Here is a 72,089-nt window from a genome sequence, read left to right on the forward strand (position 1 = left end):
GGTTTTGTTGACTGCTCTGCGAAACAGCTCCGCTGAGGTCATCCCAAACCATTGTCGGAGATTTTTCAACCACGAGATACGACGGCGTCCCGGTCCTCTTCTGCCAAATACTTTACCCTGCATAACAAGTTGAAGAATTCGATATTTAGAGAGATATTATTTAGAGAATATAAAGATATTTTCTTTACCTCCGGTAAATTCTCAATTTTCTCAAAGGTATCAATTTTATCAAAATATATTTCGAGAAATCGTAATGTTTGATAAAATCAAGTTTTTGCTGTCCTGTAAAATTCTGAATTTGATTTTACCGACTTTTCCTTCTAAGTTTCTCAACTCTAAATTTGCAATTCGTTAATGTCAATCAAATGCTTATTTCTGTTGCATATTTTCATTAAGTTCACACTTTGACAATGTAAAAAATATCTGAGTATTAACAGAAAACATTTAATTCAAAATGGAATTTCAATATACAGCTAACATTTGGAACAATTTCATTAATATACATTCATTAATACTTATTGTATGGAACATATTAATGTATTCGCTTTGGTACTATTTAAGGTAGTTGCACGTCTTTTCAAGCCTTCTAAATAAACTTCTCTGTTGAATAATCCAGCTGCCAAAGGAATCCTAAAAGAAATAAATTTAATTAATTCCTGAATTTTTTATTATGAAATAGTTTAATACAGAAAATCCTTAAATTAAGCTCAAAAGAACCCTTTTGGTCTAAATCGCACAGCGTTTTCGTAATAAATATTTCATCTTCAGTGGAGCTACTAAGTTGATACATGTTTAAAACCACTAAATACATGGGTGAAAAACCTTTCAATGTTATTAAACTAGTATCAGTTTCATGGATGGTGATAATTTTATAGGATGTTAAAATTTTAAGTAGATTCACTCAACGATGATTTCTGATCCGAATACGTAATCTCTAAGCGGATTTTAGGTAGCAGCTAATCAGTATAACTGATTTAACTGAAGATAAAACTATTCCCACGTCGAAAGCACATCACGAAATGACACTAATTATCAACGATAAGATGAGAACCGGGACTACTTATAGTGTTTTTAACAATTACTTATGAAGATTTCAATCACGGTTTGAATATGTGCCAGTTTGTCGGTTTTTGTACCGTACTCCTAAGTACCTTTGTACCTAAAAACCTTTGGTTTTGGCCCTGAAAACTAGGGTTATCAACTTGTCACACATCGAGTTCAGAGACAAGGGACTAAAAAAGCTGAGATCTATATTACAAGAGAACTCCTATCCTATAGGGCTGTTAAATAAACTCATTTTCGGTTCTCCTTTTCCTTCGCGTTTTTCTGACAACCAAAATTTTCATAACAATGAGGTCCGACAATTGACATTGACACAGAACACATCAGTGATACCATCTAAAATAACTTATGGTTGCCTGCCCTACATTCCAGTTCTGACACCGAAGCTAATGAACATCTTCAAAAATGTTAGTGGTTTAAAAATTACAACCAAAAATGTGAAAACGTCATCGAATGTTGTTTATTCTATACCGTGTAATAATTGTAACAAAATATATATAGGAGAATCATCTCGTAATTTTCACAGTAGGGTGATCTCACATCGTAGCGATATAAAAACCAAAAAAATAAATGCATGTGCATTGTCAGAACATGCATTAACGTTGAAACATGAATTTAATTTCGAGGATTCCTGTATTTTGGCAAAGGAAAAGAACCATTCAAAACGTGTTTTCTTGGAAATGTGTTCCATAAAATCTAGTACATCTTGAATCAATAAAAAGTCAGACATAGATAAACTGAGAGACATTTATTGTTACTTACTGGAAAAAACATCCAAAATAAAATTAATATCTACCTGTACCCACACAAATTACACTTATATGCATAACATGTTGCATACCATTAAGACAGGTTTAAAAATTAAAATCACCTAAGATGGGCCACTAGTATTTCTTAAAAAGAAATATAATATTAAGTACACCTAATTACTTTTTAATCATAGGGTTTTTTCTTTTTGTTCTCTATGTGTCATAGTTAAAACACACCAGTAAAAGATGACAAACAAAATTTTTACTATCTGTACCTAAATTTTAAAGAATTTTAAAATGTATTTTGTCCATTATTTTATATTTTATATGTGTGTTATTAATGTTGAGTGTCTATGCTTTTACAAATAATCTCAACGACTAGTAAGTTGCACTGAAGATTTGTGATATTTTATAAATATTTACATTTTTTTTTCTTATTACAGTGTCTTGAAAAAGGAATAAAACCATTCCGAAAGCTAGAAAAAAAGTCATATGAGTGTTTCATTAACATCCCGGCCAATTTTCTGACTGCAACCCTAATAAACTGTGTTGTTTGTTTATATTGACAGTCACTAATATCCAGTAATTCTTGTATATATATATATATATATATATATATATATATATATATATATATATATATATATAACAATAATAAATATAAGTTTTAGAATTGTAATTTGTGCGATAAAAATATGTTAAAAAAAAATTCAACGCTCAACACGACTACATGGTTGTAGTCCATGTGACACACAACTTCTGTGAGAAACGGTTTATTTATATATTGTATAAAATATGTAAATTTATATTGCAACAGAATTTTGTGTTATAAAGAAACTCTATAATTATTATTATTTTTGATATTGTAGAACCGATGGGTTAACTTTCAGATATTCTTGCATGGCGCCCATCATTGCATATTCCTAAAATCTACTGGGAATAGATCATTGTAGACCAGACAACAGCGATTCTCCCCCTGTGCGTTCTAACATACCCCAGAGACGTCTCAAATCTCTATTTAATTTTATTTGTTTTTGGTTGAGTTTACCGAAAGTACAAGCTGAATATAGCCACAAATGTGAAAAATATTTCGCTTTGGCAGTATTGGCATGTTTTTATAATGCATATGTTGTATGCTTCAAATATAAAGAGATAAAGCTTTTAAAAAGTACATATCGATTATACTATTTTATGAATTCTGCAATTTTTAATTTATATGAAGCAATAACGAGTAAATACTTTCTCTTTCGAGTCTCTTTCGAGATTAATTGCAAACATCTGTTGTAATCTGGCAACTGCTGATTTGACGATTGCCAAATCTATCCTCTAATCTATCAAAGGGTAATTGCTAAAAAATTTCTAATAATTAACTGCACTTAATCTCCAAAGAAACAAATATTTACTCATTGTTGTTTTATATAAATCAAAAATTGCAGAATTCATAACATAATATAAACAAAAATGTACTTTTCTAAAGCTTTATCTTTTTATATTTGAAGAATACAGCATCTACATTATAAAAACATGCCAACACTGCTATACCGAAATTTTTTTGTCCCATGTTTGACATTTGCAGCTATAATCAGCTTGTACTTTCGGTAAACTCAACTTTTTTTTGTGAGTTAATTGTCACAATATATGGGCTAAAGCCCTGAGTTGTTACAATAAATTTTGGCACCCAACGTGGGGCTATTTCTTTGTAATAATATATTTTAAAACAGTGACCTTGACCTGTCAACACGTAGAACTAATCAGACAAACTCCTTGATAAGACTTGATAAAGTTATTATATACGTTTTAAATTAGTAAGTTTTGTTATTGTCACCTAATTTTATATCAAATAATCAAAAACTTATACTTACGTATCTAAACCAGGTCGAAGATGAGCTTTAAAGACTCCCCAGACAGGTTTGTGATCGGAAGTTGTTATAGAAGGAACTGAATCGTATACCAAACATTGCAGAGGTGGATTTTCGAGAGCACCACTAAATCTCCGGCAGTTTTTTTGCTTGAACAATATTCGGTCTGTGTAGGCAGGCGTTCGATTTTTAGATGATGAGTCGAAATTTTGTGTTCCCGGATCATACTAAAATAAAAAAAAAAGATACAGTTAAATAGTTTATCTGTAATAAAACATTACACAAAGTTTTGTGGTGTTGTAAAACTAATTAATTACCAACATTCGCATGCGTTTTAAGCAATTTGAGAATATTTTCCCAAATTATTCATTATAATTTGCTGTCTGTTAGGGGTTTTAAGAAACTCCTAAGGTTGGATAATTCTATTTCAAAATCTTCTAGATATACCGGTCTATTTAGTTGCCTTTATAAAAATGAAGTGCTCTTGTACTCCGGTTAGACTAACATTTAGGCAGAGTGTCGAAATGTTGTGGGCCTAATTATTTGAAAGAAGTTTCAAATTCAAAATATCGTCGCCCAGTGCTAAGTGTCGCCCAGTGCTATGCACCTACTGAAGTTTCGCAGCGAGAACAAGAGACTGGAGTATTTAATAAAATGTCATGGTATTGACGATTGAAAAGGAGTCGGGCGATCTATTAGTAGACTTCTCTGCTAACCACGACCTTGTTATAGAAAAACCTTTACACCTCCACACTTTAACTGCCGTAAAATGACTACGGTTTCCCCTGACCATATAACACAAAACCAAATAAACCATATTGCTGTCCACTGCAAGTCAGTAGCTCACTGGAAAATGTCAGAAATAAGCGAGAGCTGATATTGGTAGGGAGCACCACTCAGTGATGGTACCTTTTCATCTGAAAATACTAGCAAATAATCTTAAGACGTTGGAGTTAATAGATCGGCGCTTGGATACTGGAAAATTAAAACTTCCGTAAATAAAAGACAGATTCGTTCTTGAATTAAGAAACCGTTTTGACATTTCTTCCAAAGTTAAAAGACTTTGAAAGAGATAAAAGCTGCTTATATAGGAATAAAGGAAAGTATCTTGGGCTTTAAAAATCTCAAGAGAAAGGATCGAATGTCAGAAGATGACATAAGTAAGGAAATAAATTAAATCAATAAATAAAATATACACTGGGAGAGACTGTTGATAGTTTGGTTCTACAAAGTTGTATACTCGTAACATCACTAAAAAGCTTGCGAATGGGAAATTCTATAGGCGTAGACAAGCGAAAAGTAAAGAGAGTGTGCTATTAACAACTCAACAAGTGGGAGGAACTTTTAAACCGACAGTATAATGGGAAAGAATGGAAGTCAGCAGAAGCTTTTCCGCCAGATCAGGAGATATCTCTGGAGATCTCTTCTGGGGAGCAAATAAGGGTGCTGTAAACCTTTATCACAGATTTGTTCTATAAAAAATCGAAAGGCCCGTGCTGCAGATAATATTCGTGCTGACCTTAAGACAGATGAATATTCCACGGTGCCGTTACTTTACTCACTAATTTAACGGATTTAACAGGAAGGAAGATCATCCGAACAATGGAAGCAAGCTATTGTTGTCAAACTTCCAAAGAGATTCCAAGGAAGGGAGATTTTACGAAGTGTAATAACTGGAGGCTATAGCCTATCCTCAGTATCCAGCAAAAGTTTTACCCGGATTATACAGTACATGGTTAAATAGTCTGTAGAAACCAGATTACACCTTTGAAAGAAACCGTTCCAAGAAACCCATTTTATTCTTCTTGGACGCTGCTATGAGGAAGGTCATGAAAACCAGAAGAAGGTATGTCAATGTGATATATGATCCCCACATGATTTGCATAAGATTTTTAACTAAACACAAACCTCAGTTTTTAACTGAAAGAAATCTTTTCTGTTATCCTTAAAGTTCAAATATGTATCTGTTTCGAACTAATTCCGACATATATTGAATTTATTATCGTATAAAAGCGAGTCTTTCAACAGGAGAAACACAGAGAGTGACTGTCACAAGGTAAATAGAGTGTTAAGTCACTTAGATGATGGCCTCGCTCCATGGAAGACCCTCCCCAATGGTTGTAGGAGAGGATGGTTCCCGCAGGATGAACATCGGAGTAAGTATCCTACGAACAATTAGCTTCCAGTTGAGCACTGGAGTAATTCATTTGTTCATTCATTTGAGACGAAATAGCTTTTGTTTGACGCGGTTCTGTTAATCTGCTGTTTTTTGTTGAGAGGCCATGGTGAAACAGAGGTTAATAAGAGCATGATCCGGTGCCAGTAGTCGAGGATACGAAGCCGATTCATCTATTTATCGTAAGTTACTTCTCACCTATATTCTCCCCGAAACAGGAACCCACATATATGTTTTACAACTACAAGCCCCACCAGTTTACTTGAGCTAGCAACTTTGGAAGTTTGGACAATTTTTGTTCGGCGTTAAACTAAATTATAAATTTTCTTCATTTCTTTATTCTTAAAAATAATGATTAATTGTTTTTGTTTATTTTTTAGAACACATTGAACAATTTTAATAGTGTTTTTCCAATTCATTGAAATGGGTTGTTGACGCTCTGTAGTCGAAATAAAATAGTCGCTGCGCCTTTTTTGCAGCGGTTTGTAAAGAATAATGTCGCGTATATCAGATATAAGTAGAGAACACAGACTTGATCTTAATACGAAGAAAACAAAGTACATGGTAGTCAGTAAGCGCGAAATATTAAATACACAGCTTTTGGTTAACCAACATCCAATTGACAGAGTGGACAGCTACACATACCTTGGTACCAACATTAACAGCCAATGGGATCACTCCAGTGAAATAAAACAACGCATAGGAAAAGCGAGATCGGCGTTCATAATAATGAAGTCTCTTTTGAGAAGTCACGATTTACCACTTGCTACCAAAATCTCTCTCATTAGATGCTATGTATTTTCTACGTTATTATACGGAGTAGAGGCCTGGACACTTTCCGAAGCTTCTTTAAAAAAACTCGAGGCATTCGAGATGTGGTGTTACAGACGTATTTTAAGAATTTCATGGGTGGATCGTGTGACTAATGTTGAAGTCCTACGTAGAATAGGCAAGGAATGCGAGATTATTAACACCATCAAAGAGCACAAACTAGAATATCTTGGCCATGTTATGAGGAATGAACAGAGATACGGCTTGTTGCAACTCATTCTTCAGGGCAAGGTATTTGGAAAGAGAGGACCAGGGAGAAGAAGAATATCTTGGCTTCAAAACCTAAGAAAGTGGTTTAATACATCGACAACCGGACTATTCAGAATAGCAGCAAGCAAAGTTAAGGTAGCCATGTTAATCGCCAACATCCGGAACGGATAGGCATCGTAAGAATGAGAAGAAGCCGCGCCTTTTTTGCAGGGTCTTTAAAGGAATTATTTAAAACATTACCAAATACCCAACGGGATTTTTTATTCTTCTTCTTCTTCTTAACGTGCCCTATCAAGTCTCCTTGACGTTGGCGATTAACATGGCGAAACTGTCTCTGTCTTAAGCTATTCTAAAGAGTTGCTCAGCTTTCCTCATTCCTGTGCACTCCCTGATATTCTTCAACCAAGAGGCCTGCTTTCTACCAATTCCTCTGCGTTCTTCGATTTTACCCATCATAATAAGAATATTATATCGGTATCCCCTTACTACGTGCCCAAAATAGGTCATCTTTCTACATTTGATGTTATCAAGCAGCTCGCGAGCAGCATTTGCTCTCTCAAGGACTGCCACATTTGTCAGCATAGCGGACCATGGAATTTTTAGTATACGTCTGTGCAGCCACATTTCAAAGGCCTCCAGACGATTAATGGTGGATATTTTTAATGTCCATGCTTCGACACCGTATAAGAGGACTGACTAAATGTAGCATTTAACCATGCGCTTTCGAAGTTGAAGTTGCAAGTTATCATTACAGAAGAATGACTTCATTTTTAAAAATGTCGTGCGAGCTATCTCGATTCTACGTTTTATCTCTTGATCTGATTTTTATTACTACAGAAATTTTGTAAAGCGGTCATAAAATAATATCGTAAGATATATTCGAAAAGAAATGAGTGACTATACTAGATGTTTTACAAAATTTACCAAAATAACAAGAAAATACATAAACTGTAACGTGGCGATTTGTTACATCTGTAGCTTCTCACTTCTACACTTCTCAAGAAACTGGAAGCCTTTGGAATCTGGGTATATCGGAGAATCCTACGAATAAGTTGAGTGGATAGAGTTCGTATCGAAGTTGTTTTGCATCGGATGGGAAAAGTTACGGAAGTCGTCAAAACAGTTAAAAATCGCAAACTTGAATATTTTGGCCATGTTATGCACCACCCAGAGAGATATAATATACTCCATTTAATAATACAAGGCAAGGTAGACGGAAGAAAAGGGGCAGGTCGAAGAAGAACGTCATGGCTTAGAAACCTGAGAGATTGGTGTAACAGATTCTCTGCATCTCTTTTCCGAGCTGCCGTCAACAAAATTACTATAGCGAATTTGATAGCCAACGCTCGATAATCGAGCTCGGCACATGAAGAAGAAGAAGTCTCATATTAGCCCATCTTTAACTAAATACTATCACACCGAAAACTTACTTTGTACGTTGGTGGAAAAGTAATTTTAGCTTCGTTAAAGCCACGGAATGCCGCACCGTCTGCTAAAACCGAACAAAGTTGGTCGTGATGCATGTAGCCATGAGGTAGATGTGCCGGTAGGGGAAAACTAGTATTGGATAACCATTCAAGTACTTTTGCTCTCGGTGTTGCTAATCTGAAGTTCAAATCACCAAACCAGAAGACGTAGTCGAAATTCTGTGTTATATCTAAAATGAAAGACTGCTAATTAATGATTCGGTGTTGATTCATTTAAGAAAGTTAATATGATTTGTGTTTAAGAATCAATGATACAGTGAAGAAATGAAGATCTTTTAAATATAATCTTTAAATACAAGGTTACTAACTAAGCCTTTAGATTTAAGTATGACTTTCACAGGTCTTCTTTGGTCATACCAAGGTTGGTAAAAAAGTTTATTATAATGAGAAATAAATCACTCTACAGTTATAGGTAAATTTATTTACTAACACCAATAAGAATATATATATATATATATATATATATATATATATATATATATATATATATATATATATATATATATATATATATATATATATATGTTCTTGGAAAAGGTTTTAGTAACTAGGTGAGTATTTATATATATCAAAATATCCATATATATATATATATATATATATATATATATATATATATATATAATATTACACTATAATATATTTTTTACCGTCGTCTCTCCGTCTCCAGGTTCCATTCTTTTCTATTTAAGGCACCATCCTTTACCAAGTTTCTTGCGGTTATAGCTCCAGAGAAGAGAATTTAGGGTGCGGATAGTTACTCTGTCGTTGTCAATTATACTTTGTTAATTCTACTACGTATTTCGTCCTCGCTATTTCCTTATTTATTAATGACATAATATATTACATATACATATGTACAGATACATATTTACTTTTCTCTACACCTTTTATCCGTATTTAAAATTAGATCTTTTATTTCACTGTTTCCGACCACCAGATATTCATACTTAGATATTTTCATCAGTCAACACCGCAAAATTGAAGATATTCGTGGTAAACCGAAATGTTCTTATTGCCGACTTCTTCTTTTAGCTTGCTATATTCTTGCTGATTAATTTGCTACACATTTTTCTTTATTGAGTAAGATAAAAGCGGCTTCTTTAATTTTTCAAAAGATTTACAATGTTGATTGGATTCTTGTTAAAGAGATATACATCTCTTCAACAAGGAAGACAAATCGGACCAGAAAAATTACAGACAAATTAATTTATTAAACACAACTCTAAAATTAACAACCAAAGTGATAACAAATAAACTGAATGAAATTTTAACACTAGCAGCAGAACAACAAAGTTTTAGGTTGGGAAGAGCATGCACCGACGCTATATTTATAATAAGGCAAGTGCAAGAGAAATCATTAGAATAAACAAACCGGCATATCTATGTTTCGTGGACCTTAAGAAGGCATTTAACCGGGTAAAATTAAAGGACGTTATCCACTTATTGTACGCAAGGAGAGATACCTCTAGGTATAATTAAAACAATCGACAATATCTACCAAAACAACACAATAATTTAAAAGCGGAAGAAGAACTAACTGACCCTATTGAAGCTGACAATGTGATAAGACAGGGAGATTTCCTGAGTCCTCTATTGTTTATAGAGATAAAGACGGAAAGAGACAGTTCCCTAATAGGAAGACGATTAGTAGAAGGACCAAGAAAACGATGCGACAACTCACTGGGGGTACATTGTAAAACCGACGGAGTCATGAAAATGTATGTACCAAACCCAACATCAGAATGTAGCAAGCTGTGGTTGTAATACTAAAATTAGAAGTCATCAACAAGAATATACCAACATTAGCGGATTAATAGAAAGTCAGAGATACATCATCTATAATATACAACACACAATACATAAACATATAATACTTCAATACATAATACATAAACATACATAAAAATCAGAATCCTGAGGGGACAAACACACAATACATACACATATAATACATAAACACAAAATAATCACAATTTGATATCTTCCTGGTGGTACAAACATCACTCTTAGAATGTTCAACTAAAAACATGGCTATTTGCCTACAAGATCGAGACCAAGTAAGTCACCCGTCAATTTGGAAAACCTAAACGCCAAACAACTCTTGATTATAGTACCAGTTCACTAATTTTCCTAGTTTTTGTTTTTTTATGGTTCCATATTTGATCTGAAATGCAAATAAATAAAATACCTATTTGTCAATATTCAACAGTGAGACAGTCTAGTGTTGTACCTAATTTTATGTCTCACTGTTAGACATCCGGCCTCGACCGCATTTTGTAATGCATGTTATGTAAAAAAAAATTGGATCCACAAGAATTAAATATATTTCAAAACTTCATAAATATTACTTACCCTGACGTAAATAACCTATTAGAATATTTAGTTATATTTGGAGTGTTGTAACAAAACAGATGTCGTTCGGCAACAGACCTGCACCCATTCGCTGTAAAGTTAATGTGATACTGGCCCAAAGGAATTGCATCGATAGTAGACTCATTCTGACAAACGGCTAGACGAATTGGATATAAGGAGGGAGCGAAAACAAATTGTCCCACTGTAGGACTTGTCTCACTATTGATCCCTCTCCTCTACGGATTCTCGTATCGCTTTATAATAAAACTTTATCAATATAATGATAAAGTAGACACGTAAGAATTATAAATAGCACCACGAAATAAGAAGTGTGGTAACTAAATGAGCGGATACGGATACAGTGAGGCAAAGACTAATCTCTTTGTACTTGAGCAACCGGAGTTTCAGGGTTCGTATAGGACAACTCCTGTCCGAGCTGGGGAACCCGGAGCCTGGAGTACCACAGGGAGTGGTCCTGTCACCTCTGCTGTACACAATATAAACAGCCGACGTTCCAAGAACACCAGGAACTTTACTAAGAAACATGGACATAGCTGTAAACAATCTGCAAACAGCATTACAAGATATCGAAGATTGGAGTTTAAAATCCGAAAATCCCCTTAAACTCCGAAAAGATGCAGACAGTACTCTTCAAAAAGAGGCACCAACAACCAGAGGAACAATTACCAGTGCAAAACATCCCCATCGAGTGGAAAAGCGAAGCAAAATACCTAGGAGTCATCATGGATAAAGGGTTAACATTCAAAAAACACGTAGACGCTACAATACAAAAAGCAAACATAGCAAAAGCGTCAATAAGAGGACTCATAGGAAGAAAAAGCAAACTGCGGATGAAAACAAACATAAGATTAATAAACAGTATAATTCTTCCTATACTGACATATGCATTTCTCGCATGGGGACACATGCAATAGTACAAAAAAGAGAATACAAGCGGCACATAACAGCAGCCTAAGAGAAGTAGCCAACGTACCGAGATACGTTGCCGGAAGATTCCTATTTAAAAAACTACAACAAATTAGAGTGACTGAAATAATGAAAGATAAAGCCAGGCAAAGTTCACGGAATTGGAGAACCATCCAAGTCACATATTGCGAGAGACCATGAGATACTACGATTTCCACCTATCAAAAACCCAAATAACAAATAATGGAATAAAAATAAAATAAAACCAGAGAGAGAACAAACAAAAATACCAAAGAGAAAACAAAAATCACCAGAGAAAAAATAAAACAAAAACAATAACAACAATACACAAAAGTGGATAGTTCGTAGCTCTATAAAATCGTGAACAAGCGCAGCACAGTGTAGGCCCAGGTAATTTGATTATATTTATATACATACACTAATTATGATTTTATGTTTCAGGACATAAAAAAAAATTACAAAAAACACAAAAAAAACGGATTCGGCCACCAAAAAAAAAATACGACAAAAATCAGCAAAAGCCAACAAAAAAATATTAACAAAGACCATAAAAACCCGGGCACGTAGGGCCCAACCCCTTGATCACCAAGTCTCCGAACAAGGCCTAGCTCAGAGAAGAGACTTGGGACTCAAGTAAGCAACTTCAGTTTCGCAGATAAGTCACATATTACCCAGGACTCCCACATGAAGAGCGTTTCGCGCATCAGAGTGCTATAGGAGGAAATGGATGATCTGGAGCATTATAGCGAGGTGGAGTGATTCCTGTTTATAACTCGAGTCAATACACCTCGCTCCAATGAATTGTTACACCCGAACGTAATTCTTAAGGGTGAACATGTCTCACAGGCTGGGTTTAATTAAATTGCTAGCTTCAGAAAAATAACTTGATTTAACAATTTCATATTTAAATTGATTTAATAATTTCAAATGTTAAATCACTTGAAATTCCAACTAAAGTAACATAACAATTGACTATTAAATTTTTTTCAAAATAGGAAACTTTTCCTATTTAATCCGATTATGTATCTGTAAGGGTTTAAGAAATAACAATATGGTAATAGTAAATAAATTTTCACCACCCTGTAGTCTTAACGCATGGCAGGCACCATCGGGCTTAAGGAAGGTAAGTAGGTCCAAAAGTACAGTAGTGGCCTTAATACAATGGTTCTTAACCTTTTCAAAGCTGGGGAACACTTGACAAATTTTGAAAAAGTCGCGGAACACCATTGTGTTATTTTATAGGAAACACTAAATAAGGGGTGCAAATGTAAATAAAACACGTTCTTTAACTGCAAATACATGCAAAAACAAAATATAAGAATAAAAACATATTCTAAATATAGAAATTAACAAAAAATATGTAGATTAGTAAATACATTAAGAAGTTAGATGTATGGGCATAACTAACATAATAACATAAAAATTACATAAATTTAGTGCGACACTTGAGACTGATGACTTTTGCAAATTTTAGCAATGTCCGGTCTAATATACCATAACGCTACCCTCATTTCTTCATCAATATTCCCAGGTCTTTCACGTTTCTTTGTTTTCATGTTTGTGAAGGTTGAAAAACCTAATTCACACAAGTATGAAGTTGCAAACTGTAGTAATACCTTTAATGCTCTTGTAGAAAGAAGTGAGTGTTCAGCTTGCACAGAAATCCAAAATTCTCCAAGTGACATTTCAGAAAACTTTAGTTTCAGAGTGCGATCCGTTGACAAGCCTACTAACTCTTCTTCCTCTTGTAATGATAGCTGGTATTTCGACATATTAATCAAGATAAAAGGATTTCGTAATCGTAATTATCTTTATATAGGGAAGGAAAGTAGTGATCAATTTTTTCTCCTAATAGCGTCAAATGTTCAATGATAACGGATTTCATCTCTTCAATATTTGCGCTAATACTGGGAAACATATCCAATGTACCTTTTTCTAATATGCGATTTTTCCAAAGAGATATTTTCTTTTGAAACCCTGATAATTTGTCAGGACAAGACAAAATATTTTCAGATTTTCCATGGACACTCGTGTTAATATTATTGAGATATTTAAAAATGTCAGTCAAATATCCTAATTTGGCAAGCCAAATATTATTTTCTAAGTATATTGCAAATTTATCTGTTGTTGCACCTTCTCCTTTGAAAAAATGCTAACAATTCGCATTTAAGTTTTAAAACTCGATTCAAGACTTTTCCTCTGCTTAACCACCTAACTTCAGTATGCAAAAGCAAAACTTCGTGCTTCCATTGCAGAATAAAGCTGTTTAAAAAGGCGTGTTCTTAATGGCCTTGATTTTATGTAATTGACCATTCCCACTACTTGATCTAACACAGGTTTTAAAGCATTTGACAACGTTTTGCACACTAGTGATTCTCTGTGCAAGAAACAATGCGTAATTATTATGTTTGGGTTTCTCGTTTTCGCAAGTCTAGCAAATCCCTTAACAGAGCCTAACATTGATGGTGCCCCATCTGTACAAATAACCACGCACATATTCCATGATATATTATTTTCTTCAAAAATATTTTGACCCGTTGTATGTTCAGTAAGTTCCTTACAACATAAAAACTGATTTACTATTTTGTTTTCAGAAATAAAACGAATGAATCCTATTAAGTAGGCTTTGCCGTTAAAGTTAGTGGATTCGTCAACTTGCAATGTAAAATTTTCTCGTGTCATAATACCAAAAACTGTACTTTCAATATCGTCTGACATATTTTTAATTCTATTTCTTATTGTATCGTCGGAGTGGGGAATTTTCATAATTTCTTTTTTGGCATCCTCACCAAACATAATTTTTACCATTTCTGCACATGCTGGTAATACCAAAGATTCAGCAATAGTATGCGGTTTCAACCTTATAGCTATTAATTCAGCTATTTTATAAGAAGCTAATTATTGTGCTTTGGCAGACATTTTAACAATGTTTAAACTTCTTACCTGCATTCCTTGCATGGTCAACAATCTTTGAAAATATGCTTTGCTTTTAGAACTAAGTATTGTTCTGAAGCTATTTTCTTGTGGCATTTTAAATTAATTACTATTTAAATGGGAATAAGCCACAATTAGAGGTTAAAAACATTTTTTTGAGAACGATTTTCGAAGTGGAAATTGAAACGTCAATAAACATATTTTAACCTCTAATTGTGGCTTATTCCCATTTAAATAGTAATTAATTTAGAACTAAGATTGGTATGTTTCGTTGAAAAATGGCGTTTTAGTTTAGCCGGGACCATTGCCGAATTTGATAAATTTTCACCACACACAAGACAATTTGGCATGGGACAATCTTCATCACCTTGCCATGTAAAGCCATAACTCAAATATTCTTCCGAATACTGGCGATTAACTTTTTTGGTTGGTTAGGAGATGTGAAGCTGTCCACAGAGGTACTGGTACCTGCTCCATAGTTTATATCTTGTACATCGTGAGAACTACCTTTTGTTTTAATACGGAATTTGTCCATTGCTGCAATGCGAAACAAATCTTATTTTAAAAGGTGATTAGTTACAAAAGTAAATTAACAATATTCATCGTTGTTGTTAGCTCTAAGTAGACTTATTTTTATTTAAACTTGCTGTTAAATCTTAAATAAACTAACCTAAATTACTTACCTATCAACTGGAACTTAAAGCTCAATAAAAATAGTGCGTCGTTTTCAGCGAGAAACGGTTGCGTGCACGTGACAAATCGGCCGTATTCAAGCAAAACAAATAAGCAATCTTAAGCTTGGAGATCGCACAGATCGCACCACTACCGAAGACCGAGACCAGCAGTGTTGCCAGGTACACCATAAAACAGGTAACACAATAAATACACGCATAGCATACGTCGACGAGATTGTCAAGGGAATTTTTCATTCTTCCCGATCTCTTGGAAGCGACACAATTTCACGTCGGTCTGCGAGATTAACGTATATTTTTCGCGGAACTCCGGTTAAGAATCACTGCCTTAATACATCGTTAGTATTATTTCCCATTTTATCTTACCAATGAACTTAAAAATCGAGAATGTAACATTACCGTTGTACCATAGAAGCTGATTTCTGACGTATCAGTATAGTCATATATTGAATTTACTTCACCAGATTAATATGCATTATGTAACATTCTACTCACCATATTAATCACTTTTTTGTATTATCCGATTTTAGGGAGAATATGACATCTGAAAATAAAGAGATATATATTATTAGCATAATTATAACAAAGACGAAAACGACATCAACCATTCAAACAAAGCTTTTTAGGTTTTAAAACATAAATAGTGTCAAATTGGAGGGTCTTAGGCGGTGTTTTTTAAATAAAAGGCTTAATGTACAGCAGCAAATTTACAACAAAAAATGTAAATAAAACATTTACCTATAATAAGGAAAATGGTTATAACAGTTTATTTTCTGTATTCAACACAAGCTCGATTTCTTTTTAATAGAAAATGATTTGCCATCTACAAATTGATAGGCAATTTTTACTTCTGATTTGTTCCAGTTTTTATGATGCGAGTCAATAATTTTGTGATTTACAGCAATAGTACATAAACTGCATAAAAGGAGTGTAGTATGATACCACCGAGAAATTACGCAAATTCCAGTCTGGGCATACCTTTCAATTTTACTAATGAGCGGTTACCAAGAAAATCGAAAAAGATCACTAACTTCAAAACTTGATCACTTTTAGATTCAAACTTTCATGTTTCATTGTGAGTTTCCTGTATGAGAGGGTAATGGAAGGGTGAGAGAGATGAGAAGGAGAAAAAGCAAGCAAGAACAAATAAGATATGGGAATTAAGTATACTATGTGCATGACGATTACAACATTTATCTAGTTTTACCTACTATTTACTACTTTTATATTAATTATTGTATCAAATGATATCTTAAAACAAGAAATAACCAGTGTATTAGAACAAAAAATAAAGTTGACATCAAGCAAAGATAAAAATACTGAGGAAAACTGGACAAGAATTAAAGATATATTAAAGACCGTTCATGAAACAAAATTAAGTATAGTAAAAACAAAAAGAAAATAAGGGTGGATGACAGAAGAAATACTGAGACTCATGGACTAAAGAAGAGAAATCAAAAATAAAGACAACAACGAATATAAGAGGATCCATGCAATAATCAAGCAGAAGATAAAACATGCGAAAACACAATTTCATAGTAAGAAATGTAATAAAATTGAACACTATGAAAAGAAACACAATACATTTCATCTGTAAAAGAAATTAAAAATGTTAAATACTACCCTAAAACTTACAACTAAAATTTTACAAGAACTAATGAATCAGAGGATAAGTTTAGCAGATGAGCAACATGGTTTTCGTAGTGGTAGATCGTCTACAGATGCAATATTCGTTATGGGGCAAATTACTGAGGAATCAGAGTATAATAGACCAGCATTTCTGTGTCTGATTGACTTAAAGAAAGCATTTGACAGAGTAAGACTCACAGATGTAATCCATCTTCTGTATAATAGAGAAGCTCCCCTAAATATTATAAAACCTATCGAACACATCTACCAGAACAAGAAAATGGAAGTCAGAATAAACGGACAACTTACAGAACCTATAGAAATAGGCAGCGGAATAAGATTCATTGAACCGTATGCTCTTCAATTTAATCATGGATGAAATCATCAAAAGTTTTAATAAAGGAAGAGGATACAGAATGGGAAACAAAGAAAAAATACCCTGTTACGCAGACGACGCAATATTGATAGCCCAAGATGAAGATAGTATGCAAAGACTGGTCCACAGATTTAACATAAGAGCAAAAGAATTTAATATGACAATTTCATCTAAGAAAACTAAAACAACAGTAATCAGCAAAGAACCAACCAGATGTAAAATAGAAATTGATGGCATCAGTATTGAACAGTAATGGAAATAAAATACCTTGGAATTCGACTGTCTAACTATGGAGACCTGTACAAAGAAGTGAGAGATCAAGTACAAAAACCAAATTGACTGGCAGGGTGCCTTAATAATACTATGGCGAAAATATGGCGAATAGGGCTAATATGGCGAAACAGACACATTAAAACTGAGATGAAGTCAAGAATTTATAAGGCCAGTGTTGTATGACTAATAATGACATATGCTTCAGAAACAAGAACCAACACAGCCACAACACAAAGGCTACTGGAAACGGCAGAGATGAGAGTACTCAGAAAAATTACAGAAAATACGCTGAGAGATCGAAAGAAAAGTGAAGACATTAGAAGAAAATGTAATATCGTGTAAAGTCAAGATAGTAAATATGGTAACCAACATGATAATAGCCAACGATCGATTACGATCATCGAACTAAAAGAAAAAAGATAGTAATTATATTACACTCATTGGAAGCATAACTTCCTTATCAGGGGCTACGGACGGAGTGGTGGATCGCGCAGAGATAAGATAAAAACGACTAAAACGCGATGAAATGGTAACAACAGATCGCATGACCACACACTAAGTGAAGTAGTAAACGCAGTCCCATGCGTGTTTCTTAATAAAATAAAATAAACTAAAATAAATGGAATAAAATAAAATAAATTAAAATGAAATAATTTAAATTAAAAACCATCGCTACTTGCTTAGACGATAAGAAAACTATGCTTCTCCACCTCGGTCACTCCCGGAGTGCCACGTCCCGTCTTTCAAAATATACCAAAGAACTGGAATAATTGTTCATAGCCCATTTATTTTTATAAATAACCAAAAAAATACCAATTGGTGAAACCAGAAACTGATAACTATAGGAGAAGCTACTAAAAATAGGAGTAAAACGAATTATTGCAAACAATCTTAAGAGTTGAAGTGGTATGTAACTATACTGTATTTTAAATACGAAATACATAATTTACTTGCCACTAGATCTAACTTTGGAATTAGTTTGAGTTTTTAAATTATTTATTCTTATGACAACTTCTTGTTCATAATACAGATTATTTATTATTCTTATATCCCGTGTGTCGATGTTCTTTGTTCTCAGTAGTTTTATTAACGGATTATGTTTCACTGTATCGAATGCCTTGTTATAATCTAGGAAGCAGACATAGATGTCCGGGTTTACATCTAAACATCTCTGTATTAGCACATTTACTGCATATAATCCTTCTTTGGTTCCTTGAGCATTTCTAAATCCGAACTGAGTTTGTCCAATGTCTTGTTCTAACTTTTAATATATTTTACGATGAATAATCTTTAGGAATACTTTTAGTATGTGGCACATTAGAACGATGGTAGGGTGATCGCAACATTGCCTGGTGTTTTTCTTTTCCGATATAGTCACGAATGTTGATAGAAGCCATTATTTAGGTCATATACCTGTTCTGTGTATGATATTAAATAATTCGGCAATAACATGTATATTGCAGTGGGCGATAAGTTGCAATATTTCTGTCGGTATTTCACTGGCCCTACTGCTTTCCCAGTTTTCGTTTCTTTAATTGTGTGTTTTACTTCCCTTTCTGTTATTTCTGGTCCAGTCTCTTCAACGAAATATTCGTTATCTATGTTGTCTCGTTTGTCGTTAAACAGCTACTCTATATAGTTTGCCCATACCATCAATTTGTTTTCGGTATCCATTACTGTGGCTCCCTTTTCATCAACTAGTATATTTTGTTTGTATTCTGGTCAAGATCCATAAAAGGATAAACGTAAACTAGATTACCAAAGATGAGTGGCCTCAAACAACTGAATCAAACAATGGAAACTAGTAGAACTGCTGAAATACGAAAATAACATAAGGTGAATTAACAAACAGAAGGTGAAATGGAAGAAGCTCTAACCAAACTGAAAAATAGAAAGGCTACGGGAAAATATCGAATAGCTAACAAGCTCACAAAATATGTAATTTTTTTCTTCTTTCAGTACCCTGTCCGATTATCGAACGTTGATTATCATATTGGCAATGGTAACTTTGCTTACGGCAACTCGAAATATATTAGCGGATGTCTCTTGATACCGCTCTTGGAGATTTCGGAGCCAGGACGTTCTTCTTCGGCCTATAAAATAGACAAGTACAATTAGACATCATAAAACTGATAGAAAATATAAACATACGAACCAAAACTGAATGAACGGTTCACCCAGAAACAACAGAACAAATGCAAATAATAACCGCAATCAGACAGAGAGACTAAATACGATCACAATATTCATATTGGGTATGGTGATAAAGCAAGTAAAAATGAAAAGATATCGTATCATCATCAATCAGCCAATCGCGTCCACTGCTGGACATAGGCCTCCCTCAGTTCTTTCAAGTGTTCTCTACACTGAGCCGCTTGTAGCCAGTTTCCCGCTACACGTTTTATATCATCGGTCCATCTAGTCGGTGGTCGTCCTCGGCTTCTTTTATACGTTCTGGGCCTCCATTCCATAATACGTCTCGTCCACCGTCCATCTTGTGTTCTGGCTAAGTGCCCTGCCCAGTTCCACTTAAGCGTCGTGGTTCTTTCGATGACGTCTTGATCTTTGCCTGATTTGTTGGTTTGTTATGTGGTCTTAAAGGCTCACGTTCAGCATTGCACGTTCCATGGATCGTTGTGTAACTCTGAGTTTATTCGCAGATTTTTGCGTGAGTGTTAAAGTCTCTGCTCCATAAGTTTGTACAGGCAAAACACATTGGTTATAAACCTTTCCCTTGAGACACAAGATCACAATATTCATATTGGGTATGGTGATAAAGCAAGTAAAAATGAAAAGATATCATATAGGTAATATGAAAATAAAAAATAATATGATATGTGGTAAATGAAGACAACTTACAGATGTACATGTTTAGATAAAAGCAGAAAAAGAAGGAGTATATCATTGAGAACGATAACACAAATTAACTTACTGTAAACCAAGAATGGCACACTCAAACACACTAATAATATTTAGAGCATCACCACGACCTGACGAGGGCTCAAGGAATGAGGTTGCAACGCGATTTATAAATCTCCATTGCAGTGAGACCTTGTCATGGTGGAGGGGCTTTTTATGCTCAGTAGTGATCAATAATTCTGTGAGATGAGCACACCTAAGTCCTCACAATAGAAAGTAAAAAGATTGAACTCCGGATATCAGGTAACGTTCAGCTTTAAATCCCTTGCTTGCTTCTCATGTTCTCGTGGAATCAAAAAGAACAAGGAAGAAAAAAAACTAGCAAAGAAAAGAAGCAACATAGTCTCAGTCATCCGGAAACTTAAATCTCGTTAGAATCATATTTCCGAAGATGAAAAACTACTGCAACGGAAAATCGGATGAAGCTCAAAAAGGGCCAAAAAGAACCGGGAAGAAAAAAAACTAACAAAGAAAAGAAGCAACATAGTCTCAGTCATCCGGAAACTATGGAAATAAATCTGGTTATAAGCATATTTCCGAAGATGAGAACTTATTCCAACGGAAAATCGGATGAAGCTCAACAAGGACCAAAAAAGATCTGTCGAACAAGAACTAAACAGAAGGCGCTAAAACCAATCCAAAACTTTCTCAGCGTGGAAAGATTTGCGAGAAAACAAGAGTAATGATGTGGAAAGAAAGAAGAAGAAAGTTTCTTCATTATAAATAAAAAAATAATACAGATGAATAAAGGAACGTGTATATACGACACTGTCGGAAACTATGTCGGATAGACTACACATGCACTCGTTTTCATACGTAATATTTACAGTAGGGCCTGCGTAGCGCAAGCGGTAGGATGCTTGCCTCGCACGCCGGTGGTCCGGAGTTCGAATCCTACCACCGGCAAGAACAACTAGACATTCTTAAAAATTATAGGCCCCAGGTCGACTCAGCCTGAATAAAATGAGTACCTTGGGTAAAACCAGGGGTAATAATAGGCGGTTGAAGCGTAGCACTGGCCATGTTACCTTCCTTGTATACCGTAGGCCCTAGATATAGCAGACTACCCAGCTATACTCCCAAAGCCGCGAGGCGGTATAAAACGGGAGACTATTATTATATATTTACAGTAACTCGTTGTGCGGTGTTAAGATCCATGATACCATTAGTAAGTTTCCCATATAAAGAGATGTAAGACAAGGATATACTTTATCTCCCAAATTATTTAACACTGTTTTAAAATAAGCTTTTAAGAACCTCTTCTTTTTTTTGTAGACATGACTTTGTCTGTTTTTCAATGCGCCTCCAGTAAGTTGTCGTTCCATCGTTTTCGTAGTCTTCCTACTGATCGTCTTCCCATTGGGGAACCGTCACTTGCCGACTTTACTACTCTATTTCTAGATGTATACATCGTGTCTTACCATCTATTTTTCTAATGGCGCCATATTTTGCCGCATAAAACGAAGTGTGGAAGGTACATTTGTCAATTATTTGCTTTATTCGCACGCACTGTATTGACGTAAGCAAATGCCCGAATAGAGAATACGCCTACCCGTCCACTTGTCGGTCTATGACACTCTTATGTGTCTCGTTTTTATTATATCATTAATTTCTTTTCTTTCATTCCACATTTCACTCCATCATTCTTCGTATGTCTCTTTGTGTTCCGCAGAAGTCGTTTCCCATCTGTTTTGAGAAGCTCTCCCCATGTTCCATTACAATTGTTCTTACCAAAGTATTCATTTCATTTTAGTAACCTAGATTGGCATAATAAAGGTGTTAGCATAGACGGGAAAAGATTAAACAATCTATGCTTTGCGGATGACATAATAACAGATGATTTAAAAGAGGCCGATTTAATTATAAAATAGTTGGAGTAGGCAACAAGAAAGATCGCCTGTGCACAAATTATCAAAAATCATGACTAATTTGGTACATGGGGGAACTATATCTCTACAGAACAAAATCATTGAAGCAGTCGATAAATATAAGTATCTAGGACACGAAATTAGAATAAATAGAACCAATCAAATATAGGAACTACAAAAAAAATTAGTTTGCAATCAATGCGTGATGCCAGTAATGACTCATGGCTACGAAATGCTTACACTGGCAAAGAATACCCTATATACATTAGGGTTTGCTTAAAGAAAAATGAGGAGAGCTATGCTTGCAATTCGAACTCAAGATCGCATAAGAAATACACTCATCCGACAAAGAACAAAAGTACAAGACATAATACAACAAATTACTATGCACGAAAATAGAAGTGGGCAGGACATATTGCAGATTCAAAGACAACGGGTGGTCATTAAGAACAATAAATTGGACAACCCGCGCAGACAAGAGAAGCAAAAGCAGACCGCCAACACTTTCTAGTGACGATATAAAGCGTAGAGGGATACTGGATTAAAGCAGTTCAAGACAGAGTCCAGTGGAGTAGTTTAATGGATACCTATGTCCAGCAGTGGACTCAACACCAGGCTGAGAGATGAAACGAAAGTGACAAGCTGTAAAATGTCATCCCATTAAATGTAAACAATACTATTAAGAGTGCCGATATTCAATCTGTACATTTATTCCTTTATTTTTCTAATAACCATTGACATGATCTCAAATTCTATAAAATTTGAGAAAAGTAATATTACCCAGCCTACTCCAAAAACTTTAAACATTTTTAATAAACACATAAATCATAAATATTTTTAGTGCAAACAATAAAGACCTTACATGTCCTTACTTTGTAAGGTTTGTCATTAACAAAAGTCATGTAACAACATTAAAATGTGCAGGTTATTTACAGGGCAATTATTGGAAAATGGGTGCATTAAAACAAAAACAAACGGATCAAAAGGGCCGTACATACTTACTAATGCTAATGAAACCTATTGCACTTTTTGACACTATTAACTATAATCACTATTTATTTAAAAAGAAGTTCTTTCCTGGATTGAAAAGTATAGCATATGAATATATTTTAGTTTTGGGACATACACATACTAATACAAGCAAATAACATGAATATTTCTCATTGAAAATGAATTTACAAATATACGCTTGTTCAATTGAAACCCATCTTTGGTAAGGTTAGCCTTGGAAATAATTGTAATCATCCAAATGACCTTCTATAATGTTAGTTAGGTTTGTAAACGTTACACGTGCGATCACTAAATTTTTGTGTGCTAGTTGTGAAAGGTTTGCAACCATTTCAAATTCATACGATCATAGATCTTTCAGATATTGATTCAGGTAGACGGTTTCAGTTGGTGAAGCTAGTTAATAATATTACATAATGTTTTCCAGTTTTAATTTCAGTGTTGCAATCCGTTCATCTAATGTAGTAAAATAACCGTAGTTTTAACGGCTTGTAAGTGTCGCTTATCTCCAGTAAAGATAGTAAAATTTTAAAATGCTGCTTGTGAATCTTTAGTTTTTTAACCCACCAAAACTAATCTCGTCAGTTTTGATATCATCAGTCAGTTTACCAATGTACCATTGAAGAAAAGTTTAAAATAATATAAATAAAGAGGCAAACTGCAGAGGGATGATACATTGACAACAAAAACCAAACTGAATGTATCAGCTAGTATGGAGTATCATGGAGCTATTATCGCTTTTCATAGACACTTATTTTCAACTAGATAATGATCTCTATAAACAAAATTTCGGATTAACCATGGACTCATCCTTATCTCCATTATTAGCAGATGAAGGATTTCGAACAAAACATTGTACATAAAGAAGACAAACAACTCAGAGTATGGTGGAGATATATAGAAGATGTGTTCTAAATTTGGAACAAGAAAATAATAATTCACTTCCTCCTCTGGACGTGCCAATTACAAAAGAAAACACAGGATATGCAACCAAAGTCTACAGAAAACTAATACACACCAACAGATATTGAAATTACCACTCTAACCACAACGTAAACATAAGAAAGAATGATTAAATCCCTACATTTATGATAGAACCCGAAGCACCTGCTCCAATAAAAATGCATTTCAGGAAGCAAAAACCTGCTAATAAAGGTTTTGATTAAAAAAGACTGCCCACTGTCATTTATAAACAAAGAATTGTTGCAACTGTGAGTGTAACAATTTCTACGTGGGAGAAACCGCAAGACCACTAACGTTCGTATTCATAGTCCGACGTCCGACTCCAGCGCGTCGCTGGCTGTTCACCACCATATCTATGTTTCATAGTCGACCTACAGCCTGGTTGACGCAAGCGTAAAGCATCTCTCTCCGAACAGTCGCTGGCATGTCGTTGGGTACGCGCCAGTCGCTTTCACAGTCATCTCACACTCGAATGACGCATGCCCTGTTTAGAGATTTTCGAAGGTTCGCCAGAGAAGGTATATGCATGCTCTGGCGATTCGCCGATTCGCCCGTCAATTTTAAATACGTTTGCGATGGACGATTTACATCAATATTATGTAGTTAACCGAGAAATAAATGAACAAAACGATATATTACAAGTACCCAGAAGATATATAAGGGACATGCAAAATCCATTACACTTTTATAATGATAATGAATTTCGAAAAAGGTATAGATTTCGAAAACAAACAGTTATTGAAATAATGTTGCCAGTAATAAATGATGAAATGATGAAAATTAATCGACGTGGATTACCGTTTCCACCCATTTTATGTCTTTTAGTTGCCTTGAGATTTTATGCTACTGGAAATTTTCAGGTAGGATAAATTAAAGAATATATTTTCAGAACATGATATATATATATATATATATATATATATATATATATATATATATATATATAATGGTAGATCGTAGTATAGTTAATTTTAACTTAATTTTTAGATTGTAACTGGAGATCTTAGAGGATTTTCACAACCCAAGGTTTCGAGATGCATTTTTAAAATTTCCCGCCTACTTGCTCAGCTATTACCCACATATATAAAATTTCCTGAAGGTCTCGAAAACCAGAGAAAGAACCAAAGGCTGTTTTACGATATTGCCAATTTTCCCAAAGTAACAGGGTGTATAGAGTGTACCCACATACCAATAAAAAGTCCTGGAGGGAATATGGCCGAGGTATATAGAAACAGGAAAAGATATTTTTCAATAAACGTCCAAGTAGTGGGTGGACCCAATTTAGAAATTTTCGATGTTGTAGCTCGTTGGCCTGGAAGAGAACATGATTCGATGATCTTCAATAATAGTTCAGTGAAACACCGTTTCGAGAATGGCAGTTTAACAGGATTTCTTCTTGGAGATAGTGGCTATGCTTGTTTACCGTATTTAATGACGCCTCTTTTAAATCCTGGAATTGAACAAGAAGTAAGGTATTACAGATCTCATATTAGAACGAGAAATACCGTTGAGAGATTGTTTGGATTGTGGAAAAAAAGATTTTGTTGTTTGAGTCGGGGTTTAAATAATAAATTGGAAAGAGTTCCAGAAATAATTGTGGCATGTGCAGTTCTTCACAATATTCGGATCAAAGTGAATGATGTAAATGATGAACAAGATAATGTGGAAGAAGAACTAGATGATAATGAACCTCACATACCGAATCAAGCTCAAAATATTGGACAGATTGTACGAAGAAGACTTATTGAACAACATTTTAATTGATTTCAATTTTATATTACACCGTTTGGCGCTCTTTCACTTAGCTGTGTTGAAGTAATTAATAAATAAATACAATTCTCCCTTTCTAAAATTCCAAATTTTCCTGCTCAATACTACTTAAAATTCCATACAAACCTATCACTTTTTCCATTATAATATCAATAAATAAAAAACAAATCAAGAAAAACAAATGTATGTACGAGTAATTATAACATATCAATGTGTATAAAATAGAAAATCAAATTAGAAATTGTTAGTGGGACATCAGCTAACAATTAAAAGGTCTTTAGAAAATAAAATTTTTATTTAAACTAATATACTGAATGCAATCTATCTGTTGGTTGAATGGTATTTGCGAAATCAATATCCTATGCATAGTCCAGGTTTTTTTTTGTCACAATCAGCACACTCGTAAATTGTGTTTTTTCAAATTTTATCCATGCAACATATTCTACATCGTTTTTTGTCACGTACTGGTTATATTTCAATATTGATAATGGTCTGACAACATTCCATCCTCTCTTGGTTGTGTGTTCAGTCAAAGTATTGGCAAATTCAGAAGATCCTTTTTCCCTCCTCGTAGATTCGCCACTGACTACTCAACGCTTAGCTACTCTTCATACAATTTGTATTATCTTGTAAAAAAAACCAAGCATTTGCAAGAAAATTGCACTTTCATATAAAAAAGTTATTTATCTCGTACTTTTTTATGCAAGGCGCAATATTTAATTACTTAATATTATTATTAATATTAAAAAACAATATTAAAAGCTTTAATACTATTACCATTATTAAAAACTTTAATATATTATACATTGTAATATTAATATGAATGAGTAGAAACGATTACATTTAAATTTGGCAAATTGTAACTCCAGTCGACTAGTTCACAAGTACGATTGCTGTAGATCCTTGTCATCAAATACGTCTATGTTTTCATATCGAGTAGTAAGTAACCGATCGCCCACTAGCGGTTCTCCGAAGATTGACTATGAAACAGGGGATGAAATCTCGATGGAGTGTTCGCTAACTGAAGAACCGCCGGCGACTCTTCCTGGCGACGCACTATGAATACCAGTGTAAGTGTTACGATAAACGAGCATGAATCATACATTAAGAACACAGACTTCGAGAAATCCCAGATACGCATAGGTAGATGCCTGGGACATCGAACACAAACCACAATGGGAATATGCATCAATAATCATGAAAGAAACAGACACGAAAAAAAGAAAAGTCAAAGAAGCAGCCCTCATCCTACTCAACGAAGAAAAATGTGTAGCAAACCCATCAGCAGAATGTAGTCGGCTTTGGTTGCCAATACTAAAAGAAGAAGTCAACAACAAGAATATACCAATAATAGCGGAGTAATAGGAGGTCAAAAAAACATTATCTACAATCTTACACACAACACATATGCAACACACAATACACACAAAAAAACAAATCTATTTTTTGCTCAATTTACGTTACTCAACCACAACTAGGATACAATTTTTCACACAAACATATAACACAGAATACACAAATAACACTCAGACTATGATATTCCAAGAGTAAAAACAAACACCGCCCTCAAAATTTGTAGCAGCCACTATGTACTGTATGCCTACAAGATCTACTTCAATCATGTCAATTTTAAAATGACATAACCAATAACAAAAACTTTTGTTATACATTTTTCAGAATTTGTATAAAAACCTTTTTTGAGAACGATTTCCGAAGTGGAAATCGAAAAGTCAAACATTAGTTATTTAAAAATGTGATTATTATCATAATCACAACCAATAATTGTAGCTTAGTCCCATAAAAACATAATATTTAACTTAGACATGCCACAAGAAAGTAGTTCCAGAACCTTGATATAATTAATTATTTGTACATAATTTTTCTAGGAAGGGCGGCGCCCCAAATCTCTCCCTAACCGTCATCCACTGCTAATTTCTCTTCGTCTGATCGCATTTTATGCTGTATTTTCATATTTACTGCAGGTTTATTATAATTTTCTGAGAAGAGTCTCACCTTTTGAAAAAAGAAAGACTGTGCCAATGCGAAAGGCGCTTACCCATAATCAACTCATCGTAGAGTTAATTGAAATATCATTGCATCGTTTTTTGTGAGTTTATTATATTTTTTGCATACGCCGACAACGTCGCGATTTATTTTAATGTACTCTGTTTCTGGTAATTGTATATATCTCTTAAATCATTTCGGTTTTTTCATTTGTATTGACCTTAGCTTATAAGTAGGAGGAAACTTTATCCCCTTTTTTGCGTCCTATCAAATTGTTTACATAAGGGTAGTGAGAATAAAACTAGTATTATAATGTTCCAAATAGGAAAGTATTTAATAAGATTGGAATTGAAAATCTAAATCGTTTAGTTGATTTAGACTGCAAAACACTATTATTATAATGTATAAGATGTACTGTCAAACTTATTACCAAAGTTTTTTTTTAATTCGTAAAAGCTAATAATTTAAATATATCAACCAATATTTATCTTTCAACATTATCTTTTGTATCAAGAGTCGTATAAACGCAATCTCAATATATCATTTCACAACGAAATACAAAAAAATATGATACTAATTTTATGTGTTGTTTAGAGATTCAAATTTGGACTGTTTTAGATACTGCGAGAGAAAAAAGTTCGTTTTTTCATAACTTATAAAAACACTCACTAATATACAAATGAATTACACATTTTTCATTATTATAATGAAAATAACGAATATTGAAATAAAAATAACAAAAACTAAGATACTAAAAAATTGTCAATTACACCATAACGCATTTAAAAGCATAAATAAAACAATTATAACTATTTAATATATTTAACTGATTTATTATGTTTTATAATTTAATTATTATATCTGTATCTCACCTTCGCTTTTATTCTTACACGGTAGTACTTTCGGCAAGTCCATACAATGTACAATCTTTTTCACGTCAGACACCCTCTCTTTTACTTTCTCCTCGTGGGCAGTCAAATGTGCAGTTACAAATAAAAAAGACGTTCCAAATATCATAAAGGAGGTAGCAACTGCACCTTTTGTTCGAAATGCTGTTCCTGGTCGTACTGACAAACTAGATTCTTCGGGTACTGAAACGTACCATATCAAATCTCGTCTTATAAACGTTGCAAGATGTATTGTACCTTAAAATAAAAAAGTATTAATGTATACATAAACATTTTGAGTGAAATTATTCTATCTATATCAACTGACGTCAGACGTTCATGTGAGATATGGAAAAAATCAAGTTTTTAAAAGAAAAATTTGAAGGAAGATCTATGTACCCATCTACGAAAATGGAATACGGGGATCTAGATCAAACCATAAACTGTACCAATTGTTAAAAGAAATACTTATCTCAAAATTCACTACACTCCAGAGACTTCTATGGCATGTATTGAGGATAGACGGTGACAGGTATTGACAAGAAGAGCTCTAAATGCCAAAATGAAGGGTAGAAAACCAAAAGGGAGGCCACGTAAAGCGTAGAGGAGAGCTTTGACAGTAGAAGCGCAAATTTAATTAACGTCAAAATTTGAAGGCATGCGGCGCGTAACTGCTCGCAATCCCAGAGGGCTAATGTTCAATTTAAAGGGTCCGGATAGCTTAGAGTATCTGACTTTCATGCAGAAGGCCGAGGATTGATCTAGATATTTTTAAATATCTACAGGTTGACTTAGCTGAAATAAAATGAGTACCTTAGGTAAACCCACGGTATTAATAGGCGGTTGAAGCGTATCACACTGGCCCTGTTATATTTCTTGTATACCGTATGCCCAAGAAATAGCAAATTTCTTCTTCTTAGAGTGACGTCCCCCTACGGAGGTTGACAATCATAATGGCTATTTTTATTTTTGAACTTGCTGCTCTAAACTATAGCAGACTAATGAAATCGTAGGCTTCCACGGCCAGAGTCAGAATTATAGTTTATTCGTCTTCCGGGTTTGGACCGTGTCATTTTTGAGTGACCCAAAAGTTCATCATTGAGATGAACCCACTTTTGGGTCACTCACAAATGACACGGTCCAAACCCGGAAGACGAATAAACTATATAGCAGACTATCTTGCTATAATCCCAAAGCTGTACTAGTGGTATAAAAAAGAGACTATTATTATTAATGCTCATTTTGGATGTAGCGCCATTGGAAGAAGAAACAGACCAAGTAATTTTATATCAGAAAATAGAGGTAGCTGAAGATATCAATAACATTTTTTTAATCGTTACTTTTGACTAACTATTTGTTTTAAAGATGCCATCTAAAAAATGGCGGAGACAAGGCAACGCCCTTTCTACAGTTGTGTTTATTACAGTACTTGATAAAGTTACTACAAAGATATCAAACGCATGTACGATAAACAAGAGACATTCAAAGAATATGATATCATAATTGAAGTAGATTTTAATTTTTAAGAGAGGACTAGCAGACAATGAAGCAAAATCAAAATAATGAATGTCAGTAGACAAAAAACACAAGAGTCGTCGACCAATAAGAGTTCCTCAGCTACAACCTAGAATGTTTTGCACCACTTCCAGTGGGCTCCAGAACACATACAGTTCCCTGAGCGGTTTTGAAATTTTGAGCTTTTTTCAGACGAGACCAAAATATGTTTAAAAGAGAGATAGCAGGCGAATTCATGTTTGACAAGAGCCAACAAGAGCTGCACAACACGCAGATGCTCGTTACATACTTTCTTTCGCTGGTGGTAGTGTTATGTTTGGGGCAGGTATTATGGCAAGTGGACGCACAGAAATGGTAGTTTTCTGCGTTCTGGTAAACTCCATTTGTAGTGGCCTGCGATATCTCCAGAGATGAACCCAATTGAACATGCATGAAATGTGATCTCCAGAGCTGTTGATGCCCGAAAGAATCTTCCAAGAACCCATCATGAACTTACAATTGCTTATAGAGAATAAGTAATGGGAAAATCTGCCACAGAAAAAAGACTGATCGACTTGTTAGCCGTGTTAGAGCTCGAATCCTGGCTTGCAATCGATGCTCGTGGTGGAAATACACGATATTAAAATTGTTAAATACATTTTAATTAAAAATAAATTTTTTGGTTTTGAATTTTTTATTAAAAAAATCTCTTTTAAAACAAAAAAATATCTGTCAACTTAAACCTAGAGCTAAGATTAATACTATAATGCTCTTACAAGAATTAATATTAAAATTAAACTCAACAGTCTTCCGGGTTGAACCGCCTCGATTATCATTGCGCCGAGCTTTCGACATACTCTGTGATGTGTTCTTCGGGGCTTCCGAGGTCTCAGTCTCCCGAACCCCCAGATACTACTACACCGATCAGTAATCAATGCATTACTGGTACTGGGAAAAGAGGACGGTTCATTTATACCGTCGATGGTGACGTGGTTTGGGTGGAGGTTGGCGTGTGGATTGGCGTGGGGATTGGCGTGTGGATTGGCGCGGGGGTTGACGCGAACATTTCTGACAGTAGGATTTGCGATTAGTGAGTGGAGCTGACATTTTCTTTATGAGAGGCTAAATGTAGAAGGTTACCGTATGCCGTCATATCTTTTATTAAGACAATTTAGTCTTTTTTCGACTTCTATGGCTTCTCGGATAATTCTTGGTTTATAGAAGCGAATAGCTTGGGGCTATGGTTTTAAAGTTTTCAAAATCAATTTTGTGACCTGTATAAAGATGGTGTTGACCTAGAGCTAAAATTGAATCCAAATTGCATACAGAAATAGAATGTTCATAAATCCTATTCTGGATTCTACGATTTGTGTCGCCTATATAGGATCGGGGACAGTCTGCACAAGGAATTTCATAAACTTCGTGTTGTTCATTTGGAATGTTTTTGCATTTGCTGGAGAAAAGGGTATTATTGACTGAATTAATTTGTGAATGTGCATGATGAGAGTTAGCATGCAAGTAACGATTGGTATGGGTGGGTTTTTAATAAAACCGTTTCGGTAAATTTAAAATATTTAATTTTATTTAATTGTGTTTAATGGTAAGTTTTTAATTCTATTTAATTTTAATTAATTTTATTTAATTTTACTTAATTTTTATTTAATTTTATTTAATTTTATTTAATTTTATTTAATTTTATTTAATTTTATTTAATTTTATTTAATTTTATTTAATTTTAATTTTATTTTATTTTGGTAAAACGTTGATGTTTGTTAAACGTCATTTTATTTTTATAATAAGTGTATATATAAATTTATGTAAATCGTACCTTACAATTACAGTAACCTATATTTTTAACCTAAAATTTCGGAGTAAGGGTATTTAAATCATTAATTTGTAGAATGAATTACCAATAAATCAATCGTATCATTTCAAGAACAAAATATGATTGAAATGTCAGATATTGGTAGTTCAGATTTCCTTCCTAGGTAGCGCAGTTACTCTACCGGAGAGTGTGACTAGTCGTCCTAGCCTTTTATATAGATATAGCCCTAATCATAATTATAAGTATACTACAAGTCAAGATATACGGAAGAAGAATATATTGGTTAAATGGTCTACGAAAAGGCTTCAACTTAAGTACTACAGCAGGTTTAGGACAATTGTCAATAAAGCCAGAATAATCAGTATCCTGTTACGTTCCAAATTTACAGTAGAAAGTCCCACCTCTATTTTATCAAAATTTAAATAATTCAAGACGTGTAAGAGCGGTTGCCTATAATATATTATAAGCAAAGTGGCGAAAATAAAATTAGTAATTTTCAAATAGGGGTAATGTCTGGCAAATTGTGCTGAAGTTAAGGGAAACGTCCTCTTTTTTGTGAAGAAACTAATTTAGATCGTTCTTTCTAGAGTCATCTTGGAAGAATTGGAATCATAAAATTGAAATGTTTGAATCTCGGTATTATTCGGTGACCTCCGTGTGTCAAGTTGTCAAGTGTTCGGAAAGACTACGGAAAGGGAGTGATTCTAGGGGATTCTAGGTTTGACGGTGTTACTGAAAGATTGGCCTAGATTAAAAACGGCATTTTGTTTTTTTTGCTGCTGTTCCATGTGGGATCTGGACTAGTCCGAACCGTGTGGATATTCAAGGGGATTTGCTGCCTTCGTGGAAGGTTTTTTTTTGAATATCCACAATTTTGCTAAAAAAAGCGGATCTACAGTACACGTGAATACCAGGAGTCGCATTTAGATCAAGAGATTAGCCTTAATCACGGGTCCAAATAGCCGACTACGTTTCGGTCCAATTTGGGATATTTCAAACCCCTAATCTGGCTAAGAAGGGTGAGTGTTAGAACATTTCGTTTTTAATTAATTAAAAAGTTGTAGTTATTTTTTTATCCCATCTCTAAAAAGCTATTCACATTTTTATCAGTTTTTATACATTCAAGTTCGGAGACAAGTTTTTTTTTGTATTGCTCCATTATCGCCAAAAGGCAGATAAACAAAGTGTTAAAATCAATATATTTATTTCCAAATAATTATTTTAGACACAGATGGTAATTAATGTTTTCTTGCTTTAGGGTTTGTTTTTTTTCTGCTTTTTCTTCTTCGTATTTTCCGTCTGGCTGTAATTTTCAACTTTTCAACATTGTCACACAAGTCTATGTACATCGGCAATCGTATGGGGTTTTGGATTGAAGACACGCTGAACTGTAACTGGAATTCCACGCGGTGAAGTATATGAACGTGATTGAAAATTCGAGGTATGGATCGATAATTAATTTTCAACGGAAGATTTAAGCGCCGTCTAATTTGTTTACGGAATACAATAGTTTTTTTTAAGATTATTTGCTGTTAGTTTTTATTTTAATATTTACAAATACTTTACAGTTTTTTTTTTGGTAATTATTTAGTAAGCCGGAACGCCTCAAAAATGCCAAATTTTTTGTGGACTTGGCCGAAAAAGTGAAAAAAACCTCAAATTTTAATGTTTTCTTTGCTTTAAACTAGTAAAAGTGCCCAAATAATCAAAAATACAGAAAAAATATTAAAAAAAGTAGTATGAATAAAAAAAAATTACATAAAAAGCAAAGAAAAGTATATATACATGTCTTAATAAAAAAAACGTAACTAAAACATATTAAATCTCACTGTTTTTTACTGTTAAATTATGAAAAAATGGGTAAAATTGTTTAAAATAATCAAGATGTTTAATATTTCAAAACAATATGGCGGCCATGCGCAAGAAGTTAAATTTTATGTACTTTTGACATTGTTGCCAGTTTTAACCTTTAAAAGATCTAAAAATTTCATGAAAATTACCTTAATTAAAACAGGTGGATACAATCTTAATAACCACGTGCAAAACGAGTACCCGTTAACCATCGTCTTATTTTATTATTAAAAATGTAAACCAATAAACCAAATCTAACCTAACACTGGTAAAAAAAAGCAGTAATATAAATAAAAAAAATAATATAATATAATTAAAAATCAAAATTTTTATATTTCATAAGAAAACATGAAATTAAAACTAAACCAACATAACCAAATCTAACCTAACGCTGGTAAAAAAGCAGTAATAAGAATAAAATTTTGTATAATTAAAAATCAAAATTTTTATATTTCATAAGAAAACATGAAATTAAAACTAAACCAACATAACCAAATCTAACCTAACGCTGGCAAAAAAGCAGTAATAAGAATAAAATTTTATCAAAATTTTTATTGTTCATAAGAAAACGTGATAATAAACGTATAGTAACGTAACCAAATCTAAACTGACCCTTGTAAAAAAGCTATACTTTTCAGTTAAAAGTAGGTAATAATTTATAAACTTTACGTTTTAGGTAAATTTTTATTTTTCATTAGAAAACATAATTTTGAATAACTATGGCAACACTGGTTAAAATTACCCTTCTTGATCCAAGGTTAGTAGATATTTAAGTAGGTTGTCTCGTAACTATAGACCAATCAAATGATCGCTTTTTAAAGGCGGGAATACGTCACCCATACGACACTTTTAAAATTGCCATAAGCTTCAATGCTAATATAAGGTTAAAAAACTTAGGTTTTGCAATATATTTTAGGATTTTCTTGGGTATAGGGATGTTAAGTGGTTCTTATATTAGTAATTATATCAATTTTTTTTTCTAAAATCAATAGTCTGATGACAAAAAATAGAATTGATTATAGTGATAATATTGTGTGTTTTAAATGGAGATAACAGTTTATTTCGCACAAAAACCAAAAAAAAAAACAGTAGAAAAAGTTCAAAAGCAAAAATACTAAATATGTAGGAACTTACTTATTATGTTTTTCCTGGAATTTGCAGCATTTTTATCATATCTAGTGGTAGGCAAAAAAAAAACCAATAGGTAATATAAATAATTTATTATTAGATTAAAATACAAAAAATGATTAGTCCTTCAAGCACAAATCTTCAAGCTATATATACTTATCTCATCTAAAAAATATATCATTATTATAACGTACAAAACTACATATAATTGTTATGATAAACCTTGATATCACGGCTACGAAAACACACTTCACAAGTGTTTATGTACACAAATAACTAAATAATAAGTCTCTATAAATAATATTGTCCTTATACCAATACTTAAAAATAAAAACTAAACAATAACTAAACAAATAAACGAACTAATGATACTATAGAATAGAGACAACAACAAACGTGAACTTAAACTCAGACGTGCAGACAACTGTCAAATTTGACTTTGTCGTATGAGTGACGTAAGCATTTTGCCTTCCCCTCGCTTCGCCCACATAGTTACGAGACAACCTACTTAACATCTACTAACCTTGTTCTTGATCATAAGAAACAGTTGTCATTCCTGTCATTTCTTGTTGTTTCATGGTAAATAATGGCGAATAATGGCGGTGGCTTTTGAAAATCGGGCATATTTTAAATAGGAATTACATAAAAAAGAACGCTTTGCACCGAATAAAAATCATTGCACAATCATTAGTAAGTGAAGGAGAATTCATTGATATAAATTTCATCTCCGTAGACACGGTTCCGGTTTATTAAACTAGTACCTTTTTTTAAAGATTATTTGCGGTTTATTTTATTAATTAAATATTTACACATACCAATTTTAATTTTATAAACTGCGTCTAAGGGGGGGTTATATATTTGAGATTTATTTTTTTATATTATTTTCTGCGCACGCACTTGAGCTCACGTGGTGTCCTATTTGCGTTAATTATTTTTTTTGTTTGGTATTGAACCGCACACCCCTTAGCGTCCGGTACTTTTGATACGTCTTACCTTTTATTTTGTTCTGTTACATAGAAATAACATGAATTTTTGTTAGGCAAGTAGAAGCCGCATTTTTATATTATTTTTTTTTTATTAAGCCTATGGTAAAGTTAAATAATATTGTAATATGTATTTATTTTAAACTATCTTGGGAATCTATTTATTAAAATTGACTAAATTCTAATCTGACAATTTCATTTATTTTTTTTTATTTATTCAGGTTGTATACTGTTACTTAGTATTTTAGTAGTAAACCTATTGGTAAGTTGGTGGTTTATTGAATAGTAACGTAGGGAAGGCTGTGGGCCAATTTACCTGGCGCCCCTGATATAACTTCGGATTTTTTTGTTTTGTGGACCGCACGACCATCTCCACTGTTTTGTCTAGCCGCGAGCCATTCCCAGACTGTCACCGTATAGTACTTTTCTTTCCGGGTGTACGTCTGATTTATATTTGGTATATTTTGTAACTTTTTTATATAGATTCGGTTTTGTACGCCACAATCCAACATCCGTTATGAGTAGGCACAACAATAAGATTCAACAGCTTTTGATATTTTGTCTTTCGAGTATGATGTAATTTCCATTATACTCTGACTGTCATTTGATAGATGTTAAGATAAGCTTATTCTAAATTGATGTAATTGTAGTTTAGTCTAATTAACTAACTGATTACTATTTTACTTTTTTCCTTATCACTCAATTTACACATGTAAAATATCAATTTAAACACGAAAAGTAGTATTAAATATAAATTATAACCAAAACTGTATGTAATACTATAATAATTACAATAATGTGCCTTGGCTCCCGATGGTCCTTACTGGTGTACCTGAAAAATAGATTGAGGAAGCAATAATCAGGACGTGTATAAGGAAACAATACCTAAACCGAAAGATAGAAGACTGGTTATTACAAAATCGGAAGATCGGGGAAGGTGGACAAATCCTAGTCTATTCGATTTACAAGGTCTCTTACAAAGCGTTAGCGTTGCTTATTTCACGACGTATCACAGACTTGGAAAGCCTTCCTTTAAGACCAACTGAGGTCCGATGATTCCAAGCAGAGTCCTACAGACGAACCTCCAGCATAGTAATATAGCTTCTGAAAAATTTATTGCTGCTATGTGAAGGTTTGATGTAGCTTTAATTGAAGAGCTTTTATATAGCCAATGTGCCAAAGTTGCACTTGTATAATAGTCATATGACATTTAAAAATACTCCCGAAGATGAATTTTTACTCTAAGTATTTCACGACAGTAATGATGAAGATCACAGCGGGAGGGAACATGAATAAATTATGATAGCTGATGAATGAGTTATGATAATTCCGAGCAACGTCCACCAAGGGAGATGAAACAGCTAGTGAGATAATGAAGGATAAATGTTCATCAGCTGTGATGCTTATATGCATCACCTAACCTATACCTATGAAAGTCCGTCAAGTATACAATCGTAACTATCGTAAAATAGACTGGAAAGTATACCAAGATGACCTGCTAGAAACTGTTTTAAAATCCCAATTGACGAATAAATTTTATCAGGATCAAACTGCCCAAGAAAACATCAGGAAACTAACGAACTCGTTGTTTCCAGAAATTCCACATCCACATAATCTTCAAAATGATCTTTAATGAATTTAAGGATTCATCAGGTGAATAGAATATCCGTAAGACTGATATTGAAATAAAACAATAAATACGACAGAAAATTCAATAAAATGTCAATATTTTAGAGTTACTTACCTAACGATATCGAATGTAAAAGTAGATGTGATGGTCCTATAGTTTCTTGTAAACTGGCTTCCCACTCAAACCTTTCTGAAGTTGATTCCTGAGTGCCGAAAGAAAGAATGTCTGGGACGTGTTCCATACTAACCGGTAGTACAAAATCGTTCAGTTCTCTGTAAAAAATGATACAATCAACAAACTACCAAAATGTGCAAAAAATTTATACAAAAATATATAATAAGTATATGTAATAAATTCCTTGTATTGAAAAGTTTTCCCTTTCTCTACTTCTTCTGACCTCTACAAATTATAGTTATTGTAAATCAAGATGTTTCTTTATGTGTGTTTATGTATATGTTTTTTAAACAGATAAGGATTTTCTTGGTATCTCGACTTCGAAGAAATGTTCAATTTTTTTATTATTAGCTATTGGGAAATTGTTGGCTGAAAGGAATATTTTTAGTTCCAAGACGGAGCACCTGCCCATAATGCTAAATTCTTTGGAAATCATTCAAATAAGAAATTTCACAAGCAGTGGATTGTAACTTAGTGTCCTGTTAGTGGGCCCCCTGATTAACCAGAACTAAATTCTCATGATTTTTTTATTTAGAGATTTTTAAAAACAATTTTTATAAAACTGTCTTATAACATTAAGGAAGAATTATTACAAGGCATTCATCAAGCATTTAGAAAGATAAAGCCAGTGTACATACTCAATTGTGTAAGATCTGTAAGAAAAAGTTCAATTATTATTATAACAAGACGGGGGGCTTCTGAACATTTCTTATAATTTTCATATTTTTGTAAAATTAATAATAGTTATTACGTTGTTTACTATGGTTGTGGTATACCCTGCAAAACATACCAATTTGGGACACCCTTTACAGGTGCTTTAGTTCAATTATTTAAAAATTTATCATTCTAAGTTTTATGATTCAGAAAATAGTTGAGATAGTTACATCTGTGCTTATCTTCTTTTTATTAAATCATTAATCTGTCATAAGTGGCACAAAAAGTTTTTATTTTTATTGTTACATATCTTTTATCTGCTTATATGTATTTAATACGCTCATTTCTATATTTATTTCATTCTGTTGATCATAAATTTTCGATTGTACTTATCATATAAGTATTTTCTGAGACTCCTCTAGTCCCTTCTGTTGATGAGTCTTTTATATCGACGTGCCTAATTACAAGCAAAAAAAATCAGAATTAAATCTTCACCATCATGCCATGAATCAACTCAAGAAATATAAATGCATTAAATATAATTTGACATTGGTGTTTTTGTAACTTTAATGTTAGATTTAATTTTTATACTTACTTTGGAGGAGAATGTCCATTCATATTCCAAGTACCTACGAAAATTGTTATTTCGCGATTAGGACATACTCTGTCTAATTCACTAGGACCTAATAAAGAGTTAGCACCGATTTTACCCTGCAAAAAGTTCCTTTGTCTCGCTTTACTTATAGGAATTAGATGAAATGGATTCAGTCCTAAAATATTTTAGTAAATTAGATTAGTTATAGGTAAACTAAAAGTAATAAAGTATTACTTACCTTTGTGTTCCAGTAGATTCTCATGTGATATTGATTTTTCTCGAGATTTGCCATCTGGTATTACATCATTGCAGTTACCACATACATTACTGTCAGATAAACTGTTATGCCTATCCAAATTCTAAAATCAAACACATTTAAAGTTAGAATCTTAAAATATAATTAAAGTGAGGTCAGTAAAAATTACACAATATGTTTTGATCTAAAATTGTATATTTCTTTACCGCTAGACTAGAATAAATAGATCTCTTTTAGATTATTTAAGAATTTAAAAAATAAATTACATTATGATAAAAAATGGCGATAGGTATCGATCACTTTATAAAATTCTTGAAATAATATCACTAGAATAACTATAATCACCAAATCTTTTTCTATTATAAATGTGGGTATTTGTGCGAGGGCTAAATAGACTGGTCGAAAGAAGAAGAAGGGGGCGACCTAAACTCAGGTATCTGGACAATATGAGGGATGATTTAAGGGAGATTGGAGTAAGGAGATGACGAAGACAGGGAAGGATGAAAGAATGTTTTGAGGTCTCAGTAAAGACTGTGGCACCAACTGATGATGATATTTTTGGGGGGTCTTGGATGACTACTTTAGTTTTGTAAAGAATGTTGAAGAAGTATTGAAGGTGATTATTTCTCAATAAATACATCTAAAAATATATTAAAATCCGTAAACTAATTTTCAAAACCAAAATCAATCTTAACTGTCTTTTTCTTTTTTTTTTTCTTTTTAAAAATATATTCTTTCCTAGTCAGGTCTCTTCTTAAGTATGCATCAGTTACTTGGTCTGAAGACCATCCGATGTAAATAAGAGGCTGAGTCTTTTTTCTAGGGATGTACCGGAATTCCGGCGGTAGAACTAATCCGACCCAATGTAGCTATTTAACCAGAACCACCGTTCCTGTCAGATCAGCATTATGGTCCGGCTGGAATTTGTAAAATTTTAAAATAGCTTAAATTAATAAATAAGCAAACAAATTAACTAAATTAATTTCACCTAACAAAAATATTTTTTCAAACAAACTACTTAATATATTTTCTAATAATAAACATTAAGTTTATAAAACATTTTCTAATAAAAAAATGTTACATAAACATTTATGTAAATTTTTATATCTCGATGGCCCAGCTGTTTGCCAAGGTTGCAATTTTGTCAGCTATTGTAAGTCTGGTATGACTTACAGTCAGGCAGCGCTTAAGGCACTCAATTCTGTAGAGGTCAATTCTAAGCTAGTATGGGATTGCGTGTGTCCTAAATAAACTAGGAGACCGTAGCAAGGTTACGGTAGCCTGGGTACCGGGGCACGAGGGTCATAAGGGCAATGAAAAAGCAGATGAAATGGCCAAACAAGGCTCATCATTGCCATTCATTGGACCGGAACCCTTCTAACGGAGTTGCTAAATCAGTAACAAGAACAGCTACAAGGAAGTGGGTAGCTCACAAGTCTCTGGAATGGTGGAGGAATTCACCAGGACAAAGACAGGTGAAACAGTTCATTACAGAACAGTCGCCAAAATTTACGGCAGACCTAATAAGCAAAGACAGGAAAACAGTCAAGGTCATAGTAGGTCTTCTAACAGGGCACTGTAAGCTGAATAGGTAGGCACTTGAAGCTGATGGGATTATCAGATGATGACCTGTGCAGATTCTGTCACCTCGAAGAAGAAACAGCAGAGCACATTTTATGTCAGTGTGACAGTCTGGCAAATGTGCGGTTCTTTGCATTAGGAGAAGAAAATCCACCGGCAAATAGCTATATGGAAGGTACAGCCTCGAAGCTACTAGACTTTATAAAAAGGGTCAGGCTAGAGAATGTTATCTAGGACTAGAGGACCACAATAGATCTGAAAAGGTCGCAGTGGAATAGGCCGAAAGGCCACCTCTCTTAATCTAATCTAATCTGGTATGACTTCCTGTAAATTTATCACAACACAAAATAATATGTGTTTTTCCAAATTTCTGAAATCCAATGGCCTGTCACACTAATAAAACTTTCATTAGTATTTGAACATGTCCAAATATCTGATGTTAAAGAAATAGATGCCACTTTTTTTAAGTTTTGAAAATGTTTTACCTAAGCCTATTGTAAAGGGATTTCAGGGATTATTTTTTCACTTATATATTTTCTGGAGGGTGTTTTATATATCAAGGTACAATAGTATTTGCAGCCTCTTAAATGCAGCATTTTCTACCCAGGACAATAGTTGATAATAAATACAAATAATTTCCTTTGTTTTATAATTATTTCTCTAGGTATATTTATCATTGTACTTAGTGTAAAGATTTAAATAAAAAGCAAAAGTATAAAATTTCATTACATCTAAAGGATAAATACATAGCTCTTGTAAAATAACATTAAGAGGTTGGAATACTTCCTTATAGGTAGGTCCTGATCAAGCCGGAATTCTGGTGTCCGGTCCAGTAAGCAATAGAAATTCTAGATCTGGCCAGATTGGCCAGGTACCCGGTCCGGTACATCCCTATTTTATTCATAATATTTTTATAACTCACAAGATTATTAGGTTCTTTCAATGGTCTTTTGTTTTTTGAGATCAACCTTTAGTAAGAAAAAGATTTTAAATTTAATACCTTATATATACCGATTAAAATAATATCTTTGAGCTATAAGAAAATTTTTAAAGTATATATTTGAAAAAAAAAACATACTTTATTGATTCCAAATAGAAGCAACAAATACATTAGTATTTTATAGTTATGTAAGATGATCTAATACATATGGTTTTGGCATGTGCTTTGTTCTGAATATTAGCAACAATTATTTGATATAAAAGAAATGTTAGCACAGCTCTTATGTGAGGGAATATTGTTTCAAAATTTTTCAAAAGATACTAAAACCTCTAGCTGCATTTCCAAAGTTGTCTTCCATATTACTTATCATAGCAAAAAATACATTGTTAAGTTTTGCATATTTAAAAATTAAACAATTTCTACTTTTTATAGCCTCAGCTAAAAGTGTGTATTTCATGTTCATTCTCTTTCTATTCCTAAGGTATCATAATAATTGATATGAGCTTTGAAAATTGGGAACTGGTTTACAACAGAAATATACCAGTAAACATCAATAAAACTGAAAATATGTACCAAATACTTTAGTACCAGACTAAAAAAAAAATTAAGCAAACATATTGCTGTAAAAAGTGCAGAGATTTAATTCTGTGTTCCCTTTAGTCTTATGACAAACAAGATAATACAAAATTAAAAATCTGTGTTATTTTGACAGTGTCACTATATCAGCAGAAAATGCAGGAAATTTTCAACATCCACTTGAACAGAATATCTTGTATGAAATGTAATGTAATTAATCATCATTTTGGCTTTACAATCCTGTGCCTCCTCAAGAATTTCTCTATAGTCATCCCTATCCCTCACCTTCCTGTACCAAGCACATATTCCCATATTTTTCATGTCTTCATCCATGTTAATGGGTGTTAAAATGTAGGGTGGAATAAGACTGCAAAATAATACAGTTCAGACACTTCAGAATAAACATATTGAGCTTTAAAGTTGAATAGTATAAAATAGGGGAATAACCTTGACATGAGATGAGGGTGAAAGAGCATGGTACAAATTATTATAGAAGACAGAAGACAATTTTGAAGATGTAAATATATAAAGGACAAATCACAGTATAGAAATTATTTTAATGAATAACTCTATGATCTTAATTAATATTTAACCAACATCCTAGAAGAATATCTACCTAATCAATGAAGAAAACCCTAAATAAACTCTAAATACTTAAATTGGAAGAATAATAACAAAGACAAGAATGAAATAACTCAAAAACCAAGACAAGAAAATAAGTACCTCTTAATAAAAATAATAATTGGGGATCTGTTTCACTTCCATTTAACAACTACCATTAATATAAATGCATTGTGCAACAAGTAATCAGTCTGGTAGTTGATTAACTGTAAAGTATGTAAAAAAATGAAATATCAACACTTACATTTGTTGTCAACTTTTTAATATCCTGCATTTTTTTACGTTTAACATCAAAACTTAAGGGTCTTCTTGAAATGGCTAAATCATTTGTGACTTCTGAAATAATTACATGATCCATACTCTGCTCTCTAGCACTATGACTTCTTGTAACAGATATTCCTACCTTATTGGAGGGCTTGCGTGGAAGAACAAAGCTAGCAAATCCAGCCTTTTTACCCAATTTGATTTTCGGATTCATGGCCAAACAGTAGATTTGCTTTTATTGATTTTCTAATAATAGAATAGTCTTTGATAATATAACACAAAGGCACACATCTTTTAAATGCTTTTGATTGTTGATAATTTTCTATCGTAAATATTAAATATATGCATATAACTTTGTAAAATTTCATAAAGTTTGTTTGTAGTGTTAAGAGAAAGAATGTTTGTATTTGTAACTCATACTGTATTGTCACTGTCATAAGTGACGGATGACGTAGGAGCACGTGCAGATGACACGGAACAACATATTTTCTGAAGGATAAAGTTCAACTTCAGAGTAGGACTCAGGATTATTTTAAAATTGAAATTATTTTAAATTAAATATCGATGGTCTGTTCGTTAATATGGCAATTCTATGAATTAGTGTCTATGTTTTCTTTACAAAAGTAAATTTCAAGACCGATTCTTATGTTGCTTCTATACTCACAAAGCAAATCAGTTTTTTTTAATATTTTCTTAGTCCATTTACATGTTTAGTAGAACAAATCGCTAGTTATTTTAACTTTGAAATGTTTTATGATAAATATTTTTACACGCTTATTGATTATGAGAACTGCAATTCTTAGAATATAAAAAATGTGCAGGTATGCTTTATAATAACTTAAGTTTGTTTTTTAAGAGTAATACTCCAAAAATACTTCTATCAAATACCTATTTCAATTAGTAAACCTGTGTTAAATGAATAAGATGGTTATAGAATGAGGTACCTATACGTCATGAGTAGCGTATTTTCTTTTAAAAATAAATGAACGAAATACAATTTTTGTCAAAAATGAATTACTATTAATTGAATTAAAAATATTTGCGGCCACTTTTTAACTGGCAACCTATTATAAATGTATTCCCCTAATTTGAAATGTAGTTAAAATGTAAGTTTGATAAATTACGTTATGAACGTAGTGATCCTGCAGTGGGAGTATATCTAGTAAGACAATAACAAATTGTGCGTTGACAATGTGAGTTCAAGTTCAACTCGAGTATTAATTCGAATTAAACATTTAAGTACCATTAGATATAAATTATTTATGTTATTGTAAGAATTTTGTTTTTAATAGTTAAGGGTTAACCTACTTTGGGAAGGATGGGCATTGTGAACCATCTAAGGAAGATATACACATATAGTTAAACCAAAAATAATTTTTATTGTTTAATTAACTAGGAACGTTCATTAAAGTAGATAGTGGTCATACTATCGCCCTGACTGTCTTTCGATTATGGGTGAATAGATTAGTCGAGAATTTGGGTTAATGTCCCTTAATGAACTCTTTATTTAGCTTGTCTTTGTCTTGGCGATTTTCTTTACCATTCTGAAGACTTTTCTTGCACCCATTTATCAATAGCTGCTGTTTTGTATATGTTGGCAACCCCAAAGCAGGGCTCCGTGCCAATTAATGGTGCACAAGCGCCTTCTCAAGACAGTTTATGAGCCTTATTATTGCCTACGTAGCCTTTGTGCCTTGGAATCCAGGCTAATATCAATCTATTCCAATTGTGAGAGAGTACCCAAACAGTTCCACACAAGTTTTGAATCAATCTGCATAGAACTGAGGGCTTTTAGAGTTACTTTATTATCGTAGTAGATCACGATTAAATCATTCTCTACTTACTGACATATTAATTTTTTAGCACACCTTTGTATGGTGGCAACTTCTGACTGAAATACAGTGGAATATATTCCTAAGCTTAACCGCATTTCTGTCATTGGTCTTGTGCTATATATACTAGCCCCTGTATCTTCACCGGTTTTGGAGCCGTCTGTATACCACTTTGAGTTTGCCATTACAGCCGGACTCCTTTCCCGTGTCTTTCCGTTTTGTTACTATGTTATTAAAATATTTATCAAAGCTATACCTTTGGATCATTCGGTCTACCCGCATGCCCAGAATTAAACACAGCTTGACCGTGTATTAGCCTGTGTAGTGTTAGTTAACCTGTATAAACATATCCAGCGGTAATAAGTTTAGCATCACCTCTAGAGTGTCTGTTCTCATGGCTCTCTCGACACTCAAGCAAGCAAGACTAAGCAGCCGAATTGGTCCCATCTGTTGCCTCCTGGTTTACCATGCCACTTATTCCCACACAGTCGTCTACATTTGTGAAGGGCCATTGTAGCCTCCTGTGTGACATTTTTAATGTGTGGATTCCACGTCAAATTCTGGTCAAATATTACACCTAAGTACTTGGCCTGACTTACAAATGAAATTTCCACTCCTCTGAGCATCGGTTGATGTAGTCTTTGTAGTGTCCTTTTTTTGTGGTAAAGGTAACAATTGCTGTTTTTATGCGAGATAACCCTTAGTCTTTCAACTTTACACCAGTTATTTATATTAAATGTATTGTAATATACCTATTTTTAAATAGTATGTACTTGTTAGTATCAATTGTATTTTAGTGACTACCTCACAATTTCTTAAGTTACTTATGCTAAATATTTTTTTTGTTTTCCTGAGAAAATCAATTAAGAGATCATACACTGATTTGTTGAATGAGACAATTAAATATGATATATTAACTGAACACGCTATAGTTTGTACAATTTGGATAATAACTCTTTGGATGATCCCATATATTTGGTACATTGGAAAAATATGTGATTTAAGTCTCCCACTGAAGTGTTGCTACACTCATAAAAGGGGCTTTGAAATACTTCTATTTTAAATAGATGGACTGGAAAGTAACCATGATGAATTTTAATTCTAGTAATAGTGGAAGCATAAGATTTGGAAGGAGAAAAGGTTAGGTGAGGGATGCTATTGGGCGGAGTTGGATGAATTGAATAATAGTAACTGTTATGAGCATTAGTAATACTTTTATATGAAGTTTCCCATTTATTCCTGGCATCTTTCTTTATTAGTGACAAGAAATCATTACTACTTTCAATCGTTGTTTCTGTTCGAGTGTCACAAGAGCTTTTGGCTGCCATATCTACTTCTTCATTGCCAGTAATACCTGCACGTCCCTTACAAATCCAAACAAATTTGCTATTTTATTGTTTCTGCATTAAAGATCATAGTTTAAAGTTAATTTTTAGTATTATATCGTTTTTAAAGTGTTTAAAATGGAGATCCAATGAGTGGTTGCAAAACCGATTTGGAGTCAGATAAAATTACAGCTCTCTTAATTGGATTTTTTTCACAACAATCAAGCGCTTTATTTATTACTAAAGCTTCTGCTACAATATACCAGTTATATACATTATATATAATGAGGACACGATGGTAATATCTGTTAAGGCTGCTTTCGCCCACTCGCATATGAAGGTAGGGATTCCCCTTCTTTTTAGCGCTCCGTTAGTGTGCGTTCATAACGAGGCGCCGACCCTCGATCGGACCATAGGATGGTATTATATTATCATTGCCACGTAAAATAAATGCATTATTTTAAATGCGAGCGTTTACTGTCAGTGCTATGCTCTAGGCGAGGATACCATGCCATGGTCTCCGTAATGAACGCACCCTTACAGATTCGAAGGAGATATTGTTAAACGCTCCTTCCACGTTTAGAAAAGTCGCTACCGCTGCTCTACCGGTACATATAGAACTAATAGAACTCTCGATCTAAAATCAACAACTGTTTTAAAATTTTAACAAATGTTGATCTTAAATAGGTAATTTTTTATTTATTGTTCAATTTTAATAATTATATTATCAAAATTATCAAAATTAAACAGTGGACAATTAAAAGAAAAATGATCACAGAATTATACACTTAGGTAAGTATTTTTATCTGTTTCGTATACTCTTGTTTCTTGTAGACGTTTTATAAGATTTTTCTTTATCAACTTTTAGCTTAAAATCGCCTGCCACTAGTTTCATATTATACTTTGGAATGCTGTTAATCGCTTCTGTTATTTCTTTCTAACACAGTTCGGCTTCTTCTATTATTTTGCCCTTAGTAGGTACATGGACATTAATTATAGTGAGTTTTCTAAGCTGACCTCTTAGCGTTAAGAAGTAGAGCCTATCGTTGTTTTAAAATCTAACACCTGTTCTGGACAATATTTATTTGTCCGAAACCCTATGTTAAAACTGCTGTTGGTGACACCTCTACTATTAAGTATATAGCTATAATTAGCAATGTTTCTAATTTCTACTCTATGTTGTTTTGTTTTCCGCAGTAGTAAAATTTGTATATTTTGTTGGCGATCCAAATGGCAATTGTAACTTTGGAAACTGCTCCACAAAACATTTCTGACGTCTTCCTACTGACTTTTGCCCTGTACTTTACCTTCCAATATGATTCGAAGTAATTCATATCTTGTATATTTGAATTAATCAATATTTCTACAAGGCACCTTCTGTTTATTTTAATTAAATAACTATTTTAATGGGAATATTCCACAATTGAAGGTTACAATCAGTTTATTGACGTTTCAATCTCCACTTCGGAAATCGTGATGTGCAGCTTCATGGAATCTGCACATCATATTTGGTCAAATAATGTAAGAACAAATGGTAAACCGAAAAGACACGTTCATCTGACATTAGACGGGTCATTATAGTTACTTATACGGGAAAAATTTTAGTCAAAAATAACGCAATGGGCTTGCTGTAACAAAACGCGTTTAAAAATTATAAATAGTGTAGCATTGAAGGACGAAATTTGCGATGGTAAAGGGAAAAGGTGCTATCGAAGTGAAAGAAATGATCGCGTCTGCCTTGGGAGTTTAACTTTTTATAATGAAGAACAATCTTTATAAAATGGTATCCAGGAAGCATATAGGTATTATATTAAAAGCTTGCCGGTTAGAGTATGTAGCAGGTTGCGACATTAAATCAAAAGTCTTGCTCAAGCAGTATTGAAAAATATGTTATAAAGACAATTCTTCGATGAACCAGTTGAGTTTGGCAAAGAACTTATGAAAACTATATCTAAGTCCTTCTTCTTCTTCAAGTGCCATCTCCACGGCGGAGGTCGGCAATCATCATAGTTATTCGAACTTTTGAGACGGCTGCTCTGAAAATTTCATTTGATGTACATCCGTACCACTCTCTCAGGTTGCGCAGCCATGACATTCTAGGCCTTCCTATGCTTCTCTTTCCTTGGATCTTTCCCTGCATAATCAGTTGGGGCAAGGTGTATTTCTCTCCACGTGTAATATGTCCGAGATATTCTAACTTTCTTGTTTTTATTGAATTTAAAATTTCCATTTCTTTGTTTATTCTTCCCAGAACCTCTTTGTTTGTGACGTGTTCTGTCCATGATATTTTCAGAATTCTTCTGTATACCCACAGCTCAAATGATTCCAGTTTTTTTTATCGATGTCGCATTCAAGGTCCAAGATTCCATTCCATAAAATAAAGTCGAAAAAACATAGCACCTCGCCAACTTAACTCTTAGTTCCAGTTTTAAATCCCTGGTACATAGAACTCTTCTCATTTTGCTGAAATTTGCTCTAGCCTTTTCTATTCTTATTTTTATCTCCTGATTGTAATCATTTGTGGAGTTAATCATTGTCCCCAGGTATGCATATTTGTCCACTTGTTCGACGTTGGTTTCGTTTATTAGAAGATTCTCGTTATTTCTTTGAGTTTTCGATATTCTCATAAATTTCCTCTTCTTGACATTCATTGTTAGACCATACTCTTTTCCATACTCTGCTATTCTGGTCACCAGTCTCTGAAAAACTTCGTCCGAATATCTAATGTTGTTAATGGAAACTCCATTTACCTTTATTCCAGCTGTTTCACCTTCAAGAGCTTTTTTCAGGACCTCTTCGGAGTAGGCATTGAAAAGAATTGGCGAAAATACGCATCCCTGTCTTACTCCACATCTAATTTCAATTTCTTCTGACAGCTGTTCGTTAACACGTACTTTTGCTCGCTGTTTATAGTATAAATTTGATATGATCCTGAGGTCATTGTAGTCAATCTTCTTTGATTTCAGGACATTCATTAAATGTTTATGTCGTACTTTATCGAATGCTTTATTATAGTCAATAAAGCATGCGTATATAACTTGATTGACGTCCAGGCAACTTTGTATTAGTATATTAAGTGAAAAAAGTATATCTAAGTCCAGAACCCAAAAAATGAAGCAGCCTGGTGGAAGATTTAGACATGACAAAGAATAGCAATGCGTAGAAACTTATCAATTACTATCCAATTTCTTAACAGGATATTACAAAGATAACACCTGACTAGAATGCACATAACACCTTAGTAGGCTCAGAGCTAGCAGGTTACAAGTGAAATGTAAAGCTGTGGGGATATTGAGAGGATAAAAGATGTGACTTTAACGAAATACAGAACCCTAAGCTTCTATTATTTTTGAAGATACTGACGTCGTAGCACTTTTTTCTCTATAGTAAAATACTGAGGCCAGCGTCACGGAACTAGCGCCACAAGATGGCGTCGTCACGGGTAGCGTCATAAAATGGCGGTTCTTTACATCGATTCACTACTCTCGACCAATTCGTTTCTAGCCATCATATATTTATTCCAAGGTGGTTTAAATTAAAAACTACATAAAAAAAACTAACAAAATACAGACGTTATATCTTTTATAAATTAAAAGAGTAAAGTAAAAAATTAAAAGAATATTTGTCAATAAAAGATTCGATTCGCAACGATTGTCAAAATTTAAACGTCATAAATGTCATCCGATTAACAGTATTAAATCATCTGTTTAAATTTTTAACACACTTCTTGTTTTAAAATAATTTAATATAAATACAATTATTATTTTTAAACATTAATTATATGTATATGTATAGCATTAACAGATCTTTAGGCACATTGCTGGATGAAAAATTTTCATCGTTTTCTGTACTTAGCTGTCAGCTTCCAATCTTTGATTTCCATCTCTCTAACATTTTCCATCACTACACCACTCCATTCCTTTCTTTCTCTTCGTTCCTTTTTTTGCCCTTAGGTACTCTCTAACCAATATTCTTGACTTGTCTATTACCTTGCATTCTTTCTAGCCGTCCGAGCCATTCTAGTCTACATTTTTTTACTACTTTTGTTATTGTAGGGTTAGCATACAATTGATACACTTCCATATCTTCTCCATTCTTCCTCTACTACTTTTCCACCAAAAATTCTGCGAAGTATCTTTCTTTTCCATGCTTCCAATATGTTCTGCATGGTTTTGTTCATAGCCCATGTCTCGGCAGCTTATATCGTTGTGGCACTAATCAAAATTTTGTATACGCTTATTTTTGTATTACTAGATATATTTTTGCCCTTAATTATTTTGTTCATGGCCCTATCACATTGTGTTGCTCTTGATCAGTCTCAGGTTAATTTCAGTTTCTTCATTATATGTCTGATCAATAAGTACATATATTCATCCACCTTCTCGAAATATTCAACTGATCCATCCTCCACCTCTAATTTAAAGGAGCCCCTGGTATTTATACTGTTTTTGATCGATATTTTAATGTACTTGTACTTGGATTTATTAATATTAACTTTCAGTTTCATTTTAGAGTTTTCCGAATCAGAATGTTTGTTATACTTGCCAGTTCTTTTCCATTTGTTGCAATGAGAACCACATCATGAGCGCATGCTAAGCATAAGTGCTCTTTGTATAAAAGAGTGCCGACCTATCCCACTAACCCTTACAATTTTTTCTATAGAAAATGTCACACCGAGAGTGCAGTACGGCTAATATAGGAATGCACAATTGCCGGATTTCACGCCTTGTGCTTGGCGATACAAACAGGTCCAAGTGGTAGTAACAGAACCGTACCCAGATCTCTACGCCGGGCTCTGTTATTTATTATAAAATAATATATTGATAAAATAATTGCCTTCAAGTAGCCAAATAAGAGGTATGAATTTGAATAAAAAGACCTTAAGTTTTTAGCGAGAATTTTATTATAAAACTGTATACTTTATTAAACTAACAAATGTATTTTAAATTACATTTCTTGATAGCTATAAATATACCGGGTGGAACCTCCGGTAACTCGATTTCCGTGCACTTAGCCCAATATCCAAGAAAAACTTTTTCTTTTGTAAATATCTGAAAAATTATCAGGAACGGGAATATCGAAAAAGCTTTGCACATTTTTTAATCCCGGCGATGTTATTAAAAAAACAAGTTGCGCACTTGAATCACTGCGAAATTTTAACACCTACTATGAAATTTTTTTTTGTGGAAATCTGAAGTGCAGTTTTTGTCCTTGTTAAAACATAATGCGTCTCGCATTTTTTACACACAACATAAGTTTACCTAGTTCCTTGGCATAGCAACCTGGTAGTTTTCAGCGAAACCTTGTGCTATTCCATATGATATAATGGTTTTCCTTGCCCACACTTGACCAGATGAGCAGGTATCAGGTTTATAGTGTAAGTTATTTAACATTATATTATATTTATACTTTATTAAACTAACAAATATATTTAAAATTACATTTCTTGATAGCTATAAATATACAGGGTGGAACCTCCGGGAACTCGATTTCCGTGCACCCAGCCCAATATCCGAAAAGCCCATACTCTGATTGGACTGGTAAATGCATTTTATTGGTTATACAGTGTAAAATAATCGAGGTTACTCACAGATATTCAATTAATTATACTAAAGTCGTCCTCTACATCCGAGATGTCGGATTCGCTTTCGCTACTCTCCCCTGTGTTCGCGTGTATTATCAATTGGTCTACGTCATCTTGCAGGTTGTCCGCAGTCCACATCTCAGTTTCCGTTTTCTCAACAACATGAGTGACATAATTGCGCCAATTTTACTCTGTGACGCGTGCGAAACCGTCGTCGATCAACTGGCGTACCTCGTCGTTTTTAAAAGTGGTATTATGGGTACCTACATATCGCTTAACTTGGTTCCACACCATTTCTATAGGATTCAATTCGCAGTGATATAGAGGAAGCCTTAAAATATAAACATTATGTTGTGAAGCATACCTACTATAGTATACTTATAGATCTATATTGAATAGCAAAATAGACAACGGGTCTCCTTGGCGAACACATTTTTTCATTTCGACTTCTTTTGAGATTGTACCGTTGCAATTGACAGCACAAATGGTTTTTCTAATTGTCAATTTTATCAATTTTACTATTTTCTCTGTCACTTGGAATTATTTTAGCGTTCCTATTAATTTGTTACTGTCTATTTTATCGTAGGCGGCTTTGTAATCAATGAAAAGTAGTTGTGCTGAAATGTTGTATTCACAGCAATTAATTAGGATTTGTTTTAGCACAAAAATTTTATCGGTTGTCGATCTTACTTTTTTAATAAATGTTGATTTTCCTTTGTTTTTTAATTCGTATGACGAGCACTTTAAATATTATCCCTAACAAGGATTGCACATGGTTTTCCATGGCACATGGCACAAGGATTCCTCTATGGGTTGCACATTCAGTTCTATCTCCCTTTTTGTGAATATGAATTATAATGGACTTGTTCCCTTCTTAACGCATTTCTTCGGTATCCCACACTTTTACTATTAGCTCACAAAGTTGGTTTCTTGAAGCCTCTCTTCCATATTTTTAGTTCTCGCCCATAATGCCGCTCTCCTCGGGGAAGTCATTTAGCAGCTGTTCGAAATATTTTTTCCATGTTTCACATATTTGGTCTTTGTCCACTATCAGGTTTCCTAGCTTATCTGTTACATTCATCGTTCTTCCCTAGTACTCAGTTTTAATGTATTTGACCTCTTTGTAGAAATTTTTTATTTCGTTTGTCTTGTAATTATCTTCAATAGGATTTACTTTATCATCCACATACTTTCTTTTCCGCTCCCTTAAGATTTTTTTTACTTTTTTTCCTTGTTCGGCATACCTTTCTAGTAGTTTCTTAGAAAACGTAGTATAGTACAGTGCGACAAAGAAAACTGACGGAAAGCAGTCCATGCATCTCTTTCTTACGGGCCAGGTTTATCGACCACGAGATCTAAGTGACCAATGGGAAGGTCACGTGGTCGATAAACACGGTCCATTAGAAAGAGATGCAGGGACTGCTTTGCGTCAGTTTTCTCTGTCGCACCAGGGAAACGGGTTTGTAATGCAATAGTCAGTATATTTGTATTATATTATGTTTATGATGAATTTTCCATTTTACATTTTGGTAGTCCCAACCTTCAAAATCATACTGTCAAAATGTCATGTCATTGGGATTATTATTACTGTAACCACTTACAGTGCTTGAAATAATGCAGTTATTCCCGAAAACATCAAAAAAATGATGAAAATTATTATGGAAAACAGTAAAGTAAAGTTGCAAGAGATAACTAATACTCTAAAGTTATTAAAGAGTAGCATTTTTATTATTATACATGAACATTTGGGTATGTGAAAGATGTTTTTTTTTCCAAATGGGTGCTGCGTTTTCTCGCACCAGAGCAAAAACAACAACGAATTCATAAATCTAGGCTCCATTTGGACATGTTTAATCGGAATAAGTCCAAGTTTTTGTGTCGGTATATGAAAATGCATGAAAGCTGGATCAACCAGTTTACTCTGGAATCAAATCGGCAGTCACCTGAGTGGACAGCACCCGGAGAAAGCCGTTCAAAGTGACCAAATAGGCAACGGACGAGCGGAAAGGTTATGGCCTATGTATGCCCATGGGAAAACAATCAGCAACGACTACTATATTGGTTTATTGGAGTGCTTGAAGACCGAAATCGCAAAGAAAAGGCTTCATTTGTTGAAGAAAAGTTATTTCACCAAGACAAACCACCATGTTAAAATTGGACTTGGAATTGATTCCACGCTCACCGTGTAGTTCAGATCTGGCTCCCAGCGATTACTATTGTTTTTCCGATCTTAAAAAAATGCTCCTTGGTATGAGATAACTCTTCGATAAGGAAGTAATCACCGAAATTGAAGCCTATTTTGAAGACAAAGATTTACAATGGCGACGTTGAAAAATTAGAAAGGCGTTGGAATGGGTGCATCGTCGTTAAAGGAGATTATTTTCATGAATAAATAATAATTAAAAAAAAAATGTTGTTTACTAGTTATCCTCGGGACTTACAGACGGTTCATAAAATGAATCTGTTAAGCCAATATTTAAAAAAAATTCCCCTGGGAGGCGCTTTTGTTATTACTACAGGTTTGCTAGTAATAGTAGATAATCAGTCTGAGACTGTGTCGAGAAGTAAGAGCTCGAAACTAAAAAGTAGTTAGAAAATCTGAATGGTTGTTCTGACCAGTTTCAAATAGTTGTCATCCGCAAAACAGTGCGTCCCAATGGCTAATAGGCATGGGCGCCCATAGGGGGGGGGGCAAGAGGGGGCAGTTGCCCCACCCTATCATTTTTTGGGTTTCGTACCATTAAATGAATTAAATGCTAAATCAATAGCACTTGAAATTTTAACATTTCTTTCAAAAATTGATTTAAATGTGGAAAAATTGGTGGGGTTGGGATTTGATGGATGCGCGACTATGGCTGGTCAAGAGGGTGGTGTTCAAAAAATAATTAGAGAAAAACATCCCAAAGCATTATTTTTTCATTGTGCCTCACACAAATTAAATCTGGTTGTTAATGATTTAAATACTGTTAGAGAAATTCAGAATTGTATGGGAATTATTAAAGATGTCATAAAATTTTTTCGTGATAGTATTTTGAGACGTCGATTAGCACCAAACATGCCTTTGTTATCCGAAACTAGCTGGTCATCAAAATACAAATCTATTCGAATATTTTCAGAAAATTTTATTGAAATCAAAAATGTTTTAGAAACAATAATAGCAGATAACAAATTTAATTACTCAACAAGATCAAGAGCAGCTTTCATGTGCCACATCTGATTCCACTTTTAAAATTTCCCTAAATTTGATTTCGAAATATTCTTCTTTCTTAGAACCCATAGTAAATATTTTACAAACTAAATCAATAGATATGCTGGCAGTTAAAAATCATATACAGTTATTTCTTGATATGATAACAAAGCACAGACAAGAAGCGGAAACAACTTTTAAAACAATTTTTGAAAAGAGTACAAATGATGCCGAATCTCTAAGTATTACCCTTGAAAAACCACGAATCGCTCCTAGAAAGCAAACACAACGGTCAAACCATGCGGTTAATTCCGCTGAAGACTTTTTTAGAGTGTCATTATTTATTCCGTAACTAGGTTCTTTAATTAGTTCTGTTGGTGTCAGATTTTCAGAAGACAATAATCCTGGTATGTTATTGTATAACTTGCATCCCAAAAACATAATAAAATTAACTGAAGAAGACCTCGCCAAAATAATAGAAATCATAAATAATTTATACAAAATTACTAATCTAAAAGAACAGGCATCATTGTGGCTCTATTATTGGAAAAATCAAACCAATTTAGATATAGAAGATATTTCAATGATAGAGCTACTAGACCATTGCTTATTTTACCCAGCTATAGCCCAAGCTATAGAAATTTCTCTGTGCCTTCCTCCCACTACATGCACGATTGAAAGATCATTTTCAACTATTCGAAGGGTTAAAACCTGGATTAGGTCCACTATAAGTGAACAAAGATTAGATGGACTATGTATGATGAGCGTTCATAGAAATAAAATAGAAAACAATCGAAATCATTTTATTAAAAAAGTAATAGATGAGTTTGGACAAAAGCCCAGAAACCTTCAGTTTTTATTTTCACAAGATACAGAGCACTAGCCTTCAATATCAAGTTTACTTTTTACGTTTTGTTGGGTTTAACATTTTACCATTTTAGATTCTATTGGGAAATTATTCGTTTCAATAAATTATAATACATACAATACTAACTAAAAAAAATGTTAATTTTTTTATAATAAATTATAACAAATAAATTTTTAATTAAATTTCTTCAATTGTTTACAACATAGTACAAATTTTTAATGCCAAATATAAATAAGTTGGCACCCAGCGAAGGATTTGAAGATTGCACACATTTGACTATTTATGCAATTTCGGCTAAGCATGGTAGTAGAAGGGTGTACACCCTACCCTAACCCTTTCAACGTAGTACAGTTTTGAATATTTGTTTTAATTTCCTAGTAAAAGAAATTTTTCAATTCAGATATTATGTTACTTATATATTATTTAAACTACACTATTGCTTGTGTTGCATTTCGTATCTCAGAGTACCTGCTTTTTTATTACTATTTTTTAACATCCTTGCTTAAAATTGATTTTTTTATTTCTACATAAAACATTTTGTATAATAAAATTTGTATGTATAAAGTCATACCATAAAATATGTTGTTAATAATTTTTTGTTTAAGATTACTTTTACTTTTCTGGTATTTGTTTACTGTTTGTAAATCATGTTTATATTTTTGCATTTTTGCAATCGGCTATTTTAGTTTTTATTAAGTTGTATGGATCAAAATAAAAATTTGAGTTGACTTGCCCCCCCCCCCCCCTGGATTTTGATATATGGGCGCCCATGCTAATAGGGAATATGATGATTTGCATTTACCATTTCATGATTTTCCTTCGAAGTAGTGTGGCGACAAATTCAATATAAAACAATTTCATTTCAGATACCTCGCGAGTATGGTAACAAAACATTTTATATGAAAACGTGTTATTCTGGCTGAGTATGCATAAAATTTAAGAGTTTTTGAGTGTACTTTATGATTTGATATATCTGACATGGTGTCCCGATTTAAATTTTTCAGCAGTCATATTGAATTTATGGATATTTTCTAGAAGAGACTCCTCAGCTTTCCTAGAAATTGTGACCAACTACGTGTAAGTATAATCTCTTTAGAGCAACAGTATCAAAAGCGCGAATTGCCATCATGATTGCCCAGCTTCTTAGAGGAGATGGCACATGAAGAAGAAGAAGAGAACGCTTATAAGCAACCCTTCATTTTTTTTAAGGTATAAAAAACCCATAAATTCAAAATAAATGTATTTTTATTTATGATTATGATCCATAACTAACTACCACATAATACAAAGAGTATGTTTTTCCAAATGGAACTGGGCGGACATGTGGCTAGAAGTTAAGAATCCTGAACTGGAAATGTAACTAAAAGAAGCGTAGGAAGAAGAAAAACCAACTTCCAGAAGTAAAATTTAATTTGTTAATAGGACAGGACCAGTTTAGAAAGTTAATTTTATTTTTGCCTGTGCAAATATTTTTTAAATGCTTTTGTCGATGATGAAGAATTGTTTTCTATAGTTTTCATTTTTTTTACTATTCCTATTCTAATTTCAAAAATTAGTTTTCAATAAACTTTTAATTAAAACGAAAACTATAATATAGGTAGGTACGATATATTATATATTTTTAAAATCGCTGAATAAAATTAAATCAAAATAAAAAAGCTAAAATAACTTAGTTTAATTCTTATTATTCTTTTAAAAATAGCTTTGTATTTTGCAATTTATTACTAAGTACCTTATATAATATTTTAATCAAATAAATCTTCTTAGGAATAAAAATGTCGGACTCCATATCTCCGAAGGTCTTAAATCCTCGATATGCGACAGGTGCTGCCACTAGCAGGAGGTGCACGCAACCTCTGTGCGGTCGCCGTTGCCCTGTTCTATGTTTATATAAAGACAAGACAGAAAAAACAAACATGTCGGTGTCGTAGTATGGCGTCGGGTAGGGAAAGTGCGAAAAATCTAGGTGGCCCTTCCCCTGTGCCAGACGAATCATCGGAAAGTGATGGAGAAACGGAACCGGCCAAATCCTTTCATAGACGATTGTCAACTAATCGCGAAATTAATCATTCGGTATGTGTTTCATCAAAATTTCGATCAACAGTTCTTTTTTTATAACTTTGTGTGAGCAACATATAATGGCATGCGTGTTTTGTTTATTTTCTCATCAATATACATATCAAAGTAGGTGTGGTGCACCATGAAGAGAAAAATTCGATAAGCACGTTTTTTATTACCCGTATAAAAAAACTCGCTTTTGGCACGTTCCCATTTTGCTTATACTTTTGACCTAATTGTTGCATTTTGGTTTATTTTTATTCGTAGATGTTATTGTTAATAATTTTTTGAATAAATGAGTTTACTTTTTAAATAATATTTATTACTTAATGACACCTGCTTTTCCCGAGCCAACCTGGATTCTCTTTCCTATCGTTGTTTGCACGTTTTTATTGTAATAATCGTGTATTGTATAGCGCGAGTAACAGGTGTGCGCCTGGAAACATGTGCCAGGCGTAAAGCGTAAACAGAACAGACTGGAGACAGCGGTAGCCGGGTCGAATCGATATTTTCCGCAGCGTTGCCGCTACAATATTTATGAAAACTAAAATATTTACCACAGGAAACCCATACCTACACCTACACTCTCAGTTCATTCTAAAAAATGTATTGAATAAAAGCTTACTTTACTTTAACTGATAGTTTAAAAAAGGTAACATTGTTTTAGGTAAAAGTGCAAGGAATATTACAAGAACGATTGACTTACGAAATTATTCTTGTTTATAATCTATGAGGATTAGGTTCTCCTTACAACATTAAATTCTATATAAATATTATATTCTATACCAATAGCTTGTTTACTTTAATAAGTACAACTAGTTATATTGTTAAATTTAATATAGAGTGACTATTTCTGTTATTGCACTGACTATGACTTGTGCTTAAAGGTAAAACAGAGAAATAAATCTGTAGTTGTTATACTTCTAGTTCTACATAATAAGAAGGTTCAACAGTATGACTAACCGAATTAAAAACATTTATTTATATATTAACAAGGAGTCTCCAAGAGATTAGAATTTAATTTTTCTTAAAAGTAATATGTATGTTATTTTACAATAAATTAAAAGAAATGATACTATTAACACATTCAACTCCGCAACTCATTAGTGACAAAGTCCAGATGGCCGCATGTTTTTTTTTAATAGTGTTGTAATGTTTAGTTTAGCTGGTGGGTACTAGACTAAGTTTAAATTTGGGTATATTTTTTCCAAAAAACACAAGACCGCCTTAGGGGCGGGGGGCGGTGAAGGCACAGGACAAGCTAATTGCTAATTGAGTGCCGGGGACCGCCCGTGCGACGTTAAGTCAAAAATATACGGTTTTTATCTAAAAATTCAAACAAATAATCTAAACAAAAATTATTTTATTAGAGCACTCAAAATTTACAATAAAACAAAAAGAACATTGAAATAAAACACAAACAAAAAAATCGGTTGCCTGTAAAGTCGGTTTTACGGGCGAAGATTTTACGTGACAACGTCTTTTTCTCGGTAGAATATTTATTGATATGAATATTATTAAATTGCACAATAGGAACAAGGAATTGAATGAAAATAAGAATTGCACAAATTTTAACTATAGAAATATATTTTGTTTACTAAAACATTGTACATGTAAACTTAAACTTAACTAATTTCTATTTGAGTGATTTTGTTGAGGATAGGACGGTGATAGGAGAAATAGCATCGCACCAGCGGACCGATCATGTTTGAGTGGGAGAGAGACGCAAGGCATTCGCCGGTTCGGCGGGCCTCTCTCTCGTTCGGTGACTCATCGTAACAGACGTGAGCGGGCGTTACACTTTTTCATGAGTGACTCCGAGCCACAACCTAATTTAAGACGTTGTCACGTCAAAAATTAAATCTTAAAATAAATTTACAAAAGAAACTAAAACTAAAGAAATTTAACCAAAACTATATTTTAGAATGGAATTCACGAAAACATTAAGATAAACACAGTACATTGTACTAATAACATTGTACATGTAAACTTAAACTTAACTAATTTCTATTTGAGTGATTTTGTTGAGGATAGGACGGTGATAGGAGAAATAGCATCGCACCAGCGGACCGATCATGTTTGAGTGGGAGAGAGACGCAAGGCATTCGCCGGTTCGGCGGGCCTCTCTCTCGTTCGGTGACTCATCGTAACAGACGTGAGCGGGCGTTACACTTTTTCATGAGTGACTCCGAGCCACAACCTAATTTAAGACGTTGTCACGTCAAAAATTAAATCTTAAAATAAATTTACAAAAGAAACTAAAACTAAAGAAATGTAACCAAAACTATATTTTAGAATGGAATTCACGAAAACATTAAGATAAACACAGTCTAGGTTGATTAGGACATGACGGACAGTAATAAATTGAGTCAACTCTTTTTTTCTTCCCAGCAAACCTACACTCTCTCCTTTTAACTCTTTTATTTTCTTCTTTACTTTTTTGACAAAGTTCAGGAAGATGTGTTATCTTAATTTTTCGTAATAGTTCTGCTTCTGGTGCTGTAAGTAAAATTATCTTCTCAATAATACATATTCGGTAATCATAAAAGATCATTTATTGTCTAGATTCCCTTTCTTGTAGAGATAATGTGATGTGATCATCGTTATTTGAAATATATGGACAACTAGCTTTTTATACCAAATGAGCATCTTGCGCTCACATGAATAATAGGTATAACATTTTCTGGTCGCAATGGTCAACTCCTGCCATAAACTCATTATATTTATCTATCAACACAGGCTTTTCTTTTTCTCGACTACGCCGATTCATCACGATTTTCATACGTTCATTAAATTCACTCGAAATAGCCATTATTCCACGATGATATCTCAATTTAATTATGCAAATTCCTTGTGAATTGTATTGAACCACCAATTTACCTTTTTTAGTTTTGTCTTTATGACTGCTTCGGGATTTCCTTTCCTGTTTGGACGTAAGGTTCCTGTCACATAAGTTTTTCTCAGTAATAACTCCTCAGCAAGCTTTAGACTATTGTAAAATTATCCATAAATAGAGAATGGCCGTTATTGTCCAATTTCTCTGCCAAAACTTGTGCCTCTTTCCTTTAATATATTGCCAAAATTTCACAGCCTCTCCACAAAATCATCGATTCGTCGATACAGAGTTCCCTGTTGGGATAATTTGTATAATTCTATTATTATAATAATTTATTAATGGCATAATTTTTCCCAATTGAGTTCGTGGCTCTAGTATTGTGTCCTCAAACTGCAAGCTTATCAAAATCAATAAGAACCAACTGCGGCTCATAAAGGACAAAAATCACTGTAGGTTAAACAGATATTTTGTTTTAATAGTCGTTCACTCGGTTTAATTTGATAAATAGTCCCCATATGAAAAACATACCGAAATATTTTCATTTCCGTTACATTGACATCTGTCACTAGAAGTTAGAAGTAATCAAAAGGGTTTGTGGAATTTACGTCAACCAAAAATCTGCTGTCTTAATAAACGGAAAACTTTGATTTAAAATTTCCGTAAAACTCCAATCATTTTGAGCCATATTCTCCATGTCTGAAGAAACTGTAGGGGTAGATGAACAACCACAGGAAATTGTAGGGGTAGATGAACAACCAGGAATTTGTTAAGGTTGTAAAATTAAGTCTTCTTCCAGAGCATTATCGCTTTCGCTCAAATAATCTGGATCATCACTACTATTTTGGAAGGGGTTTACCTTGTTGTCCGATTCTTTCAAAGAAGCTAATAATTCAGCTTCTGTTAGTTTACAGTGTTTTTTAGAATAATATTTTACCATTTTTATACTGTACTTTACTTTAACCCTTAAATGCCCGTGATATGAAAATAACCATAAATGCCCATGTGGGGTCTCCTAGGGACCCCACTAAAATTTTCAATTTAGTAACGTCATTTAGCACTGACTAAAAGGAAAACATGGTTAAAAATAATTTTAAGCATATTTGAATAATTTTTATTTATTTTTCATACAAAATTAACGGCTTTTCTAGAAACAAATTATTTTCAATTCGAACAAAATTAAAATTAAATAATAATATAAGCATATAACTTTTAGTTGCAATTTTTACATACAATAGTTTTTTCTTCTTTTCTGTGCACCTGGCATATAAACTTTTTGCAAAAAGAGCAAACGGTATTCACTTTTCTGTCACAGTTTCGCGGACACTGGTAACAACGAGCACGTTTCTTAGCTGAATGGACGGATTGAGTTGCAACTTCGGTAGTTGGGTTTACCATTGGTATGCCACAATCTTTTAGAGCAGATTTTACATAGGCTTTATGTTTTATATATTTCGCTCTTTTTTCCATGTTGTTTCGAGCAAGCTCAGCCCCTAATTGTAACAGGAAAATACGTCTTCGTGAAAAATTATTTTTCTTCCAATCAGGATTTTTTTCAATGTATAAAATATAGGCATTTAGTGCACATATGTCTATAATATTCATAAAGAGCCTGAATGGCCAACGAGCAGTTCTTCTTTTACAGGAATATTCCCTAATCAGTTTGTCGGCATTATCAACACCACCCTTGGTATTATTATAGTCTAAAATCATCAAGGGTTTGTTTTGAGAGTCTTGACAAATTATATCACTATCGTGTTGACTTGAAAGAAGATGTACCATCCTGTGTATTTTAGGTATGTACGAAACCATAGCTAATTCTTTAGTAAAAGCAAATATTGACGACTCCGCAGGTCTTTTTGTCAAACTTAGTTGTGGTGGTGTATCAGGTTTATTTTTGCGGACGGTCCCAAGTAAAGTAAGGTTTTTAGATAAAAGATATTGAGCAAGAGGAACACTGGTAAAAAAGTTGTCAGTTGTAATTCCTCTCCAACTGCCATGATATGGTTCCACCAGATCTTTCACAACACGAAATCCCTGATTTTTCTCTATTCTACCACCTGGTAGTTTTCCAAGGTACACCTGAAGTTTTGATAAATAAGATGTTTTAACATCCGCGGCAGCCCAAATTTTTATCCCATAGCGGCAAGGTTTTGATTTAATATATTGTCTAAAAGGACACTTTCCTCTAAAACTCACTAACTGTTCGTCAACGGTTATATGTTCGTATGGTTCAAAGGCTTTGTCACAGTTAGAGACGAACATGTCCCAAATTACTCGTATCGCCGCTAACTTATCCTGTTCCTTCCGCTCCACCCTGGTCACTTTGTCATCAAACCTCAAGAAACTCGATAATTCTTCAAATCGGTTCCTAGCGAATGCGGCTGTAAAAAATGACCGGAGTATTGAGGTGTCTGTAGACCATATCTCTCGTGTCGATTCTTTCCCACACCTTAAAGCACCAGCTTTGATAAGTGCTCCTAAAAAGCTATCCAGTTCATTGTTGGTAAGTACCGTCCACTCTTTTTTGTTATTCGGATGTTTTTCGTTCCACTCTTGATAACGCCTAACAGCTTCTTCATTAGTATGAAGGCATATGACATTCTTCATCTCTTCGGTCAAAAATAAATTGAAATAGTCTAAAAACGTGTTGGAATTTTTACTATAGTTTGTTAAGCCTGGATGTACATTTATAATATTTTTTTGTTGCCTCTTGGATCTCACGAAAGGTAGGCTATTGCACTGCATTCCAGATTTGGATGTATATGTTGGACCACTAACCTCACTAATATTATCGTCCACTTCGGTAGGTTCTGCATCTGATTCCTCGTCACTGTTGACTTCTAAATTGTCCTCAGTTTCCGAAACATTTTCCTCAAAAACATCTTGCTCTTCGCTATCTGATTCGTCGGTAATCTCATAGTCGAAATCGGAGTCTGATATCCCTTCTTCTATCTCTAATTTTTTCATGTTCTTGGTCGCTTATTGTCATTTTCATTCTCTTACGGTCCATTTTTTAATGTAAACTGACGAAAAATGTTAAAAATAATAAAAATATTCTGGTGCCTCTAAATGCCCAATCGGGGTCACAGCGATACCCCACTTATCTAAATCTCTCTTACAGACCACTGCACCTCACGAATGTTCGTGGTATACTAACAGAAAACGTAGGAGACACGTCCACACAAATACCTGATTGCGCGGTTGCCAAATGTTTCAAATAAAGATATTATAGCCAAAAATGTATGTCTGGGGTCCCATAGTGACCCCGATTGGGCATTTAAGGGTTAATCGAACAAAAAGCAGCTTAAATAAGTACAAACTATAAACAATCAAAAACCAAACCCAACACGTGGCAGATTGACTACTATCAAATGTCCTCCTCAAATCACTAACCGATCCAAACTAGCCGCACAAATTAGTAGACGATTATATTAGGTGCATACATAAACGCCTCGCGGGCGGTCGTGGCGTTTTTGCGGAAGTCGGGTGAACGCCGGAGAGGTGGTGGCGGACTTGAATGTATTAATTTTAACGTTAATTTGTCTAATTAAATAATTTCTGTATTGTTAGTCAAAGCATTTATTCAATTTAATTATTCATAAGGATACTCCAGTCATCAGAGACGAAAATGTCACTGAATCTCTAAAAATCATACGAACAAGCTGAATTTTGCTGACACAACTACCCCCGATTTCTACCTAAACCCCCGTAGAAAAAATGTTTCAAACAATAAATGTAGCTGAGATAATTTTGAATAAAAATGTTTATTTGCACTTTATGTGTAGAATGAACCGTTCTCTCAGAAACAACGCTTGAAGCGACCGGCGATTTTGAATGTCAGTTAGCGCGAGAAATAAATTTTAAATAAAATTTGTATCAACTCGACGGTAAAAATCGATATTTTTGATCAGTGTGACCTATCGAATAAATAGAGCCAAATCGAATTTTTATCGTCGAGTTGATACAAATTCAATTTAAAATTGATTTCGCGCTCGTAACTGGCATTTAAAATCACCATCATGCGTTGATTCTGAGAGAACGGTTCATTCTACACAAAAACTTCTATTAAACATTTTTGTTTAGAATTATTTCAGATACATTTTTTATTTGAAACTTTTTTCCTACGGCGCGCCGCGTACATATTCTTGGTAAATCGATTGTTTTCCGTTTCCCTGCCCCACCTACGATGGGTAGTTTTATGGAGAAGCCGAGAGTAGGACTGGTAAACTTGTTGCATATTTTTTGGGGTGCCAAAATTAACATTCTCAGCAAAATTGAGCTTGTTCGTATGATTGTTAGAGGTCAAGTCTCTGACGACTAGACAAAGAATGTTTCTCTACCAAACATTTATTATATCTACAATTTTTATTAGTTTATTACGACAAAGTTTATTAAGACAATACATTTACTAGAATGTATGGATTAATGATACAAATTCTCAAAATGATTATTATTTTATTATAAGAAAATATATGAAGGACTGCAAGATAATAATTAGTGAAACTTGGGATTACAAAAAATCAAATGGTGATTGTTGTTCATTGATCCACATATAAATGGTGAATCTTAAAATGTGAGAAAATTCATTTAGAACCAAGATAGAAGAAAAAACTAGCTGGCTTATAAAAGAGATGATACTACAATTTCGAGACATGTGGTTAGTATTATTAGAGACACTGCAACTCGAAATATTGGAGTTCATCTCAGAAGAAGAGGTGTCACTGACAAAATTTACAAAACATTTTTAAATCAAAAGGAATACAGATAATATTTATATCCCAACAAAAACTTTCATCTCTTGTCCTAACAACATGAAGTTTATGAAATCCTTGTGCAGACTGCCCCCGATCTTAGATAGGCCAAACAAATCGTAGAATCCAAAATGGGATTTAAGAACATTCCATTTCTTTTCGCAATTCCGATTCAATTTCAGCTCTAGGTCAACGCTATCTTCCATTTTGTAATAAATGTAAATAAATCTCACCGTTCAAATTACAATGTAATTCTTATGTCCGTAAAAACTGATTACCAACGGTTCTAACCATACGTTTATTTGAAATTCATGTTAAAAATGCCTTTCTCTCTTAATATGAGGATATTCAGTATCTCAGAAATAATTTTTCTTTAAATTAAAAAGACCATCGTGTGTAAATGTAGCTTCATTCGTAAAAAATATTCTAGCGACGAAGGAGTGGTCAAGATTTTACCTGTATCGTATATCACTTCCAAATCTGCACTTAGGTTGGCTTAAGTTCTGACGTTTAGGACAAAATGAACCACTTTCGCATAAATTCCGAAAGAGATGTTTAAAGGTTTGGTGATTAGGTTGTAGCCTGTTTGGGTATCTTTTTAAATATTCTTTCTAATATCCATAGTAGAAAAATTATTACGCTTCGGCATTTTATGTTTTTCTTTAATAAACCAAATTAAACTAGATCTTACAAAAATCACTGATTAATCGAAACAAGACTTATGTTTAGTTATTAAAAGCATTCGTGACATCAGTCTACTATACTCCATTCGCTTAGCTCGGGCATATTTTGACAGATTCATTGTCGGAAACCTACAACACAATTCCTAGTTCTCAGTATTAATAGCTCAAGTATCCTACTATTACAGACTTCTTTCTTTAAAAAAAGAAGAATTATTCTAAATAGTGGAAGTGTATACTAAACCCATCAAATTTTGGGTAGTATATATTTAAAAAATATATTTTAGTTGTTATAATTTAACATAACCATTTATTATATGGTGCAGATAAATAAATATTGATTGTCGGTAATTCGCAAAGTTCTATTTTATTTACTATTTAGTTTGTTTACTATTAATATTGGCTATGAGTACGTGTTCTTGGTTGTATAGTAATTTCCAGCTACTTTCAGTCTGTCAAAAAGTAACTAACTTCGCAAAAAAATATTTACTAAATTCACTAGACAGTTTGGACTGGGAATAGCGAACCGAGTATGTTAAAATTTCCCGTAATACATTGGGGTTGTCTACTGGCATCAAAACTGGCTTCAAAAATAGGTGGTAGGTTGGGTGGTAGGTATGTAGCTGGCACTGTAGACTATCGCAAACCTTCATACTCTGTTTCTGTATTTTTTAAATAATATTTTTAACATTTACTAAAGTAATTTTAATATTTATTTATAATTTATATTTTAAACAAATTATATTATATTAAAATAATTTAATAAATTACGATTGCTAGTAGCGCCACCTGCAAACGTATCAACATAATACAGACCCGTCAAAGTGTGACTAAATATATATTAAGTCATTAATAAAATACAAATTTGATATTTGATCATTAATTTGATAGTCAATTTAATTATTATATAAAATAAATAAGATGTTTAACAATAAAATTTAATTATAGTTTGAAAGGAATTTATTAACAACTAATGTCAAAAAATATATGATGACTAGAAACGAATTGATAGAGAGTAATAAATCAATGTGAACACGTCTCGTAGCGTTTTTTCCGTGACGCTCGCCTCAGCATTTTACAATAGAGAAAAAGTAATACAACGCCAGTATATAAATTTATAAAAGCGATAGTAAAAGGAAATAGTAAACATGATGACGGCCAAAGTCTGAATACGGACACGGCACCTAAGGAGGAAGATAGAAGCTTCTCTCCAATAAGACATTTATCGGCCACAAAAAAGCATTTTGTGATGTTACATTAACATATTTGAGTTGTTTTAATAAGAACAAACTATTAATAATTATGCTTATCCACAGGCATTCAGTGCTTCACCACAAAATATCACAACTAAGAATTATTATGCAGCTGACCGATAAAATGCGATTATCTCGAAAATTGTTGAATTTTGAAGTTAATAATAAGTATACCTTTTCTTTGTAAAAATACGGCATCTTTAATATTTTTTAATACAAATAGCGCAAAGAAAACTTAAAGAGCAAAAAAGTTAAGTTAAAAATTTTTATCGATATATATTTACAAACACAAAAGTTATAGCGAAAAATAAAATTTTAAGTTTTCACTCATCATTTCGTTTTCACTTTCAACATTTTATAAAAGCAAGTTGGCTTAAATCGTAATATTTTAAAGTGTAGAATCTACGGTTTCTTTTTGTACAATTACTTAAAAACCACCCTGTATATAATGTATAAAATCCCTTAGGTAAGTTGCTAAAAACGAAACACTAGTATGTGTAGCGAATGTATAAAAATCTATATGAGGAACTTTATAAAAGAAAAGGTGAAAGGAATTTCGGGGAATCGTGGATGAAAATAAAATGCAAGAAAAAAGCGAAAAAAGGTAGAAAATCTAATTCTTAAATATCGTCCGTATCATAAATACACTTGGCATTTGTGGACCTGAGAAAGGCGTATGACTCTGTACCAAGGTCAGAACTATGGGAGGCAATGTACAAATTAGAAATACAGACGAAACTCATAGAAGCTACAAAAGCTCTGTATAAAGAAAATGAAGTGTCCATTAAAATGGGAGCAAGAATCATAGGAGACTTCACCACAACAAAAGGACTCCTGCAGGGTTGTTCTACATCTCCAACCCTATTCAAAATATACTTAGAGAAAGCCTTATAGCTTGACTGTATATGTAATCAATACCAATTCAACCAGTAGTGTTGAAAACAAAAGTTTTCAGTGTTATATTGTTAGATAAAATAAATTTCCTTAAAGTAACGGTCGTTTGAGAATTTTTTTTTCCGCCTCAAAAAGTGTTCTGAAAGCAAAAGCTATAGGTTTCTCCTTACTTGAGTTACTTGTGGGTAACTTTTGGCTGAGAACAGCAACACAAAACTTAATGCATCAATACTAAGTTTAAGTTCAACAGTCTGATTAAAACGAATCACAGCCTTAGAGGACTTTAAAATATTTTCAACATACGGAAACCGCAAAAAACCAATCTCCCCCTGTCCAGGGTAGGGAATAGGATTTGAGAAGGTTAGGTGTCGGAGCGATAGGCTAGTGGAGTGACCTCTAGGATGTCAGCGTATTCTTCCGGAAGTTCGTCAATGCAAGCCTACATTAGAATAGACGGCACGTGGAGGTGTTTATTTTTGGGCTTCCGGGAGGATACGTGACCACGGAAAGAGCAGGAACTTTTTAGGGTGTTTTGGGTGATAGAAGGGGGGCCGTTGATGGTTTAAAGAGTAGAGTTCCTGTTGAGAGTTTTTATTCTCTCGATAATGGGGGTGGTGTTTGCCGTTTGGTGGATTTCACGTGAGAGGAAGTACCAGAATTTTCTGCACGTTCTACGCAGAATTCTGCGCTCCGCAGCGACCAGTTTTCTTTTTTGATAACCCTTTAACTAAGCTGTATCTGATTAAGCCGGAATATTTAGTTTACAAAATATTCTCCGATTCTCTAACCGATAAGCAGAATCTCATTAAACATAACATTAGTTGACGCTAGTGACACAAACTCCATACAATTATGAAGATAGCCTTTCGAGTTTTTGTGTTTTATCTTCAAACTTAAGTGCACTAGATCGGTCATCCATATTTTCGCCCAAGCTTTATCACCACCAACAAATAAGTAGGAAAAACAGTACAAAGCATTTACTTTGGTTCATTCACAAATCCATTCATTTTTTAAATAATTATCTTTATTATATTTATAAGTTTACCAGTTTTCTCAATACTAATATCTGATAATGGTCTGTCAGTTACTTTTAATTCTAACTTTTCTTTGTCAATATTTAAAACAACTTTTCATACTAATAATTAAAGTGATGACCACTTCCAAAGTACACAATTAATAATTAATATCAGCAATAAACAAAAGGAGCTCAACTTAGTTTTTCTAGTAAATCATTAGGTTTTTATCTCGGATATGATGTACTGGCTGTTATAAAGCGCTAGGTTAAAAAAGTTCTCTAAAAATGTATTTTGAAAATGACACCCTACTTATGGGTTTCAGATCCTCTGACGACCAAGCGCTGCGAAACCCGAGTATCGGTTGTCATTTTTTTCGAGTTCTAGTAAGTCTGTGTGTGCTAAAATTGCAGTTGTTTTGTTTAGTCTACAATCCATTTGTTGAAATTACCGTGCGTAATAAGGTTGCTTGTGAATTATAGAAAATTGTATTGTGTTTTGTGTCGTGATAAAATGAAAAAAAGTTACGAAAAGGAGCAAGAGAGACTTTTGAAATTATGGAATGAATTATTATCAGACGAAAAACAAGAGACTTTAGATTTTATATATAATACTTCAGATGATTACTTGCCCAGTAATTCATCATCAGATGTTGAGTCTGATGAAAGTGCACTGAATTTAGAAGCAATGAAGAAAAAATTAAAAAGGTAATTATTATGTGAAACATACCACCAAAAAACTTATTAACTTATTTTCCTTTTTGTTGTGTTGTTTACGGCTTAAGGATTAAATATTTGTATGTAGTTCAGCTCTGGTTAACCATTTTTAAATCTAAATAAAACTTTTCAATGTTTCTACAACTATAGTTCAACCTTCAGGATTTTTTGAACTAAAACATAATCACTTTTAGGTTCCCTATAAAAGCAAAGATTTTCGATTGATGAGCTTCCGCCCAACACCTCAATACCTTCAGTTTCCACCAATAACTGCGAAACAGCTATAAACACTGCAAGGTCTAATGTATTACACTCCAATATATCTTTAAGTAGTGATTCTGATGATTTTTTACAAGAAATAAATCCGAGAAAAAAAACTAAAAGGTAAATATAGCAATTTTCCCATGCAAATTGAAAATGAAAATGATGAAGAGCTTTTACAAGATGAACTACACTGGTTTCCTCCGAATGGTTTCCATTTAAAAAATTTCAATTTTGATGTAGATCATGTCGGTATTACAACACAGATAGCTGAGAGTTTTACTACAAAGGCACCATATGATTTTTTCAAGATATATCTCAGTGATGAACTTCTGGATTTGATTGTGGTAGAGACCAAGAGATATGCTCAACAAACCAAAACCAAACGTATGGCATTTTTCTCGAGATTACACAGATGGAAAGATACTGACAGGGACGAAATTACCACATTCTTTGGAATTGTAATGTATAAGTAGAAAAAACAATCCAAAGGGTGTAGAGACCCAAAAATTAAATAAAGGAGAAATTTACGCAACAGAAAGTAATACAGGGGTAGTTGTTTTAAAATGGCAAGATAAACGTGATATTCTTTGTCTCAGCACTATTCATAGTGATACAACCACTAACGTTCATAGATCTATCCGATCAGTTGAAAACATATTCTTCCCCTTTGCGTAAAGAGATCAAGTGGTATAGAAAACTTGCATTTGAAATATTACTTGGCTCAGTAGTAGTAAAAGCTTTTATAATATATAAAATAGTGACAACGGCCAAAATATCAATTACGGATTTAAGACAGAGCATTGCTCTAAGTATGTTACAAATGCATGAAGTGGATGTCCCGAAGGTGCAGGAAAATGACAATATAAAGCATATTTTACATGAAGTTGCTTCAAAAGATCGTCGAAAATGTGTAGTATGTTATGCGAAAATAAGCGCCGAAGAAGGCCGAAAAACCGCTCAGAAGAGGTTCAAAATCAAAATTTTCATGTGATGCTTATAATAAGTTTTATTGTTTGTCATATTTTTTTGACGTTCACGATTATTCTGTATAATTAATAAAAACTGTTTGTAATATTTAATTAAAATAAAAATGTTTTTTCATAAATCCTTATAATTTTTTTGAAAAATCTTTAATGATAGTAAATACATAAAAAGTGCCGAGCTTAATCACTAGTATTACCTGCCAGGCCCATCTGTAAAAACTTTTATATAGATTAATGTGTTTCGAAGTACGGCAGTTGGGTTACAGGCTTTTA

General features: G+C 33.4%; 1 protein-coding gene across 1 annotated transcript; it reads right to left on the bottom strand.

Annotated features, from left to right (window-relative positions):
* Positions 1-428: 428 nt before the first annotated feature.
* On the bottom strand, positions 429-44,002 carry INPP5E (Inositol-3-phosphate synthase). The gene is made up of 8 exons (XM_072533783.1): positions 43,553-44,002; positions 39,573-39,693; positions 39,335-39,509; positions 38,026-38,183; positions 28,986-29,258; positions 8,318-8,544; positions 3,674-3,897; positions 429-630 (listed from the first exon to the last, which is right to left on the bottom strand). Exons 1-8 carry the CDS (start codon positions 43,784-43,786, stop codon positions 516-518), a joined length of 1,527 nt encoding a protein of 508 aa, XP_072389884.1. The 5' UTR covers positions 43,787-44,002; the 3' UTR covers positions 429-515.
* Between the last annotated feature and the right edge of the window lie 28,087 nt (positions 44,003-72,089).

This window comes from Diabrotica undecimpunctata, chromosome 6 (assembly GCF_040954645.1).
Source record: "Diabrotica undecimpunctata isolate CICGRU chromosome 6, icDiaUnde3, whole genome shotgun sequence".
Taxonomy (NCBI): Eukaryota; Metazoa; Arthropoda; class Insecta; order Coleoptera; family Chrysomelidae; genus Diabrotica; species Diabrotica undecimpunctata.

What these genes read in the sequence shown, in the direction of transcription:
- INPP5E (XM_072533783.1), bottom strand. Translation starts at nt 43,786, where the DNA reads ATGAATCCGAAAATCAAATTGGGTAAAAAGGCTGGATTTGCTAGCTTT. An exon ending in GAATCTACTGGAACACAAAG is followed by an intron (nt 39,510 to 39,572) that starts GTAAGTAATACT and finishes AAAATATTTTAG; the next exon opens with GACTGAATCCATTTCATCTA. An exon ending in GTGTAAGAATAAAAGCGAAG is followed by an intron (nt 8,545 to 28,985) that starts GTGAGATACAGA and finishes CTTTCATTTTAG; the next exon opens with ATATAACACAGAATTTCGAC.